Source organism: Dermacentor andersoni, chromosome 3 (genome assembly GCF_023375885.2).
Source record: "Dermacentor andersoni chromosome 3, qqDerAnde1_hic_scaffold, whole genome shotgun sequence".
Lineage (NCBI taxonomy): Eukaryota > Metazoa > Arthropoda > Arachnida > Ixodida > Ixodidae > Dermacentor > Dermacentor andersoni.
This window is the reverse complement of record NC_092816.1, coordinates 36,743,759-36,815,475: the sequence shown is the minus strand read 5'-3', so window position 1 is coordinate 36,815,475 and position 71,717 is coordinate 36,743,759. Positions and strand designations below refer to the sequence as shown.

Below are 71,717 nucleotides of genomic sequence, written 5' to 3'. Positions count from 1 at the left end.
TGTTGCGCTCCGATACGAGCCAGTTGTGCATAGCCCCTGAATAAGCGAGGTGGCATAACACGAAGGCGTGGATAATCCGGATCAGATTGTTTTCCTTGATTCCGCGGTACCTGTTGGCGATGCTTCGGATCAGGCCGAGGGCGCTTTCGGTCTTGGAGCAAATGCGTTTGAGGGCGGCTCCATTGGCCCCGTTCGACTCGATGAACATTCCTAGGACCCTGATAGTGTCTACCCGCGGTACTGGGGAGCCCTTACCGGTGAGTAACGTAATGCGGCTCTCTGTTGCTGGCTTCCAGGACCGGTGTGAACCGCCTCTGGGCCTCTTCTTGTAGAGCAAGAGCTTGGATTTAGCGGGCGAGCACCTTAGCCCGGTGGGGATAAGATACCGCTCTGTCACATCGATGGCCTCTTTCAAAGCACCCTCGACCTGCCCTTCACATCCACTGGAGCACCAGATGGTGATGTCATCCGCGTAGATCGTGTGGTTAATGTTCGGGATTTTGTTCAAGGCCCTCGACAGGTTGATCAGGGAGATGTTGAACAGCGTCGGAGAGATCACTGCCCCCTGAGGTGTTCCCTTTGGCCCAAGCTGGATATCGTGGGTCAAAAACTCGTCAATCTTGAGTCTAGTGGACCTTGAGGAAAGGAAGGAGCGCACGAAATTGTACGCCCGTTTGCCAACGTTACACTCTGTCAGGCTCTTGAGAATAAAGGCGTGCGATATGTTGTCAAAAGCCTTTTCCAGATCCAAGCCGAGAATTGCCTTAGTGTCGGCGGAGGTAGAGTCAATGATCTGGTGCTTGATCAGTCTCATGGCGTCCTGAGTCGAAAGCCCCGACCGAAAGCCAATCATGTTGTGTGTATAGCATTCGTTAGACTCGAGATGGTCAGTGAGGCGGTTAAGCATGGCGTGCTCGGCCATCTCTCCAACACACGACGTCAGGGAGATGGGCCTGAGATTGTCGATGCTCGGCGCCTTACCTGGCTTCGGTATGAGTACTGTGTGGGCTGCTTTCCAGCTCTTGGGAATGAGGCCGCTGCACCAGATATCATTCATCTTGTGCGTAAGGAACTCGATTGAGGCGTCGTCGAGATGCTTGAGCATTTTGTTGGTGATCCCGTCGGGCCCAGGGGCAGATCTGCCGTTGAGGGATGCGAGAACTCGCTTGACCTCAGCCACGGTAAAATCCTCGTCCATAGATGGTACGTCACGCCCTTCGTACTCGGGAAACTGGGGGGGGCACCGGATCGTCCGTGGCCTCCAGGTACTTGTCTATGAGGTGCTCCGTGACTGCCTCATCTGGAGTCGAGTCGGTCGCCAAATGGACAGCTTTCGCCAAAGCTCTCTTCTGGTTGGACTTGGTGTTGCCATCGTGCAGTAGGTGCCTAAGGAGACCCCAGCTTTTACCGTTCTTGAGCTGGCCCTCCACCGAGTCGCACAGTTCGTCTCATTGCTGCTTGCATAGCACCTTGCAATGAGCCTCTATCATCTTGTTTATATCGGAAATTTTCTTGCGTAGTCTTCTGTTATGGCGCTGAGTCTTCCATCTCGCGAGCAGTGCCTGCTTGGCTTCCAATAGATGCGCCAGCCTACTGTCCATCCTGTCCACCTCCAGATCGGTTGTCACCTCCTTGGTGGCTCTAGCCGCATCCTTCTTTATCTCGTCGCACCAAGAGTCTAAGTCCATATCATCGTTAAGGACGCGCTCGGAGCGGTTGGCTCGGAACAAGTCCCAGTCAGTGAACCTAAAGGTCCTCGTTTTGTTACGGGCAGCCTTTATCACCGCTTCGATGATGCAATGATCGCTACCGAGGTCCATGGCTGTGTTGGTCCACTTGACGTTTTCCAGATTCTTGACAAAGGTAAGATCCGGAGTCGTATCTCGGCACACCGAGTTCCCTCTCCTGGTTGGAAAGTCTTTATTGGTTATCAGCGTAAGATCTTCCTCCGTTGCCGCGTCCCATATGTCTCTACCCTTCTTGGTATTGGTACAATAGCCCCACGCCTGATGCTGAGCATTAAAATCCCCCATGACGACTAGAGGCTGACAGCCGGCCAAATGCACGGCCTTCTTGAGAATACCACCAGGCCTGGCTCTGTGAACGCTGGGTCTGCAGTAAACATTCAGTATGAAGATACTGTTTCTTCTTAAGCGCTGCGTAGGGCGGTCGACAAGGAGTTCGGCCATGACGTACTCGATCCCATTGTCCGCGGGACCAAGGTCTCGCTGAAGGCACGTGAACTTTTTACAGACCAGGATAGCGACCCCCCTTCCTCCTTCAGTGGAAGCCACCGTAAGGAAACCGGGGAGCTTGATAGGTGATGATGTGAGCGTTTCTTGCAAGGCGATTACTTGGGGTTTCTCTTTTACGCTTTTTAGGTATTGTCGCAGGGTCGCCCGTTTGCTGACGAACCCTGCGCAATTCCACTGCCACATTGTTATGACGTTAGTTCTGTTATCCATGTTTGGGCTTGGGAATGGATTGCGAAAGTGCCGCATTCATAATGGCACCCTCCGTGGGTGAGGCAATGACGCTGTGCAACTTTGGGACTTGTGCTGTAGATGTGCTTGGCAAAGATGCGTGGCTGGTCCCCTCCAGCCTAAGTATTCTAGCGCTGAGGGCGACCAGGCCCAGCTGAGGGTGCGCGATCATTTCTTGTACGTGAGAGAGACCTGTCTGTATGTTGGAGATGGCGTTCTTGAGATCAGACAGGAGTTCTACCATTTCGTCTCCCCTTGAGTCATCCAGGGCACGCCGCTTCACTGCAACCGTCTTGGGAGGGGCCTCCACTGTGTCCATGGCCGAAGAGCGTGCGGCGGGCTGAGAAGCTGGCTGTGTGAGCGCCAATCTTCGTATTTCCGCCATCTCGGCGGCTAGCCGACTGATTTCCTGCTTGAACAGAGCGTTTTCCTTCCTGAGACTATCATTGGCACGCCTAAGTTCTTCGAGCTCATTCGTGAGACGCAGGTCGTGCGAGTCTTGAGAGTTGAACGCCTGCGTTTGGTTGCCACGGGCCCTATCGGCCCACGTTAGAGAGGACTTGCCTTTACCGCCGTTGGGGGTCTTCGGACGGGAGCTGTTGGATGAGTCGCTCTCAGTACGGGACTTGGAGCAGCTTCTGGAGCTGGAGCGCGCTGGAGAAGGCGATGTGAGTCGCGATCTCGAGGTAGAGCGACTTCTGGAGCCCCGTCGGCTTGTAGAGCGGCTTCTCGAGCGCAAGCGTCTTCTGCCCCTAAGGTTGGTGCTGGATGAGGCTTGCGGATCGGAGGATCGAACGATCGACGGCGTGGGGAGCTGCTCTTGCTGCCTGGCACGCTCGAAGCGTCGTCGGCGAACAATGTATGGCGTCTTGAATCTATGCGCACACTCTTTGCCGGCTGTAAGGTGCGGACCGCCGCATATCTTGCATTTTGGTGTGCATTGATGCTGCTGATCTGGATTTGGCAGGCTGCATCCCCGACAGATGACGTCGCTCGGTGTTGGACATACATCGGCGCGATGCCCGAGTCTTCCGCAGACGTGGCATACGTCCACTTGCTTTCGATATAGGGAACATTTCATCAGGAGCGTTCCGTACCTGACAAAATTCGGTACCCGCTGCCCGTCAAAGGCGATGATGATGGTCCCAGTCTGAGCGATTCTCTTGGCTGCTAGTGCAAGAGGATTGTTCTGGTTAACAATCTTGCCATCCACCGTCGCTGGGTCGTCTTGTAACGGTATGCCACGAATGACCCCCTTGCACGTGGAGTGCGGGGCTGTCTCGTACGCGCAGAGTTCGTAGATCTTGCCTGTGATTCGGATTTGCTTGATGCGGGCATATCGATCGGCATTCTCTCGTCTGGGAGTGCTGGCCACCATGATGTTTTGCTGTAAGTTCGGGCACCGAGTGTCTTGCGAGAGCTCGTGCTGGCTGATGCCGGAGGCTGCAAGTATAGCGTCAGCCACCGTGGCCGCTCCAATTTTGGAAATATTCAGCCCACCTCTTGGTCTAATAACGATCTTCGTATCTTCTTTGGGAAGAACAGGCATTCGGCTTGCCCTAATAATCTTGGTCTTCAGCGCTGCGCCGCTAGACTTGTAGCTGTGGGGAGCCAAAGGCGTCGCCATGGCGTTCGGGTTAGCTTCCCGCGATTTGGCGCCAGCTCTTCTAACACCTGCTGTTTGCCATCCCTGCTCTTGAGTGACTTCCTCCGGGAGAATATTTTCTCCCTCTACTTGATATTCCATGATATTAGCGGACGAGTGGCACTGAGCCGCCCCGGAGGCCAAGGCGTGGTCTCCGAAGTGCTCGTTTGACGCCGCCAACGGATGCACAGGAATGTCCGTAAAATGCTGAAAAGTCACTCACTGTGGCAAAAAGGGTATCCACGTGGTCCTTACAACTTTACGGAAAAGATATGCACAAATAAACATTGGCTCGCGACGATGAAATACAAGAAAAGCTGGGGAAATGCGGGAACCGAAGAACGCGTCTAGACTCGCCTTCTTCTTCTTCTTCCTCCCATCAGAAAGAGAGAGAGATAATTTATTTGAAAGAAGGCAGAGAGTCTGCCTGAGCTAACGCGCTCTAGCCTGCTACTCTGCACAGAGGGAGGGGGAACAGGGACATAAAGGTGTGATGAGGGATGATGATGACATAGAAAGGGGGATGCAGAACCGTGAAAGCAAGTTCAACATTCTGATAATAAACATTCAGGAATCTCATCTATGAAGCCACTATCGGGTTCCGTATCTAGTCTGTAGTGACCAATTCAATTGAACCTAAACATAAAGGCGCTATAAGACGAAGATGATGTGCGGGCGTCTTCTGCGTGAGCAGCACAAGCTCTCGAGAATCATCAGAAGAAGCGTTCCACCCGTTGTCGACGGCAGCAGCAGAGTTAAGGAACCGGCAAGCAAGCAAGCAGGCAAGCAAGGTGGCTGCTCGTTCTCCTGCCGGGTGACGTGGCGGCTGTGCTTGCTCTGCGCTTAAGAATCGCGTTCCTCGGTTCTGGCTTCTCCCGACATTATTCTTTTGCAGGAAACTTGGCTCTCCAATGGGCAAGATATTCATATAAAAAATTATCGTTTATTTCGATTGGACCATCCATCGAGAGGCGGAGGACTTGTTTTCTTGATAGCAACTAAAATATGCCACAAAGTAAAAATTTCCTACCAGCATATGTCTACGGAGTGTGAGATACTAGCAATAGACGTAACTATTCCTGGTTGTTCCCCATTTTCCTTTGTTAATACATATTTTCCCACAGGCGTGCATGATACTCGTTTCCTTAATACCGTTGTCAACTCTTGTAGGAAAGAAATTGTGATAGCCGGAGACTTTAATTCGCATCATGTGTCTTGGGGTTTCAAAACGGACTCATGTAGAAAGCGATTATCCGACTGGGCAATTAATCAAAATTTTTGTTGCCTAAACACGAAGTCAGCTACCTTTATTCAGGGTGTTTCTAAATCGGCATTGGATCTAACATTTGCCAGTTCAGGAATTTCCGTAACTTCCTGGTCTACTGTCCACTCAGCTTCAAATAGTGACCATCTACCGATTAGGTTTGACATTGTCTGCCCTATTATTCCCCTGGAGTATCCGACGCGTACTTTTGTTAATTACCAGAAATTTCAGAGTATCTTGAAAACGGCCCTCAACTCAACGGCCCTCAAACGGTCGCGACGGAGATCCAGCGACCCAACTCCAGGACTACCGAGGCCCTCCACGCCCCAAGCTGGACGAAGACTTCGCCGTTGCTGAGGTCAGACAGGCCATCTTTGCGCTCGACCGCAAGTCTGTGCCGGGTCCGGACGGAGTCACCAACAGAAAGTTGAGAAACTACGACGACACGTCGATCGTCTTTCTGACCTACAAGATCAACGATTCCTGGAAGAGCGGCGTTGTTCCTGCAGAATGGACTATCGCCTGCCCGGTGCTCATTCCCAAGACCGGCAAGGCGCCGAACATCGAGAACCTCAGGCCGGTTTCTCTAACCTCCTGCGTCGGCAAGGTCATGGAGCGCGTCGTCCTCAACGGGCTCAGCGGGTACCTCGAAGACAATGAGGTTTACACGTACAACATTATTGGCTTCCGCGACGGACTCACGACACAGGATTCCATGAAACTAATCAAGCATAAGATTGTGGATGGCCGTTCCAGAGACGTCAAAGCTCTGCTCGTTCTGGACCTCGAGAAGGCTTACGACAACGTGCTCCACGCCTTCATCCTAAAGACCATTTCAGACCTGGGTCTCGGTTCCAGATTCCACAGCTACGTCTGCTCTTTTCTAACGGGCAGGAAGGCCAAGCTTCGCATTGGGGACTTCCGCTCTGATGATGTGCCTCTGGGAGCGCGGGGCACCCCTCAGGTCGCCGTCATCTCCCTCACACTGTTTAACATCTGTATGATGGGTATTTCCAAGAGGCTGGCACTCGTCGAGGACGTAAAGCACACCATCTACGCCGACATCACCTTATGGTTCTCCGGCGGCGGCGAGGGCAGAGTCGAAGAAGCCATGCAGGAGGCGATCGACGTGATCGAGGAGTATATCTCCGCCCCACCGGACTTCGATGCTCCCCCGCCAATCGGAGCTTGTGCTTTACAGAAATAAGAAGGGAGGCAGACCCTAAGATTGGAAGCCAGACTCTGAAAGCCGCATCAGTCTTCCCACTTGTGACGGGAGGGGGGGGGATTATTCCAGGGTCGACGTTATTGGGGTCCTGGGCATGCCACAATGTCACTTCACGTACACGATTTCTATGCACAACTGGCTCAGAGCGGAGCGAGACAAGCTCAACGCTCTCATCAGCAAAGTAGTCAAGAGGACTTTCGGGACCCATACCGAGGATCTCCTCAAGCTGGGAGTACATAACACCGACGAGGAGATTGCCGAAGCCCAAGAACGTGCGCAGCTCACTCGCCTGAACCCCACTGCGGCAGGTAAACGCATCCTAGAAGAGCTGGCCTACCACCCTGCGGGAATCCCGATGGTGCATTCGAGACAATTTCGAAGTGGCCTCTGCGCCCCGAAACGTCCATCCCGTCCACAACGAGGGCAGACGCAAGGCCAGAGCAGCCACCGTCCTCTAACCGATCAAGCAAGGAGACATTAGAGCAAGCTTTCTGTGACGCCGCGGAGTACAGCGATGGGAAGACGTTTGCCGTCGTTGTGGTAGACTCCAGCGGCAAGATTTCCAATAGCGCCTCCATTCGCACTTCAGACCCTGGAGTCGCCGAGCAAGCCACGATTGCCCTCGCCCTGCTAGACGGTCATCGGTCCGAGATCTATAGCGAGCGATTCGAAAACGGCAGTTAGGGCTTTTCAAAAGGGTTGCATCGCCAAGCGAAATGCTCGTCTTCTTAGCAGCTCGAGTCCATGTGCTTTCACGCATCATTCAATCCACTGGTTTTCTGCTCACGTAGGATCGGTCGAGGGTGCTCTCCCGAACCTCAATGAGTCTGCTCACGAGGCTGCGCGCGACCTCACCGACCGCGCTTCCTCTGTAAGGAGCGCCGACTCCCCTCTTCCTTACGGCCACAGGGACGCTCGCGCTACTCACAACGGTACTCACAACGAGGTTATTAAATTCTTCTAAATGTCTAGACCGGTCTTTCCACCCCCGCACACCAACTTGAATAGGGCGCAAGCCGTTTCGCTTAGACTTGTACAGACCAGCACATGTCCGTGTCTGTCCGTTCTCCACGAGGCTTACCCCGACGTGTATCGCGACGACGCCAGCCCGTCCTGCGGGCAGACGTCCACTCTAGCCCACATGCTCTGGAAGTGCGGGTCGACATACCATAAGTTCATCAAGGAGGAGTGGGACTCGCTTCTGCGTAGCCCCGCTCTAGAAAAGCAAATCCTGGCCGTCTGGTGTTCCCGAGACTGGGCCGGTGGGCTAGACCTGCCGGTCCGGACGTGGGACTAGCCGGGTGCGTGACGAGTTGGCGTCCTCGCCGGACTTGCAATAAAGTTTCTTTATTCACTCACTCACTCACTCACTCACAACATCACTCACTCACTCACTCACTCACTCACTCACTCACTCACTCACTCACTCACTCACTCACTCACTCACTCACTCACTCACTCACTCACTCACTCACTCACTCACTCACTCACTCACTCACTCACTCACTCACTCACTCACTCACTGAACTCTCTTGTGATTATAATAGACAGACAGTAAAATAAAAAAAGACGATAATTTATACGATTTAGGTTATTGTAATCAATATATTGCACACATACAATGCATACAAAACAAAACGTACCTTTTGGAGGGTGTCACTAGGCCATATTTCCATCTACAATTGCTGTATCACTGTTTCAAGGCCTCTTGAGTTAATGTTGCACATCATGATTGCGTGAGAACTGTTACGAGCCTTGAGAAACAATAAATATTGACTGGGACAAATCACTGTTTGGCTTTGAAAACTGGTGTCTTTTGACATAGGCCCCTGCTTGGTGCTAAAGGTTAACGTGTTTAACAAGACAAGTGCCTCTCTCGTTCTTTTTAGTTTTATGACTCTGTATGTAAACAGCTGTAATCGTACAATTCCTAGCAATTTCTAATTTAGACCAACTAAGACAGACAGCGGTATTGAATGCATCATTAGGGTTACCTTGTTATAGAGGTGTACTAGCCTGTTTAAAATTAACGCGAAGCTTTCTTTCATTCTTCCCCCCAGTTTCTGTGGATGATTGTCTGGCCAAAAATAAACTGGGCCAATCCAAGAGGCAGCGTAGTTAAATATAGTACTTTATGTACCGATCCTAATACCAGTGCACAATGTGCATCCTTGCAGAGGTTTGTAAAGCACATTGTTACACTTTTACCCTAACGGCAGTTCGTCAATGCTCCCACATGCTTCATAGCATTTACCGTTAGAGCTAACAAATAAGCGCTCTCAGCAACACATCTCAGCAGGTCAGTAAAACCTCGTTGAAGCGTACTCGCTTAAACAGTTGTCTCGTTTTAAAAGTAGTAAAGTGAAATCGCCGACTCGTGCACGTTACAGAAAGAAATGTTACTGGCCACGATTACAACTTAAAAATCAATCAACTAGAACCATGTCAATTCGGATTTCACGGGACCGAAAAAAATGCCGGACTTAGCCGAACGTCGAATTATCGAGGGAATGCTTCCTGCATCAATACGATATTATTTACCGAATGAATCAGCAAATCTTGTTTCTGGGTATATTGCGCAAAAACAGTGCGAAAACTGCAGTTCTCGTCATCTCGTGACTGATTAGAGGTCGCAAGGGAAAAGGCAGCGCGGCTTCTTTCGCATTTCGGCCGCTGCGCAAGACCCTCGTCTTCATCCGAGACATGCTTTTCGCTACCACGCGCACATCCAGATTATGTTTTAGCCCGCGAGCTGGTCAGCAACGAACAACTGTCTGTCACGATGTAGCCAGCAGATTTTATGCCAGCATGCAGACTGCGCTATCCCTTACGCATTGCACTGAGTCGAAACAAAACTACTGTTAAGTGCAACCCGAGCAACCGCAGCGGACCAAACCGTTGTCGCTTTCAATGTAATCTAGGACAGGTGGTCACCATGCAAATACAAAGGCATGCCGGCAACATACACCGAGTCAAAACGAAACTAGTACTGCTTAGTGCGTCCACCGCAGACAAAACCGTAGTCACTATCGACGCCGCAATTACAATTGCTGAGTACGCAGTTCTGTAGGTACACGGCCAACGTGCACTAAGCTAAAACGAAACTGCTATTAGGCCCAAACGCAGTGGACACGATCGCGGTCCCTACTGACGCGATCACGGAACACGGTGTCATGCGCAGCGGCAAACACCGGCATACATGCTGTGAAGACAAACACGATGCGCTCGGGCATTCCTGTCGTTTTCCGCTGGTGGCTGGCGATGCAGACTCCGCTGCTTCGTTTAGGTTGGACATTAGCGCTGCTTTTGCTTTTTTACATTGCACGTTTGAGGCACTGCACGTTGGCTGTGCTGTGAGCGCTTTCCGAATTAACCGGTGTGCGGCCAAGTAACGTCCAAATGAACGAGATGTTGGTGCCATAAAATAAGGCATACGCCTGTCGGGACAAGAAAGCTAGTCGGAATTATACGATTTTATGAATTAACAGAGGTCAATTTAACGAGGAGTTGCGTGTGAACGAGACATGCAAACTTTCCGCGCAACGGGCTGCTTGGGGCACTTTGCATATGTTCGCAGGCATCTTTCACACTTGGAAAAACTTGTGCAGCACGTATTGAACAACAGAAAGTGTATCGGGAGTATTTAGCGTTGCTCTACAATTTTCTCATTGACAATTTCATCCAATTATAACAGTTAAGAAGTTGGTGAACTAATTAATACTAGTGTGATTAGGCAGAATACAAAAAGTAATCAGAGTATCTCCAAGCAACAGCAAAGAACATTACCTTGGTTCTGTCCAGCTATGTGGCATTTGCATATTTTTAAATCTTGGCGCATGATACACAGACAGGCGCCCACTACTCAGCTGTGCTGCTGCGCTATGTAGGTTCTTTATCGAGGAGAAAGTGCGCAGCGCGTTTACACTCGAAATCGAGATAATATACAAAGGCAAAATATGCAAAAGTCCACTGCGAGAGCCATCATCCCCGCGGTTTGTTAACGCGATATCTTAATTACGCAGGTCGTTGAGATAGTTTGCGAGGCATGGAGGCGGACAATGTCTCTGACGCCGTCTGCACATGTGCACGTGTTTTCAGAAGCGTCCACAGCTGCACACAGCCCTCTGCTTCTGCAAACCTAGCTTTGCCAGGTCTGCCAAGCAGCTGGTCACGTAAGGCAATAACGCATGAATAGCTGGCTCCATACTCTCCATCAAAAGCTACTCAAGTACGACACACAATGTGGCAGCCAGAAAAGAGACCTGGGACTTTTGAAAGTACAGTGTCGTGGAAATTTTGAAGGCAAATAGAATTGCGACATGTACGTGAGGGTACACCTTGCGTCATTCGAGGCAAGCGATTGTTCAGTACTAATTACCGGCATTGCTGTGGGCCGCCAAATTTTTTTCTTGAGAGGACAAAACCGAAATTATTAACAGAACATCGCCTAAGTTGCATCATTAGTTTCTATCATAAAATCGACATTCTAGAAAAAAAGCAATGAACTAAACCATGGAAATTAATACTACAAAAAAGAAAACGCGCTTTCACAGATACGAGAAAAAAGTGCACTTCTTCACTGGGTTCATCGGTGAACCGGGGCTGCACCGGAACGCGCCAGCGAATCTCTGCATCTGTCGTAGGGGCACATTGCAGGTCTCACCGGTGTTGTTCGCGGCACACGTCATGAGGCAGTAGGTCAGAAAGAAGACCTGGTCATCGGTGCAGTCAGCGAGCCCTTGCAGTCGGTGTTGGACGTGCCTGCCGTCTTTGATGCTAGCCCGGCGGTGCGCAATGAACGATGTGGTCAGTACCGGTGCCAGGGGGAATAAGGGCGCGAAACGAACCTCCCGCTGGTCGCGGCTACCACCTGGCAGCGTGTTCGCATCAGAGGTTGTGCCACTGCCTCCAGACTTGCGGTCAGATAACAAGTCGCAGCCGACTCGCTGTGTATAAGCTGGGGAGTCCCACGAAAGCTCTCGCTTGCCTTCTCCCGTGAAGAGGACGCCGCGCTTGTCGAACGAGCGCACGATGCACTCTGCGATGAGCGTGCCGAAGCTGCCATAGAGCATGGCTGTTGTGCCACTCAGGTAGAGTGTGGGAGGCTCCATGGCACCCACAGATATGTAGGCGATGTTGTAGGAGTAGTCGTATCGACTTGGCGAGCCGTCCCCGAGCCTCCTGGAGTAGACACTGATGAAGTTGTCGTGGACGATGAGGAGCCGGTAGGCTTCCGCGACTTTGATGTAGTTTTCCAAGAACGAGGCGGCGTTACTTGGAAAGTCTCGGTATAACCGAGCCAGATCGACGTCAGAGAAGAAGTTCTCCTCTGGCATCGTGTCCAGAGACATCGCGTCGATTTTGACGGTCGCCTTACTCTTGATGGTGGCGTCGATCCACTCGGCGTCTTCGAGCTGCTGCTTGATCGTCGTCTGAATGCTCTGGTGGAAATGTGCGAGTTGGCCACGCATACTGCTGCTGTAGCGCCTATAAATGTGGCTGGCCGCAATCAGCAAACCGAAGTTGCCGGCGGTGTACTTGACGCAGGTCAGCTTCCATATACGCCTGCCAACTTTAGGGTCGGACCTGTAACGCAGCTCTGGTTTTCCTGCGGCCAACCAAAGGGACGTTCGGAGGAACACCAACGATAAGCCTTCCATGAGCGTCTGCCTCTTTTTCTTGTAGTTCTCAAGCAGGGTGTACACGCTCTGCAGTATTGCTTCATCTTCCAGAGCAACTGGGCTGTCCGGTGTCCACGTGAACTGGGGACTGTACAGTTTGTTCAGGCTGCTGAGCCAGTCGTACCCCCGTTTGGGCATCAGCTGCTCAATCTCCTTCATCATAATCTGCGTGTCAGTCGTGGCACCCGGTGGAAGTTTGAGCGCGGCATTTATGATGTCCTCCACGGTGCTCTTCAGTTCCTGGATGCTCGAGTCGGACGGCGGCTCGACCCCGAGTTCACCGCAGTGCCGTCTGACGACTTCGGCAAACGTAACTGGTGTCCACGTGGGATCCAAAAATCTGCGGCTCAGTATGCCACGCGTAATGTATAGCGTCTGCGGCCTCCGCTTGTATGCAGGCAAGGCCTCCAGTCGAAAGAGGAAGTTGATGTTCCAGGTGATAGTAAGGTTCAGCAATGGGAGCAGCGCGTCGATGGCCGATTGTTTTTTCTCCGGCCACAAGAAACCTAGGCCCTGCTTGAAGTTCATGTAGAGTTCTACGTCGGTCGGCGTCAAATTGCGTAGCTGGATGCAGCTCTTGAAATAGTCCATCGCCTTTGGCACCACAGCCTTCTCGCTCGGGCCTTCCATCTCTTCCATGGCGATTTGGGTCGAGTCGGCGAAGACTCGCGCGACCATCGAACGCTCTCCCCGTTTCGGCTTCCAGGAGCCACACGTGAACTTGTAGAAGTCGTTGCAGGGGTCGACGCTAGTGTCCATGGCCTCCTTGAGCTCAGTGGCATGTCTAAGGCAATCGGGAGTGTTGCAGAACACTATGGTGGCATGTGGCTTGGACCATATCATGATCATCAGCAGGGCTCCACTGGTGAGGAACAGCACTATTGCAAGGGTGACCATCTTCTTCGCATTTGAATGTTGGTGACGGGTCGTCATGTGGCTAGTCTAAAGAAAGAATGAAATAAAGAAATAGAGGTGACCTTGTTTTATAGGCTGGTCGCCGCATAGGTACACAGAAACAAACTATCTTATGAGGCTACCTAAGAATTCAATGCAAACTCCGCAGACATAACTGGAGTGTAGCTGCCTTCCACGCTCCGAAAAGTATATACGAGGTGTGACACAAAGGAAACGAGACTAAGTGTGTAGCTTGAAAAAAGAGTGGAGCTCGCAACAACTGTTTTGCTGACATCGTCCCACACACCTCCTCTACTCATGCGGCCAGTTTCGACGGAACCGATCACGCCAGTTCGGAGTGCTGCGTCATTGAGTGAACATGTGCAACTGCATTCTGCACGCCAGTTCGGAGTGCTGCTTCATTGAGTGAACATGTGCAACTGCATTCTGCTGGAAAAATGTCTGATGTAAAAACCGAACTGCGCATCAACATCACGCTTCTTGTGAAACTTAAGAAATCAGCCACGGAAACATTTCAAATGTTACCTGAGGATTATGGAGATGAAACTTTGTCTCGTGCACATGTGTTTGAATGGTGTAAGCGGTTTTCAGGGGGAAGGGACAGTGTGGAAGAGGAACGTGCTGGGCGCCCAAAGTCAGCGATTACAGACCAAAACATTGCCCAAGTTCGTGATGTGAACCGTGGTGACTGAACGTTAAGTGTTCGTGCAGTGGCGGGGTTGGTTAACTTGGATAGGGAAGCTGTTTAACGCATTTTAACGGACAAATTACACATGCGGAAGATTCGTGCGAAGGTTGTTCCAAAAGTTCTGTCCGAAGACCAAAAACAGTGCCGTAAGGACTTGTGTGTGGACATGTTAGAACACATTGCAAACGAGCCAAATTTGTTGGAATCTGTTGCAACATATGATGAGACATGGATTTTTACCTATGACCCAGAAAGTAAGCACCAGTCAATGCAGTCCAAGTCCCCAGAATCCCCAAGACCCAAAAAAGCACGCATGTCAAAATCAAAATTCAAGGCAATGTTAATTGTTTTCTTCGACATTATAGGAATCGTGATGATTGAGTGGAATTCCAGTGGTCAGACTGTTAATCAACACTAGTACATCGAAGTACTAAAAAGACTTAGTGAAAACTTTTGAAAAAAAAAACGGCCGTGGCTTAGCTTTGTTAAGCCTGGTGATCGCGAAGCAATAGTGTCCGTAGCGCCCCTGGTGAGAGGAGCGGGAGTTAGGCCGCCGTTGGTGGCTACCGCCTCGCCCCGCGACTGCGTGAGATGGGGCCCCGTTTTTACAAAGCTGGTGTGACGTCACTCTAGGTCACGTGGTGTGACGTCACGCAGCGAGGTCACGCTAAAGGTCAATGGTGCCTACCACCGCCTCGCCACGGAACAGGCTGAAGGGCGACCTAAAGTAGTATTGCTTCGCAATAAAAAATCGGCCGTGGCTTTGCTTGGTTAAGCCTGGTGATTGCGAAGCAATAGTAGCGCCCCTGGTGAGAGGAGCGGGAGTTAGGCCGCCGTTGGTGGCTACCGTCTCGCCTCGCGACGGCGTGAGATGGGGCCCCGTTTTTACACAGCTGGTGCGACGTCACACCGACCGTAGCGCCCCTGGTGAGAGGAGTGGGAGTTAGGCTGCCGTTGGTGGCTACCGCCTCGCCTCGCGACGGCGTGAGATGGGGCCCCGTTTTTACATAGCTGGTGTGACGTCACTCTAGGTCACGTGGTGTGACGTCACGCAGCGAGGTCACGCTAAAGGTCAATGGTGCCTACCACCGCCTCGCCACGGAACGGGCGAAGTGCGACCTAAAGTAGTATTGCTTCGCAATAAAAAAGGTCACATTTGTGGAGTGATGGATGGCTGTTGCACCGGGAGAATGCACCCGCTCACACGGCCCTATCTGTCAAGCATTTTCTGACCAGCAAAAACATTACTGTGATGGGGAATCCTGCTTATTCGCCTAATTTGGCTCCATGCGACTTTTTTTTTATTTCCTAAAGTTAAATCTTCCTTAAAGGGAATCCATTTTACCTCAGTTGAAGAGGTTCACGCAAGAAAGGAGAATCTCCTGAAGGGCCGTCCAACTACCTTATTTCAGAACTGTTACCAGCAATGGCAGCACCGAATGCAGAAGTGTGTGAATGCTGAAGGGGACTACTTTGAAGGTGATAATGTCTCAGAGAACTGATTCTGTGAGTACAATAATTTATTGGACCAGTCTCGTTTTCTTTTTTCGCACCTCGTATAGTGCCCGACTGAGGCAAACGCAGCGCTTGACCTCTGACACTCATGCCAGCTGGAGTCTGCTGGAGTAGCTCAAAAGTGTAGCTATTGTTCTGCTAATGTGAATGCTAGGCTTATTGGAAAATGAACGTTCTTATGTATCTAACTGAAGTATTCCCTTTGCCTGAATACTTATACTGCTATCTCCAAAAAAATTGGTATTTCATCTTAAAACCAGTGACATAAAGGTTTATCTATGTCAACGTACGGGAACATTAGCCGCCATAAGGGGCCTCTCACCAGGCCTCATAGCAAATTTTGGTTATACGCTAGAAGTTAATACAATCATTTTACTTGACAGTGCGTAGCGTTCTAGAATTAGTTTGCAGCATCTTTGGCAATGGCAGTGAAGTTATTAGTCGTGTATTTGATCCCTCGACAAATTCTATAAGAAGGATGCTGAGCTACAAAGGGACATTAAATATAAAACTGATTCCTTCTCTATCAGTCAGTTATCATGGAACGATATCGAAAACACCACTCTTAACACGATAAGACGCTTAGTAAGCCAGAAGAAGCGCAATGGCAGAATACTGGTGGCGCCGCCGCCTTGAAGTTCTCGTACCAGCTGCTCGCTGTGACGTCATTTATTTTAACAGCGTCCTTTAAAGGCCTATTGTGTTGTGGGTAAGATAGACTACATTGTGTTCTAAAGAAACTAAATGTTGAGCATGACGAGTTTCAGGAAATTTTTCTGAACCAACGGGGTCTAAATGCGAAGAAATACTTAAAAATTCGTGACGTCACAGTTATCTACCGGCATGGGGATAAGGCTCGAAATTAAAAAACTGGAATATTGGCCTTCATTTTTTTCTTCTAATGATCAACGTGTTGTTTAGAAATAAAGAACGGAGTTTTTTTTTTTTAGATAACGCTTTATCCTTCCAGACTGACTCGGTTGCTTTTCAGTAGCAGCGCTTATGTGAATACGACAATGGCTCATCGCATCGCATTTCGTGCACGTCCCATTCATGCAAATAGCGGTAATGCAGCAGGGGGCGAAGGCAGCGTGGCCATTTCTCCGCGTTGAAAACGGTGTATGTAAAATTAGGAGTGTGTTTATTTAACCATGTTCATTGGTATGCCATTAATTTTGTTGGAAAAGCCTATGGCGCGATGCTGCAAAACTGGACAACAGGCAAGGATCAAAGGCTAGGTAAGTCTGGGATAACCGCAGGAATGCTCAAAATGCATCTGATAACCTACGTCAACAAGGGCTTGCAAGACAACCTAAAGCAGCCCACGTCTTGGAAAGCGTGCCTGTATGCATTCCCACGCATTTTTCCTGTGTTATGTAATGTGCAGAAAAAATAAAGAAGGCGTTTCCAAGCATGCGCCTATTTATTGTTTCTTGTTTATGGAGTTTCCTTTGAAAATATAAGTTATGCCTGCCAGCAAGGATTTGCATGAGTTCCTCACTTGACCTGGGAGAGGCTGTATTAGTCGTGGCATGGTACCCGCGATTCATTTCGCTTGCTTCTGGCTGCCAGGCAGAGAAATATCGCTACATATCCCCCGTCTTTATCTTTAAATAGAACACCCAGTTTTTACCACCAGAATGAAAGAATTTAGTACAGCCCGTAAATGTACGACCCTATGTATGAAACAGACCAACGAGAGGTGCCGCCCTCCATATAATTCGCGTATGCGTCCGTCTCGCCAGTGGTGAATCACGCTTTGTCTACAGTTACGCAAGATGTATTATAATCCGGGCCAGCATTGGAACCAGTCTGCTTCGACAGTCAAGTAGACAATATTGAGTCTAATTAATGGAAAGCATTTGGAACACATCCCTGCGAAATTATGTCACCTCGCTAAGACATAATAATGTAATGAAAGTTAATATCTCGATGCTCTAAAACGTTTCGTAAGATAACCTAAGACAAACACAATATAGCAGGCAACATTTAGGTTCCGGGTTACCAAGCAGGCTGCTCAGCCGCCATCTTGTTTTGACAGCAGAGTATCCTGGATCGTATTTGACTACGATGTTTTCGCGATGCTGTCTTGTTTGCCACTTTTGCCGGGATAGATGCTGTCTAAATTCCATGGAGTCAATATCACCAACTCTTGGAGGAAAAGCTTCCTATGGGGCCCATGTATTGAAATCGGTAACCGCAAAGGCGCCGCCATGCGTTGCCACTCCGTGCAGGCGCAGACGACGATGGCGCGATTAAGGCCAGACGCGCAATCAACGTGATCCTGATCCTCACTCACTATAGTGGCACCATCTGGTTCCGGCACATGCAGACGCATGCTTTCACGCACCGTGAGTTTTACATACATATTTTATAAATACCCATCCGATTTTGCTGAAAAATATATGGCATGAACTTTACAGGATACCTATACGTACGTGCTACTTGTAAATGCTTGTTCTTGCATAACAGTTTGAAGGCTTTCTAGTGTTGCAAAATGAGTCGTTCCAACATGGCGGCGCCCTAGCGGTTGCCGCTTTTTTCGCCCAGCATAGAGTTAGTGTTCTCACTCTATGGTAAGTTTACGCCGAACTAGCGGCGCCTGCTGGAAAAACATATACTGATCTTAAAGTTTATGCTATTGTTGGTTGCATGCGGTGGAAATATTGGGACACAAATGCGTCATAGGCGTCGGGTTTTGAACATCACCTATTAGAACACAATTTAAGATGACAGCTGTCCGCTTTGCTTTAGCGTTCACGGTGAGTATTCGAACACTATGGCGTGGCATGGTAGGCATGGAAGCCTCGTTGCAGACGATGCTCCAGACGACGCGCTGTCTGTTCTTTCACGCAGCTGCGCACGGCTTGGGGTGTTGTCTGCTTTCGTAATTTTTCGTTGCTTGAGGCTTCGGCCACCGGATATCATCGTAATATTTAAATTTCGTGAGCTTTTATTGAGAACCGCGCCTTAAGATCAGCTGAGAAGTCGGTGCTGATATTACGATATATTTGATGCGCGCGACTCACCGCTGTTATCGTTGTAGGGCTTGTAGCGGTTTCCGGACCCTTCGCGATCGGGTTAGCCCTATTTTCCTGGAGTTCCATTTTCTTCGTTCCTGGCCTTCCATCCTTCGATTTCTGGCTTTTCTAAACACATGTAAAGAAAAAGAAAAATGCGATGAAAAAATTCGCATTCTGCTTTCACTCCTCGCGTTTAAGCCAACAAGTACATATATATGAGCCAACAATGACAGCTGCAAGGAAGACGCTTTAACACAACGTCATGTGCTTTATATACGCTGTACTTGTCTTTTTTTCGTGGGGCTGCCTGTCTATCGTGGATACCAGTAGACACACGGACATGCACCGTCGTCATCAAAGTGAAACGGAAAGGACTATGTTTCTTAAAACGACTATAACAAGTAATGCATGGGTTCAAATCTGGGATTATTTATACATGAAAATAAGTTTTCTTGATGAAGTTTTAGTCTCACTGAACGCTTTTTTGACGAGCACGTGTGTTTAGGCCCCACGGAGAGTCTAAAAGGATATTTAGGTGTTACCTTTCATACTGACGGGGACTGTACATGTTGCATGCACAACATACACACTTCAAAAACTTAATACGAAACAACACACTGCTCAAGTGTTTTCAGCACTCTGATAATACAAACTCTTATGAAATATATGCAATAGTAGTTTTTCTATAAGTTCCGACCGTAAGCACGTAGGAAAAATAACACGACTTTACTGATGCTTCGGCCGGGGTCCGGCCTTCCCTTTAAAATATATACAGGGTGTCCCAGCTAACTTTAGCAAGAGCTTAAAAGTAGCGAATGCCACGTAGCTGGACATAACCAGGTTAATGTATGCCGTCGCTTGGAGATGCTCCGAGTATATGAAATGAAAAAAAAATCTATCTGAAAAGTAAATATGAGTATATAAAAGTGTATATGAAAAAAATAACCAGAGTATCTCCAAGTGACGGCAAAGAACATTACCTTGGTTGTGTCCAGCTACATGGCATTGGCATATTTTTAAACTCTGGCTAAAGTTAGCTGGAACACCCTGTATATATCGGTAAATTATAATTACGCGATTGCATGGTTGTTCCGAAAGCAGTACCTCAAACACAAGTTTTCCCTGTGGATCGTTCGGCCCCAGGACTACACATACGACGTGCGTCACCGTGCTGGGGCACAAAGCCAGCTTGAGGACGCTTTATCACGAAACCCAATCGACGAAGCCACCCCGCGGACCAGAGAAAACTGGGTCATGTTTTCTCAAAAAGACCTGACAAAGGCCCAACGCGCCGACAAAGGTTTCGTTTCCCTCATAAAATCTACTTTCAATGTGTCCGTCGAAATGCATTGGCGTTCCATTTACATTTTTTAAGAAACCGCTGTTTTATGCATTGAAGTACAAAATTAACTGGAACACCAACGCAGTTCGACGGACATTTAGAAAGCTAATATCTCGAGACCGGTGCTGCCCAGAGAATTCGTTCCAAGTGGATACGCCTTGCAAACTCTGCTGCCATAATTCGTAGGTTTTAAGTATGAGCTGTAAAGGAAATTTTAAAAAATTAGTGTAATTACGTTAAAATTTCAATTTAAGACTCGATTTCTCGTAGAAGTAATGGCCGCCTCATGGAGTAGTTTAGATGAAGGGTTACAATTGCACTATCTGCCGTAGGCAATCAAACAATTTGGTGCAGCTACAAAAAACCCTGCATATGGTCGACGCTCGCGTTGTAGTCTACCAAGACTAACGCTTCTCGACATGGCTTCTCATCTGACATCGAGTCGCTGGGCCGTTATGAGGAGGATCACAGTCCGCTCGCCTACACTCCACAACCACGATTCGACATGCTTGCTGACGTGCCCGCCTATGGGCGTGCGTGGCCTCCGAGACGTACGCAAATCTCGGAAGCTATGGGGCGTGTCGACATGAGCGTGCGATGGCTACTGGAAAGAGCTGCGGTCGCTCGAAGTCGCCAGCACGTCAACCAACACCTCTCGGTGTAGCGACGCAATGGCACCCATCGCAGAGGTTCACTTCGCATCAGAATTTAAACGGGCTTAATGTGAGTCATACTTCACAGCTCCCGAGCTCACCTGCCATTGTTCGTCGCAGTGTTAAATCCTCCAGACCAGCCATTCACAAGCTGTATATAAATTTCGCTTTCCTGGTTAATGTGGGTCAACACTTTTCTTCGCTAACGCGCGTCAAGAAACGTGCCACGGCCACACTAAAAAAAAAAGAACTACAGACGTTTCTTGCTGAAGTGACAGTCTGTGCAGCCTGTGGAGTTTGCACGTGTTGCCCATTTATTAGTGTCTACAGATTGACTGTGGACCTCAAAAGACCAATGTTTCGCACTGACGACTTTTGCCTGTAGGCAGCGTATAGAATTATGTAGACGAAACCCTATAAACGTGACAAAGCTGTCCTGAAGGCTGCAGAAATGATTTTCACGAGGACGCTTGCCCGCACTCACTCGTTTCGATGACGTGCTGGACGTGGATGATAACCTGTGAGACTCTGAGCGCTTCCGCTTCTGTAGAGCCTGTGCGGCCCTGGCGGCCATGGTGGACCTGTACGGCGAAGCAGAAGGCAGGTGCAGGAACGTGGTGGCTATGGCTGCCGAAGTCGACGTGCTCGTTCTCGGTGACGCTCGATGAGACGGCTGGCAGGCTCGCGAACCCTTGTCTCGCGAGCTCGCGCTCTCTTCTTCTTCTGCTTCTTCGTTCAGAATTTTGGCGCGTATCCACGCGGGGAAGGGGCGGGGATTGGCCATGATTCTGAATGGAAACATGAATTTCTTGCCTCCTGTTAATTTAACGATTTCGGCTATGTATATTTAATTAATAGTGATTATAAATTATGTTTCGGTCGTTTTCTTCAATAGTCGTCATACCAATTTTGGCGAAGATGCTACATAACGAAAATAACGCGATTCAGTGTTAATAACGAGGAAAATGTGTTCTAACAGGAGAGTCTCCCGGTTGCAATGACGTACTCATTATTGCGACTCGGGGTAGCAGACGAGAGATGGACTCTTGAGGCGGAAGAGGAGGAGACGAAAAAGCTTTATAGAATCTGTACATATAGCAGGTAATAGAGCGTTTTAGTTTAGGGGACGCAACCGCATGTGCAGCCCCAGACGTAGGGGTCTGCGCATGCGCAGTACCGGCGTCCCTAGTTCTTGCGTGCGCCTTTGCGTCCCTAAACTAAAGCTCTCTAATAGCTTACAAGTAGCGGTGCTGAAGAGCGCACCAGACCGACGGGGCGGCTGGTGGCGACTCTCTCTCTTAACAATGAGCCGGCTCTGCCTTAAATCCCTTTGCGCATCCCATCGTCGGCAGGAACGAAGCAGGAGCGGTGCTGACGTCAACCGCGTCGCTTTCCTCTTTCGTCAAAGGAGAAGTTCGAGCTGCGTAAAACCGGTCTCCACGACAGGGGTTAGCAGTTCTGTGGAATTCTGAAGGCTGGCAGTGGATTCGTCATGCTGCTCTGTGTCCCCGGAACCCTCAGTTCGAGTCACGGAAAGGGTTCGGCAGTATTCTGGCACTTTGCTGGTTGTCACCAAGGGCAACCACTTCAGAAGAATGAGGTGGGGAGGGGGATGATGATGATGAAGCAACATTTACTGAGCCCGAAATAAATCGGCAGTGCACGCAGGCACCAGACGGGGTGGTTCCCCAGTTACGGGACCCATATGTTCCCAGCAGCTCCTGGCCCCTGTCCGTCAGTGCGAGCTGAATCGGTAGGGCGGCGCTGGATAACAAGGTCTCCCATCGCTCAAGGGGTTGGGGATTGGGGGTGTTGGTGGGAAGGGGAGGAGGGGGGTTCTTGAGTTTTGTACACTACCAAGGCGTGCGGCAGGGTGCCCTTTTCTCTTCTGCAAAAAGGACAGAGCATATCGTATTCCGCAGGGTACATGCGGTTCATGAGTACAGGATGCGCAAGCGATCCCGCCTGCGCTCGACGCAGGATCGTCTGTTGTTGCCTGGGGAGTTTGTGGTGCGGTTCTGGCAGTCTGCACCTTTCCTCTCGGTACATCCGGGTAATGTCTCGAAAGCTGGTAACCGGGCGCGGTAGCTCTTCCGGCTCCTACTCGGCCCGGATTGACATTTCTCGGGCATGGTAACTGGCGATGGTGTTGCCTGCTACCTGCGAGTGAGCCGGGACCCACACGAGCTCTATGGCTCTTCCCGGAGGCTTGTGCTTGGCTAGAATGGCTCGGGCCGCGGAGGAGGTTACCCCCCTGCGGAAGCTTCTGTAGGCTGTCTTTGAGTCGGTGACTACGGTGTCCACACTCGGCTGTGCGAGTGCGAGGGCCACGGCCGCTTCTTCGGCAGCTGCGGGGTCTGTTGTCTTCAGGGACGCGCTGACGATTAGCCTGTCTTTTGATGTAACCACCACCGCTGCACGGTCATTGTGTTTTCGGAGCGAGGCGTCCGCGCAGAGGACCCTGGGGTTCTCTTCCAGCTTCCGGGCTAGGGCTCTGGCTCGCGCGGTGCACCTCTCGTCGTCCTTGCCCTGCGTCATGTTCCGGGGAAGGGGTTTTGTCTGAATGATCGTTTTCCAGTCTTTCGGAAGGGCCGTCTTTATGGGTACTGCCTCGATCTGCCATCCTATTTTGCGTAGGACGGCTCGTCCTTGCTCCGTGTGACTGAGCCGGATTCTCTGATTATAGAGGTGGGCTTCGATGAGCTCCTCCACCGTGTTGTGGGCGCCCATGTCTAGCAGTTTTCGAGTGGACGAGTAAATGGGCATGTCCAGTGCTTGTTTCATTGCCTTACGAAGCATCGTGTTTAGGGTGTCCCTATTCGCCTTCGTCAGCTGGAGATACGGGGCGGAGTAGGTAACCCGCGAAACGACGAACACGCGTACCAGGCGCATGGCATCTTCCTCTTTAAGGCCTCGGTTTCCATTAGATACCCTCCTAATCATACCAAGTATCTGTTCGGTTGTAGTCTTGATCTTTGTGATGGCGGCCTGTGCCTTCCCGTCGCTCTGAAGTAGTAGGCCGAGAATCCTAATCTGCTGTGTTGGCTTGATGGTCTTTCCGGCGATGGTGATAATCACGTTCGGCGGCAGCTCCTTCTTGGATTTTCCCGGTTGGATCATGAGCAGCTCTGATTTCTGGGGAGCGCAGCTCAGTCCGCACGACTTTGCGTACTCGTGCACGGTCGTTGCCGCCCGCTGCAAGACTTCCTTCATCTAGGCATCGGATCCGGCTCGGGCCGTCCACACCGTAATATCGTGGTCCATAATATCGTGGTCCATACCGTGGTCCACGCCTTCAATTTGCTTGAGTAGATCAGGCAGGGGCAACAGGGCCAGATTGAAGAGCAGGGGCGACAAGACCGATCCCTGAGGGGTGCCCCTATCGCACTTCGACAGGGTCCGACTTCTCCTCCCCTATCCTGATGTTCGCCGTTCGGTTTGACAGAAAATCTTTTATGTAGTCAAATGTCTTTCGGCCACACCGGGTTTTGTTTAGCTTCTGCAACACGCTCGCGTGGGACACGTTGTCAAACGCTCCCTTCAGGTCGAGAGCGAGTATCCCGCGCGGCGCGTGCCTCGTTGCCGGCTTGACGGGAAGCGCCCGTTGCCTCCATGTATGGACGCAGTGTGGCACAACATGATGCACAGTTTGACATACTTCCTTTCGGGCTCGACCAAGGATAAAATGTTAATCACCAAGAGAGAAAGGCCCACACGCTCTGCGTCACCTTCCTAGTCTTTTTCTTCTGCTTCTTTGTCGGCACCCGCAATAAGCGCTTTGCCGGTAAAAGCAAGTTCTGCTGTTATTAAGGCGAAAGCCTTGTGTGGCTCGTTACAATGGCTCACACCCCCTTAAGGTGGCGTCTAGTCGAGTGGTGCAAAAACTATCATCATCAGCAATGACTCAACCCCGTAGGCAAGCAAATATGCATTGGCTCATACATCGATTGCAGTCATCCTTAGAATACACCCAACAGTATACGCCTCAGTAAAGAACGAGCTCAAAACAAGCGTCCGAACCATCAATAAAGCATTGCATGCCCCCCTCGGAAGCACGCCACGGCCAGGGGCGTAGCCAAGGGGGGGGTCTTATGGGGCTTCAACCCCCCCCTCAAAATTTTTTCGTGCTGTCCATGCACCGCCGACGAAAGCAACCCCCGGCGCCGGAAATCATTCTGAATTTTGTCTAGAATGTCTTTTTGACGCTCGAAAAGACATTTAACCGCGAAGATAGCGAACTCGGGCTGGATTTCCCGGCAACGCCCATGCACCGAGAGTCGCATAACGCCAAGCAGCCCCATCCGACCACAAAGTTTCAAGGAAATTTTGATGGTGAGCGGGCTCGCGGCGGCATCTCGCTGAGGCCGCGGAATCTATGGAGCGCCTGGATGTCAATACCGAAAATTTATGGGTATAAATCTCATAAACTGTTGATGTGAAAGGTGCATTGACATTTCCAAAGTTGTGCTTTAGATTTTCAATTGCGGAACTTTGTGTGTTTAATGTTGTTATAAACATTTGACGCCAAAGGTCGATTGACTTTTCTAAAGTCTTACATCTGAACACACAACGAGACAAGTCAAATCAACACACTAGCAGACAAGATCACAAAGCACGCAAGAATTTGTTTACAGAATTTTTTACAATGGTCATGCAGTTATTATTCATGTATTTTATCCCTCGAAAAATTGTTTAAGAGGAAGCTCTAGCTGGGGCCCAATCCGACGCGGCCTATTCAAATACATGTAACACGCAGAAACGCTTTTCTGAGATAATCCTGCTAATCGCTTTTAAAGAAATTTGATGCATTTGAGAGAACGTAAATTAAAGTGTCTGTTGGAAACGGAATTTCGATTTGCGGCCTGAATTTTGTATAGAATATTTTGAAAAATTTGAAATTTCGAAAATATAGAAGCGCGACGTTTACAAAATAATAGCTATGTACCAAGAACAGATATCTCGGTTCTGTAAACGGCAACTATTAGGAAAGTCAATGCGGACAAATTTGGTTTGTCAATTTGTATGTAGCGTGAATTGGTTACGTTGTGTACAAGGGTTCTGCAAAAGTCGTATTTCCATAATAATAATCTTTTTTAGATTCATGTTTAACATATCTGTTTTGTCCGCTGTAGATGTACTATTAGATGCAATTCACAGAATTGTGCTATCATTTTTCATCGTTGAGTTACTGAGTTTTAAACTTGATAGTTTCGTTTTCTGAAAATTTTCGATTTTGGCCAATTTTTAACAAAGAATTGACCGCCTAAATGAAAAATTCGAAGCCAAAAGTCACTAGAATTTAGGTTTTTCTTTAAATTCAACAAACATCATCAAATTTGGTGCAGTTGTTGCAAGGAAAAACGAATTACCCTTATACATGTATTTAAATAGCAGCACCCGAGCTTAAGCTTCCTCTTAAGGAGGAGGCCGAGCTGCAACATGAGCCCCCCCCCCGAACGAAATTTCTGGCTGCGCCACTGGCCACCCCCGAGGATGCTCGCCAAGCAAGTAACAAAGTGCGACGTGCGAAGCGGTGGGAACAAGGCGTTCGATCGCTAGTGCTGCTTTCCCTTGCTGAGCGGATGCAGCGTAAAGTCGGAGAGAAACGCCGTTGGCGTGAGTCTGACACCGCTATACGAGCGTGCGAACTACTGCTAAGTGTTGAAAACGAGCCGAGGAAACCGAACTGCGAAAGCAGCAACGCGACGATGCGGGACGGCAACGTAGGGAGGAGGCCGAAGCCCGCAGACAACGGATTGCCATGCGTTTACTTCACACTGGGGCTCGTTATGTCCAGCTAGAAGTCTCACCCCTCCGATCATACAAATTAATTCATTGTCAAGTGTGCAGCAAGTTTTCGCCTTCACGTGTTGTAGGAGTTGTGAGGATTGGGATGTCAATCCCACCGTTCGTAACCAGTTGTCAAGATTGGAGTCGGGCATGAATTAGGTGGTAGCTGGCCCATGCCGAAGTCCAACTTATCCACGCTGAGGACGTTGTTGAAGGGAAGGAGTGCTTCTCATCGAGAACGAGAAATATGGGCTTATTTACAGTATTTACATAAGGACGTTGCAGTTCATCAGTCTAACATGACTGCGAGAGAAAGTACACTGAGTCGCAGCACAACAGCGGTTTATAAACACTCGGGCCTCCCTCGATCCCAAGGTGAGGTAAACGTTCGACCAGGCACCGTAGAGGAGCCGCCTCTTTGCGCGAGGGCTTACACACACACACTTCCGCACAGGTTCGCGGTTCCCAACCGAGGTCAGACGGTCTTCGCAGAACTCGGAGTAACGTCAGGAAAGGTGCGTGGGAAGGGGCCTCCGAAGAAGTTCCCTCGGGACCTCCCTTTCTCATGGCAGACCGGGTCGGCGGTGTCGTGTTCAGGCACAAAGCCTGCTTCGTCGAACTCATCTCGGCTCCTGCGACGGAAAGTGGCGGACGCGACGTATTGTCCTTGGTACACAGTAGAATTAGTGACGCCGTTTGGCTTTCCAGGAAAAGTCGACGCCGCTGTCGCACCTGGCTGGCAAAACTTGCACCTCAGCGGGCCGTTCTTAACAGAGTGTAACATGCTGCCGCACTTTTGTTTCCACTGGTTCGTGAATAGTTTGCGCGTCATATGTGCCTTCGAGTGTGCAAATTACGCAAAATGTTTTTTTTTTGTTTGCTCAGTTGTTCAAGTATTAGAATGACTTTTCGACTTTTGTTGGTGGGGAAAGTTTCATTGGTGTGTATTGTGTCGTCTGCAGCCGTTTCTGCCGCATATCTAAGAAAATAAATAAAGAAATAACTGCCAGAGAAGACGTAAGGCTGTGCGGCGAAACCTCGGTTGCAACATTTGTCATTCGCCCAGTGCATGCTAAACGGTGACACAATAAAGCGCCACATCATATTCAGAGGCTTCGACAACAAATTCTAATGCTTTTCTGTAAAGTTCGCCTAAAGCGAATATTTATTAGCAAGAATACGCTCGTCAGCTGTACCGAGATGGAAGAGAGCCATAAACTCGCCGTTGCAAATACTCTAGAAATTTTTTACAATGTGCCTCGTTACGGCTCGCCGCTGTAAAGAACATTCGCGCATTTATAACGGGGTCAAAAACAACGTCTATCGCCCGGGCCACGAAGACATTTCGTTCGCTTCAAAAACCCCCAAGGTCCCGTTTTTCTAGCGACGAACCTGAACGAACGCCGTGGTGGCGCATAGTGTCTTCGGTTTTTCGCTGCTAAGCCCAAAGGCACGGGATCAAATTACGGCTGCGGCGGGCTCATTTTGATGCGATGGGAAATGCAAGAACACCCATGTACCGTGTATTAGATGCGCGTCAAACAACCCCTGGTGGTCAGAATTAGTCCGTAGTCCCCTACTACGGCGTGCCTCATAATCATATCGTGGTTTAGGCACGTAAAACCCCATATTGTTTTATTGCCAATAGCAGTGCAGGACACTGCAGGCGCATTTCTGCCTTCGCCGTGAGGTTCCGTATAAAGTCCAAGGGCGATTCAAGGGCGATAAAATCGTCGCGCGCCCTGTGCTATATGTGCGAGTGAAAGCTTGCGAGGGTGAGCCGGTGAACGCAGTTCAGTCTCGCCTGCGCGATCGAGGAACGCGGGACGGAAGCGTGCCCTCTCCTGTCGCTCACGAGGGAGGCGGGTAAGGCAACACCACCTGGACAAGAGAAGGCCTGAGCGCTCAGCGAGTGACGTCACGAAGAGAAGGCCGGCGGCGTGCTCGGGGATACTGGTTGAATGAAGGGATTGCGCCCTTATGGGCAACGTTTACCAGAGCGCAGTTATTGTTTTCTTTTTAGGCATAGTTGAGCAGATGGCCCGCAGAGAACAGAGGGTGTACCAATATTATTTTATTTATGAAAAACTATTTACGCGCTCCATTAACAAAAAAGCCCGTGCATAAAAAAAAATGAATTGGTTCAGCCTTGGGATTGAGAACGAATTTCGGGTAAATGATGACAGGGAACATGGCTTATATTGAAAAGTCACAGTGCTGACCTCTTCTTCAGAGTAGCTTCTTTGCATTGATTTGTAGTCGGCCTCAATGAGTTTGCTGTTCAGGCGACCACATAAGTTCTTCAACAAAATGTTAGCACTGCACCATAACACATATCTCATGACAACTTCGCTGGTGTGCCCTTCTTCACATTCGGAACACATGTATTTATTCCAGTCTAGATTAGCCTCTAAACGAATAATTTCGCTTTCGAGGCATTATTACATGCAGTACCGCAGTCCACATATTTACAACACCTCGAATGAGTTTAGCAATGAGATTCAAAACATTCGTGCAACTATTTACAAAGAAACAGCTGTCTTATTCCGCAGAATTCCAGCTTTTGTCTTTTTTGCCTTAGCATTGGCACCCTATATTCTGTCATGTTCTGCTTCCGATGTTCTGCTTGGTCATAGGCCGATTGCATTGCTTGTGACATAGGCAATGTCGAGATATAGCGCTGCTCTCGGACTCCTTTCTTTTTCTCGTTTTATTTTCATTTTCAACCTGTTTTATAGGCAACAACAACGACGACGACTCCCAAATGCCAAATGCACATTGCCTCACTGGCATGGGTTCAAATCCCTGTTCGTAGTCGTAGTCACTCAACCAAATGAACGGACAGACGGGAGAGACAGACGGACGGACCAGACAGACAGTGCAGGGATGTGATGAACGGACGAGGCAAACCCAATTTCGAGCACTAAACTTCTGTCGCTGTAAAATTCGATCGAAAACGGACTTGCTTTTGAACAAGTTTGCGCCGTACAGTTCCTTCCTGTAAGAGGCCAAATCCGGAACAGCAGAGTGATTGGAAAAGTCCGTGCGATAAAAAGACAGACATTTTGTTGCTTGTCAGTCCCTGCTTTTCCAAGTTTGCTGCTGCTTATGCGCTGCGTCTAAAGTTAAACTATCGTTGAGTGCGTACATATGCCACAAAAGGGTTGTTTCAGGGCAACGTTCCTAGGAATGTGTGATGACAGAAGTTCCTTGCTGTTCGCGCTTTAAACGGCTCTTGAGCCATCCCTCGGGATTGGGGAATAAACACAGTCCGCAGATAGCATACGCTGCTACGTACATGTCAGCCATGTTTTGCAGTCGTACGTGGTGCGTGGAGCTTGCAAGCGAAGCGCGAAGTCACGTTCTCCTCTCTTCTCGGGCGCCTATATTTCGTCCTACAGCAGATTGCCATACACGGATATTATAGGCCAATAACTGACATAAGACGAGAAGGGTGCTCAGATCACTGGGCTCCATCCTACTGCTACGGTGTATTTATTTACTGGCACAGTTTAATAAACTGGCTGAAGTAAGTGAAATACTGCGTTTAGAATTTCGATAGCAATGTTTTTTTTTTAAATATATGTTGAAATGGAAAAAGTAATACTGCATGAGACGTTTAGCTAGTGCTGTCACTGTCTATGTGTGCATCCCTGAACGTGTCTCGAGAGTGGGTGAAGGGGTTATGTTTTCTAATCACATGGTAAAACAGAATTATTTTATCGCCACACCATTTGCTTTCACGGTTCTTGCACTCGTGACAATGTACTTGCACGAACAAATTTTATGATGCTGCCAAATGTGACAGCGTTAAAAGATAATATATCTCATGTGAGAAAGAGAGAGAGAGAGAGAGAGAAACAACTTTATTCGGTCCACTATAGACGTAAGCAAGCTCCACGTCACCTGGCTAGGCCCACTCGGGGACCATCAGGTGAAACCTGACGGCCCTCTCGCGAGCCCTCTGGACTGCCAGGATTTGAGAGGTGTGATCCTGGGCTTTAATTAACTTCATCATTTCCTCTTGAGTGAAAGGGGGACCGGCAGAGGCGCAGCCCCACAGGACATGTTCGAAGTCCGCATAATCACCACACAGAGGGCAGTCCGGGCTTGGGAACCGTTCGGGGTACATTGTGTGCAGCGCCGCGGGGCTCGGGTAAGTGCTTGTTTGCAGAAGCCTTAGAGTGACTGCCTGGGCCCTGCACAGCGAGGAGAGCGGCGAAGGTAGGAGTCTTCTTGACATATAATTATATTTGCAGATTTCGTTGTACGAGTAGAGAGGCTCGGGTCTCGCAGGAGAGGACGCGTTGCCCAGCGCACGGTCAGTCAAACCTCGTGCAGCCGAGTGCGCCTCCTCGTTGGGGTTGATCGAGGCACCCTCAATGGTTCCAAGGTGCGCAGGGAACCAGGCCAAAGAGTGATGTTTCATGCCTTTGGCACTTTGGATGATACGTAGGGCCTGGGGAGCCACCATTCCCATCTGAAAGGCCCTGACAGTGGCCTTGGAATCAGAATAAATCGTGTCGTGTACACTGTCCGTTAATGCAAGAGCAATAGCAACCTGCTCTGCAACGCTGGAATTAGAAGTGCGGACGGTAGCGCAGCTAAGGATTTTAGAATCACCGTCGATGACCACTGAGGAGAAGGCCTCTTCTTGAACATACGAAGCAGCGTCTACGAAGCATGTTCGGTCCTTGTTCAAGCGGGCACTGGCGAGCAGAGCTTTACCCCTGGCTCGTCTTCGTCCTTCGTTGTAGGTGGGATGCATATTTCGTGGCAACCGGTGTATGTAAATCTTGGACCTTACGTCGCTAGGCAGCTTCACAGCGTCGAGACTGACGACCGTGGGGTTACGTCCCAGCTTGCCAAGTATGGCTCGGCCCGCTGGCGTACCGGAAAGTCTGACAAACTGGGAAAATTCTTGGGCTTCAATGATTTCTTCGAACGTGTTGTGAATTCCCAAATTGAGGAGGTCTTTTGTGTGCGTTCGGATGGGAAGGCCGAGGGCAAGCTTGAAGACTCTTCTGATTAGGGCATTGATCTTGTTGCGCTCCGATACGAGCCAGTTGTGCATAGCCCCTGAATAAGCGAGGTGGCATAACACGAAGGCGTGGATAATCCGGATCAGATTGTCTTCCTTGATTCCGCGGTACCTGTTGGCGATTCTTCGGATCAGGCCGAGGGCGCTTTCGGTCTTGGAGCAAATGCGTGTGAGGGCGGCTCCATTGGCCCCGTTCGACTCGATGAACATTCCTAGGACCCTGATAGTGTCTACCCGCGGTACTGGGGAGCCCTTACCGGTGAGTAACGTAATGCGGCTCTCTGTTGCTGGCTTCCAGGACCGGTGTGAACCGCCTCTGGGCCTCTTCTTGTAGAGCAAGAGCTCGGATTTAGCGGGCGAGCACCTTAGCCCGGTGGGGATAAGATACCGCTCTGTCACATCGATGGCCTCTTGCAAAGCACCCTCGACCTGCCCTTCACATCCACTGGAGCACCAGATGGTGATGTCATCCGCGTAGATCGTGTGGTTAATGTTCGGGATTTTGTTCAAAGCCCTCGACAGGTTGATCAGGGAGATGTTGAACAGCGTCGGAGAGATCACTGCCCCCTGAGGTGTTCCCTTTGGCCCAAGCTGGATTTCGTGGGTCAAAAACTCGTCAATCTTGAGTCTAGTGGACCTTGAGGAAAGGAAGGAGCGCACGAAATTGTACGCCCGTTTGCCAACGTTACACTCTGTCAGGCTCTTGAGAATAAAGGCGTGCGATATGTTGTCAAAAGCCTTTTCCAGATCCAAGCCGAGAATTGCCTTAGTGTCGGCGGAGGTAGAGTCAATGATCTGGTGCTTGATCAGTCTCATGGCGTCCTGAGTCGAAAGCCCCGACCGAAAGCCAATCATGTTGTGTGTATAGCATTCGTTAGACTCGAGATGGTCAGTGAGGCGGTTAAGCATGGCATGCTCGGCCATCTTTCCAACACACGACGTCAGGGAGGTGGGCCTGAGATTGTCGATGCTCGGCGCCTTACCTGGCTTCGGTATGAGTACTGTGTGGGCTGCTTTCCAGCTCTTGGGAATGAGGCCGCTGCACCAGATATCATTCATCTTGTGCGTAAGGAACTCGATTGAGGCGTCGTCGAGATGCTTGAGCATTTTGTTGGTGATCCCGTCGGGCCCAGGGGCAGATCTGCCGTTGAGGGATGCGAGAACTCGCTTGACCTCAGCCACGGTAAAATCCTCGTCCATAGATGGTACGTCACGCCCTTCGTACTCGGGAAACTGGTGGGGCACCGGATCGTCCGTGGCCTCCAGGTACTTGTCTATGAGGTGCTCCGTGACTGCCTCATCTGGAGTCGAGTCGGTCGCCAAATGGACAGCTTTCGCCAAAGCTCTCTTCTGGTTGGACTTGGTGTTGCCATCGTGCAGTAGGTGCCTAAGGAGACCCCAGCTTTTACCGTTCTTGAGCTGGCCCTCCACCGAGTCGCACAGTTCGTCCCATTGCTGCTTGCATAGCACCTTGCAATGAGCCTCTATCATCTTGTTTATATCGGAAATTTTTTTGCGTAGTCTTCTGTTATGGCGCTGAGTCTTCCATCTCGCGAGCAGTGCCTGCTTGGCTTCCAATAGATGCGCCAGCCTACTGTCCATCCTGTCCACCTCCAGATCGGTTGTAACCTCCTTGGTGGCTCTAGCCGCATCCTTCTTTATCTCGTCGCACCAAGAGTCTAAGTCCATATCATCGTTAAGGACGCGCTCGGAGCGGTTGGCTCGGAACAAGTCCCAGTCAGTGAACCTAAAGGTCCTCGTTTTGTTACGGGCAGCCTTTATCACCGCTTCGATGATGCAATGATCGCTACCGAGGTCCATGGCTGTGTTGGTCCACTTGACGTTTTCCAGGTTCTTGACAAAGGTAAGATCCGGAGTCGTATCTCGGCACACCGAGTTCCCTCTCCTGGTTGGAAAGTCTTTATTGGTTATCAGCGTAAGATCTTCCTCCGTTGCCGCGTCCCATATGTCTCTACCCTTCTTGGTATTGGTACAATAGCCCCACGCCTGATGCTGAGCATTAAAATCCCCCATGACGACTAGAGGCTGACAGCCGGCCAAATGCACGGCCTTCTTGAGAATACCACCAGGCCTGGCTCTGTGAACGCTGGGTCTGCAGTAAACATTCAGTATGAAGATACTGTTTCTTCTTAAGCGCTGCGTAGGGCGGTCGACAAGGAGTTCGGCCATGACGTACTCGATCCCATTGTCCGCGGGACCAAGGTCTCGCTGAAGGCACGTGAACTTTTTACAGACCAGGATAGCGACCCCCCTTCCTCCTTCAGTGGAAGCCACCGTAAGGAAACCGGGGAGCTTGATAGGTGATGATGTGAGCGTTTCTTGCAAGGCGATTACTTGGGGTTTCTCTTTTACGCTTTTTAGATATTGTCGCAGGGTCGCCCGTTTGCTGACGAACCCTGCGCAATTCCACTGCCACATTGTTATGACGTTAGTTCTGTTATCCATGTTTGGGCTTGGGAATGGATTGCGAAAGTGCCGCATTCATAATGGCACCCTCCGTGGGTGAGGCAATGACGCTGTGCAACTTTGGGACTTGTGCTGTAGATGTGCTTGGCAAAGATGCGTGGCTGGTCCCCTCCAGCCTAAGTATTCTAGCGCTGAGGGCGACCAGGCCCAGCTGAGGGTGCGCGATCATTTCTTGTACGTGAGAGAGACCTGTCTGTATGTTGGAGATGGCGTTCTTGAGATCAGACAGGAGTTCTACCATTTCGTCTCCCCTTGAGTCATCCAGGGCACGCCGCTTCACTGCAACCGTCTTGGGAGGGGCCTCCACTGTGTCCATGGCCGAAGAGCGTGCGGCGGGCTGAGAAGCTGGCTGTGTGAGCGCCAATCTTCGTATTTCCGCCATCTCGGCGGCTAGCCGACTGATTTCCTGCTTGAACAGAGCGTTTTCCTTCCTGAGACTATCATTGGCACGCCTAAGTTCTTCGAGCTCATTCGTGAGACGCAGGTCGTGCGAGTCTTGAGAGTTGAACGCCTGCGTTTGGTTGCCACGGGCCCTATCGGCCCACGTTAGAGAGGACTTGCCTTTACCGCAGTTGGGGGTCTTCGGACGGGAGCTGTTGGATGAGTCGCTCTCAGTACGGGACTTGGAGCAGCTTCTGGAGCTGGAGCGCGCTGGAGAAGGCGATGTGAGTCGCGATCTCGAGGTAGAGCGACTTCTGGAGCCCCGTCGGCTTGTAGAGCGGCTTCTCGAGCGCAAGCGTCTTCTGCCCCTAAGGTTGGTGCTGGATGAGGCTTGCGGATCGGAGGATCGAACGATCGACGGCGTGGGGAGCTGCTCTTGCTGCCTGGCACGCTCGAAGCGTCGTCGGCGAACAATGTATGGCGTCTTGAATCTATGCGCACACTCTTTGCCGGCTGTAAGGTGCGGACCGCCGCATATCTTGCATTTTGGTGTGCATTGATGCTGCTGATCTGGATTTGGCAGGCTGCATCCCCGACAGATGACGTCGCTCGGTGTTGGACATACATCGGCGCGATGCCCGAGTCTTCCGCAGACGTGGCATACGTCCACTTGCTTTCGATATAGGGAACATTTCATCAGGAGCGTTCCGTACCTGACAAAATTCGGTACCCGCTGCCCGTCAAAGGCGATGATGATGGTCCCAGTCTGAGCGATTCTCTTGGCTGCTAGTGCAAGAGGATTGTTCTGGTTAACAATCTTGCCATCCACCGTCGCTGGGTCGTCTTGTAACGGTATGCCACGAATGACCCCCTTGCACGTGGAGTGCGGGGCTGTCTCGTACGCGCAGAGTTCGTAGATCTTGCCTGTGATTCGGATTTGCTTGATGCGGGCATATCGATCGGCATTCTCTCGTCTGGGAGTGCTGGCCACCATGATGTTTTGCTGTAAGTTCGGGCACAGAGTGTCTTGCGTGAGCTCGTGCTGGCTGATGCCGGAGGCTGCAAGTATAGCGTCAGCCACCGTGGCCGCTCCAATTTTGGAAATATTCAGCCCACCTCTTGGTCTAATAACGATCTTCGTATCTTCTTTGGGAAGAACAGGCATTCGGCTTGCCCTAATAATCTTGGTCTTCAGCGCTGCGCCGCTAGACTTGTAGCTGTGGGGAGCCAAAGGCGTCGCCATGGCGTTCGGGTTAGCTTCCCGCGATTTGGCGCCAGCTCTTCTAACACCTGCTGTTTGCCATCCCTGCTCTTGAGTGACTTCCTCCGGGAGAATATTTTCTCCCTCTACTTGATATTCCATGATATTAGCGGACGAGTGGCACTGAGCCGCCCCGGAGGCCAAGGCGTGGTCTCCGAAGTGCTCGTTTGACGCCGCCAACGGATGCACAGGAATGTCCGTAAAATGCTGAAAAGTCACTCACTGTGGCAAAAAGGGTATCCACGTGGTCCTTACAACTTTACGGAAAAGATATGCACAAATAAACATTGGCTCGCGACGATGAAATACAAGAAAAGCTGGGGAAATGCGGGAACCGAAGAACGCGTCTAGACTCGCCTTCTTCTTCTTCTTCCTCCCATCAGAAAGAGAGAGAGATAATTTATTTGAAAGAAGGCAGAGAGTCTGCCTGAGCTAACGCGCTCTAGCCTGCTACTCTGCACAGAGGGAGGGGGAACAGGGACATAAAGGTGTGATGAGGGATGATGATGACATAGAAAGGGGGATGCAGAACCGTGAAAGCAAGTTCAACATTCTGATAATAAACATTCAGGAATCTCATCTATGAAGCCACTATCGGGTTCCGTATCTAGTCTGTAGTGACCAATTCAATTGAACCTAAACATAAAGGCGCTATAAGACGAAGATGATGTGCGGGCGTCTTCTGCGTGAGCAGCACAAGCTCTCGAGAATCATCAGAAGAAGCGTTCTACCCGGTGTCGACGGCAGCAGCAGAGTTAAGGAACCGGCAAGCAAGCAAGCAGGCAAGCAAGGTGGCTGCTCGTTCTCCTGCCGGGTGACGTGGCGGCTGTGCTTGCTCTGCGCTTAAGAATCGCGTTCCTCGGTTCTGGCTTCTCCCGACATTATTCTTTTGCAGGAAACTTGCCTCTTCAATGGCCAAGATAGTCATATAAAAAATTATCGTTTATTTCGATTGGACCGTCCATCGAGAGGCGGAGGACTTGTTTTCTTGATAGCAACTAAAATATGCCACAAAGTAAAAATTTCCTACCAGCATATGTCTACGGAGTGTGAGATACTAGCAATAGACGTAACTATTCCTGGTTGATCCCCATTTTCCTTTGTTAATACATATTTTCCCACAGGCGTGCATGATACTCGTTTCCTCGATACCGTTGTCAACTCTTGTAGGAAAGAAATTGTGATAGCCGGAGACTTTAATTCGCATCACGTGTCTTGGGGTTTCAAAACGGACTCATGTAGAAAGCAATTATCCGACTGGGCAATTAATCAAAATTTTTGTTGCTTAAACACGAAGTCAGCTACCTTTATTCAGGGTGTTTCTAAATCGGCATTGGATCTAACATTTGCCAGTTCAGGAATTTCCGTAACTTCCTGGTCTACTGTCGACTCAGCTTCAAATAGTGACCATCTACCGATTAGGTTTGACATTGTCTGCCATATTATTCCCCTGGAGTATCCGACGCGTACTTTTGTCAGTTACCAGAAATTTCAGAGTATCTTGAAAACGGCCCTCAACTCAACGGCCCTCAAACGGTCGCGACGGAGATCCAGCGACCCAACTCCAGGACTACCGAGGCCCTCCACGCCCCAAGCTGGACGAAGACTTCGCCGTTGCTGAGGTCAGACAGGCCATCTTTGTGCTCGACCGCAAGTCTGTGCGCAAGTCACCAACAGAAAGTTGAGAAACCACGACGACACGTCGATCGTCTATCTGACCTACAAGATCAACGAGTCCTGGAAGAGCGGCGTTGTTCTTGCAGAATGGACTATCGCCTGCCCGGTGCTCATTCCCAAGACCGGCAAGGCGCCGAACATCGAGAACCTCAGGCCGGTTTCTCTAACCTCCTGCGTCGACAAGGTCATGGAGCGCGTCGTCCTCAACGGGCTCAGCGGGTACCTCGAAGACAATGAGGTTTACACGTACAACATTATTGGCTTCCGCGACGGACTCACGACGCAGGATTCCATGAAACTAATCAAGCATCAGATTGTGGATGGCCGTTCCAGAGACGTCAAGGCTCTGCTCGTTCTGGACCTCGAGAAGGCTTACGACAACGTGCTCCACACCTTCATCCTAAAGACCATTTCAGACCTGGGTCTCGGTTCCAGATTCCACAGCTACGTCTGCTCTTTTCTAACGGGCAGGAAGGCCAAGCTTCGCATTGGGGACTTCCACTCTGATGATGTGCCCCTGGGAGCGCGGGGCACCCCTCAGGTCGCCGTCATCTCCCCCACACTGTTGAACATCTGTATGATGGGTATTTCCAAGAGGCTGGCACTCGTCGAGGACGTAAAGCACACCATCTACGCCGACATCACCTTATGGTTCTCCGGCGGCTGCGAGGGCAGAGTCGAAGAAGCCATGCAGGAGGCGATCGACGTGATCGAGGAGTATATCTCCGCCCCACCGGACTTCGATGCTCCCCCGCCAATCGGAGCTTGTGCTTTACAGAAATAAGAAGGGAGGCAGACCCTAAGATTGGAAGCCAGACTCCGAAAGCCGCATCAGTCTTCCCACTTGTGACGGGGGGGGGGGGGGGGGGTGATTCCAGGGTCGACGTTATTGGGGTCCTGGGCATGCCACAATGCCACTTCACGTACACGATTTCTATGCACAACTGGCTCAGAGCGGAGCGAGACAAGCTCAACGCTCTCATCAGCAAAGTAGTCAAGAGGACTTTCGGGACCCATACCGAGGATCTCCTCAAGCTGGGAGTACATAACACCGACGAGGAGATTGCCGAAGCCCAAGAACGTGCGCAGCTCACTCGCCTGAACCCCACTGCGGCAGGTAAACGCATCCTGGAAGAGCTGGGCTACCACCCTGCGGGAATCCCGATGGTGCATTCGAGACAATTTCGAAGTGGCCTCTGCGCCCCGAAACGTCCATCCCGTCCACAACGAGGGCAGACGCAAGGCCAGAGCAGCCACCGTCCTCAAACCGATCAAGCAAGGAGACATTAGAGCAAGCTTTCTGTGACGCCGCGGAGTACAGCGATGGGAAGACGTTTGCCGTCGTTGTGGTAGACTCCAGCGGCAAGATTTCCAATAGCGCCTCCATTCGCACTTCAGACTCTGGAGTCGCCGAGCAAGCCACGATCGCCCTCGCCCTGCCAGACGGTCATGGGTCCGAGATCTATAGCGATTCGAAAACAGCAGTTAGGGCTTTTCAAAAGGGTTGCATCGCCAAGCGAAATGCTCGTCTTCTTAGCAGCTCGAGTCCATGTGCTCTCACGCATCATTCAATCCACTGGTTTTCTGCTCACGTAGGATCGGTCGAGGGTGCTCTCCCGAACCTGAATGAGTCTGCTCACGAGGCTGCGCGCGACCTCACCGACCGCGCTTCCTCTGTAAGGAGCGCCGACTCCCCTCCTCCTTACGGCCACAGGGACGCTCGCACTACTCACAACGGTACTCACAACGAGGTTATTAAATTCTTCTAAATGTCTAGACCGGTCTTTCCACCCCCGCACACCAACTTGAATAGGGCGCAAGCCGTTTCGCTTAGACTTGTACAGACCAGCACATGTCCGTGTCTGTCCGTTCTCCACGAGGCTTACCCCGACGTGTATCGCGACGACGCCAGCCCGTCCTGCGGGCAGACGTCCACTCTAGCACACATGCTCTGGAAGTGCGGGTCGACATACCCCAAGTTCATCAAGGAGGAGTGGGACTCGCTTCTGCGTAGCCTCGCTCTAGAAAAGCAAATCCTGGCCGTCTGGCGTGCCCGAGACCGGGCCGGTGGGCTAGACCTGCCGGTCCGGACGTGGGACTAGCCGGGTGCGTGACGAGTTTGCGTCCTCGCCGGACTTGCAATAAAGTTTCTTTACTCACTCACTGACTCACTCACTCACTCACTCACTCACTCACTCACTCTCACTCACTCACTCACTCACTCACTCACTGAACTCTCTTGTGATTATAACAGACAGACAGTAAAATAAAAAAAGACGATAATTTATACGATTTAGGTTATTGTAATCAATATATTGCACACATACAATGCATACAAAACAAAACGTACCTTTTGGAGTGTGTCACTAGGCCACATTTCCATCTACAACTGCTGTATCACTGTTTCAAGGCCTCTTGAGTTAATGTTGCACATCATGATTGCGTGAGAACTGTTACGAGCCTTGAGAAACAATAAATATTGACTGGGACAAATCACTGTTTGGCTTTGAAAACTGGTGTCTTTTGACATAGGCCCCTGCTTGGTGCTAAAGGTTAACGTGTTTAACAAGACAAGTGCCTCTCTCGTTCTTCTTAGTTTTATGACTCTGTATGTAAACAGCTGTAATCGTACAATTCCTAGCAATTTCTAATTTAGACCAACTAAGACAGACAGCGGTATTGAATGCATCATTAGGGTTACCTTGTTATAGAGGTGTACTAGCCTGTTTAAAATTAACGCGAAGCTTTCTTTTATTCTTCCCCCCAGTTTCCGTGGATGATTGTCTGGCCAAAAATAAACTGGGCCAATCCAAGAGGCAGCGTAGTTAAATATATTACTTTATGTACCGATCCTAATACCAGTGCACAATGTGCATCCTTGCAGAGGTTTGTAAAACACATTGTTACACTTTTACCCTAACGGCAGTTCGTCAATGCTCCCACATGCTTCATAGCATTTACCGTTAGAGCTAACAAATAAGCGCTCTCAGCAACACATCTCAGCAGGTCAGTAAAACCTCGTTGAAGCGTACTCGCTTAAACAGTAGTCTCGTTTTAAGAGTAGTATAAAGTGAAATCGCCGACTCGCGCACGTCACAGAAAAAAAAGTTACTGGCCACGATTACAACTTAAAAATCAATCAACTAGAACCATGTCAATTCGAATTTCACGGGACCGAAAAAAAAATGCCGGACTTAGCCGAACGTCGAATTATCGAGGGAACTTAGAGAATAGCAAAGAAATGCTTCCTGCATCAATACGATATTAGTTACCGAATGAATCAGCAAATCTTGTTTCTGGGTATATTGCGCAAAAACAGTGTGAAAACTGCAGTTCTCGTCATCTCGTGACTGATTAGAGGTCGCAAGGGAAAAGGCAGCGCGGCTTCTTTCGCATTTTGGCCGCTGCGCAAGACCCTCGTCTTCATCCGAGACATGCTTTTCGCTACCACGCGCACACCCAGATTGTTTTAGCCCGCGAGCTGGTCAGCAACGAACAACTGTCTGTCACGATGTAGCCAGCAGATTTGATGCGAGCATGCAGGCTGCGCTATCCCTTACGCATTGCACTGAGTCGAAACAAAACTACTGTTAAGTGCAACCCGAGCAACCGCAGCGGACCAAACCGTTGTCGCTTTCAATGTAATCTAGGACAGGTGGTCACCATGCAATTACAAAGGCATGCCGGCAACATACACCGAGTCAAAACGAAACTAGTACTGCTTGGCGCGTCCACCGCAGACAAAACCGTAGTCACTATCGACGCCGCAATTTCAATTGCTGAGTACGCAGTTCTGTAGGTGCACGGCCAACGTGCACTAAGCTAAAACGAAACTGCTATTAGGCCCAAACGCAGTGGACACGATCGCGGTCCCTACTGATGCGATCACGGAACACGCAGCGGCAAACACCGGCATACATGCTGTGAAGACAAACACGATGCGCTCGGGCATTCCTGTCGTTTTCCGCTGGTGGCTGGCGATGCAGACTCCGCTGCTTCGTTTAGGTTGGACATTAGCGCTGCTTTTGCTTTTTTACATTGCACGTTTGAGGCACTGCACGTTGGCTGTGCTGTGAGCGCTTTCCGAATTAACCGGTGTGCGGCCAAGTAACGTCCAAATGAACGAGGTGTTGGTGCCATAAAATAAGGCATACGCCTGTCGGGACAAGAAAGCTAGACGGAATTATCAGATTTTATGAATTAACAGAGGTCAATTTAACGAGGAGTTGCGTGTGAACGAGACATGCAAACTTTCCGCGCAACTGGCTGCTTGGGGCACTTTGCATATGTTCGCAGGCATCTTTCACACTTGGAAAAACTTGTGCAGCACGTATTGAACAACAGAAAGTGTATCGGGAGTATTTAGCGTTGCTCTACAATTTTCTCATTGACAATTTCATCCAATTATAACAGTTAAGAAGTTGGTGAAATAATTAATACTAGTGTGATTAGGCAGAATACAAAAAGTAATTAGAGTATCTCCAAGCAACAGCAAAGAACATTACCTTGGTTCTGTCCAGCTATGTGGCATTTGCATATATTTAAATCTTGGTGCATGATACACAGACAGGCGCCCACTACTCAGCTGTGCTGCTGCGCTATTTAGAATCGTTATCGAGGAGAAAGTGAGCAGCGCGTTTACATTCGAAATCGAGGTAATATAGAAACGCGATACATGCAAAAGTCCACTGCGAGAGCCATCATCCCCGCGGTTTGTTAACGCGATATCTTAATTACGCAGGTCGTTGAGATAGTTTGCGAGGCATGGAGGCGGACAATGTCTCTGACGCCGTCTGCACATGCGCACGTGTTTTCAGAAGCGTCCACAGCTGCACACAGCCCTCTGCTTCTGCAAACCTAGCTTTGCCAGGTCTGCCAAGCAGCTGGTCACGTAAGGCAATAACGCATGAATAGCTGGCTCCATACTCTCCATCAAAAGCTACTCAAGTACGACACACAATGTGGCAGCCAGAAAAGAGACCTGGGACTTTTGAAAGTACAGTGTCGTGGAAATTTTGAAGGCAAATAGAATTGCGAAATGTACGTGAGGGTACACCTTGCGTCATTCGAGGCAATCGATTGTTCAGTACTAATTACCGGCATTGCTGTGGGCCGCCAAATTTTTTTCTTGAGAGGACAAAACTGAAATTATTAACAGCACATCGCCTAAGCTGCATCATTAGTTTCTATCATAAAATCGACATTCTAGAAAAAAAGCAATGCACTAAACCATGGAAATTAATACTACAAAAAAGCAAACGCGCTTTCACAGTTACGAGAAAAAAGTGCACTTCTTCACTGGGTTCATCGGTGAACCGGGGCTGCACCGGAACGCGCTTGCGAATCTCTGCATCTGTCGTAGGGGCACATTGCAGGTCTCACCGGTGTTGTTCGTGACACAGGTCATGAGGCAGTAGGTCAGGAAGAAGACCTGGTCATTGGTGTAGTCGGCGAGCCATTGCAGTCGGTGTTGGACGTGCCTGCCGTCTTTGATGCTAGCCCGGCGGTGCGCAATGAACGATGTGGTCAGTGCCGGTGCCAGGGGGAACAAGGGCGCGAAACGAACCTCCCGCTGGTCGCGGCTACCAGCTGGCAGCGTCTTCGCATCAGAGGTTGTGCCACTGCCTCCAGACTTGCGGTCAGATAACAAGTCGCAGCCGACTCGTTGTGTATAAACTGGGGAGTGCCACCAAAGCTCTCGCTTGCCTTCTCCCGTGAAGAGGACGCCGCGCTTGTCGAACGAGCGCACGATGCACTCTGCGATGAGCGTGCCGAAGCTGCCATAGATCATGGCTGTTGTGCCACTCAGGTAGAGTGTGGGAGGCTCCATGGCACCCAGAGATATGTAGGCGATGTTGTAGTAGTAGTCGTATCGACTTGGCGAGCCGTCCCCGAGCCTCCTGGAGTGGACACTGATGAAGTTGTCGTGGACGATGAGGAGCCGGTAGGCTTCCGCGACTTTGATGTAGTTTTCCAAGAACGAGGCGGCGTTACTTGGAAAGTCTCGGTATAACCGAGCCAGATCGACGTCAGAGAAGAAGTTCTCCTCTGGCATCGTGTCCAGAGTCATCGCGTCGATTTTGACGGTCGCCTTACTCTTGATGGTGGCGTCGATCCACTCGGCGTCTTCGAGCTGCTGCTTGATCGTCGTCTGAATGCTCTGGTGGAAACGTGCGAGTTGGCCACGCATACTGCTGCTGTAGCGCCTATAAATGTGGCTGGCCGCAATCAGCAAACCGAAGTTGCCGGCGGTGTACTTGACGCAGGTCAGCTTCCATATACGCCTGCCAACTTTAGGGTCGGACCTGTAACGCAGCTCTGGTTTTCCTGCGGCCAACCAAAGGGACGTTCGGAGGAACACCAACGATAAACCTTCCATGAGCGTCTGCCTCTTTTTCTTGTAGTTCTCAAGCAGGGTGTACGCGCTCTGCAGTATTGCTTCATCTTCCAGAGCAACTGGGCTGTCCGGTGTCCACGTGAACTGGGGACTGTACAGTTTGTTCAGGCTGCTGAGCCAGTCGTACCCCCGTTTGGGCATCAGCTGCTCAATCTCCTTCATCATAATCTGCGTGTCAGTCGTGGCACCCGGTGGAAGTTTGAGCGCGGCATTTATGATGTCCTCCACGGTGCTCTTCAGTTCCTGGATGCTCGAGTCGGACGGCGGCTCGACCCCGAGTTCACCGCAGTGCCGTCTGACGACTTCGGCAAACGTAACTGGTGTCCACGTGGGATCCGAAAATCTGCGGCTCAGTATGCCACGCGTAATGTATAGCGTCTGCGGCCTCCGCTTGTATGCAGGCAAGGCCTCCAGTTGAAAGAGGAAGTTGATGTTCCAGGTGATAGTAAGGTTCAGCAACGGGAGCAGCGGGTCGATGGCCGATTGTTTTTTCTCCGGCCACAAGAAACCTAGGCCCTGCTTGAAGTTCATGTAGAGTTCTTCGTCGGTCGGCGTCAAATTGCGTAGCTGGATGCACTTGAACTTGTAGAAGTCGTTGCAGGGGTCGACGCTAGTGTCCATGGCCTCCTTGAGCTTAGTGGCATGCCTAAGGCAATGGGAAGTGTTGCAGAACACTATGGTGGCATGTGCCTTGGACCATATCATGATCATCAGCAGGGCTCCACTGGTGAGGAACCGCACTATTGCATTGGTGACCATCTTCTTGGCATTTGAATGTTGGTGACGGGTCGTCATGTGGCTAGTCTAAAGAAAGAATGAAATAAAGAAATAGAGGTGACCTTGTTTTATAGGCTGGTCGCCGCATAGGTACCCAGAAACAAACTATCTTATAAGGCTACGTAAGAATTCAGTGCAAACTCCGCACACATAACTGGAGTGTAGCTGCCTTCCACGCTCCGAAAAGTATATACGAGGTGTGACACAAAAGAAACGAGACTAAGTGTGTAGCTTGAAAAAAGAGTGGAGTTGGCAACAACTGTTTTGCTGACATCGTCCCACACACCTGCCCTATTCATGCGGCCAGTTTCGGCGGAACCGATCACGCCAGTTGGGAGTGCTGCGTCATTGAGTGAACATGTGCAACTGCATTCTGCTGGAAAAATGTCTGATGTAAAAACCGAACCGTGAATCAACATCAAGTTTCTTGTGAAACTTAAGAAATCAGCCACGGAAACTTTCAAATGTTACCTGAGGATTATGGAGATGAAACTTTGTCTCGTGCACATGTGTTTGAATGGTGTAAGCGGTTTTCAGGGGGAAGGGACAGTGTGGAAGATGATGAACGTGCTGGGCGCCCAAGGTCAGCGATTACAGGCCAAAACATTGCCAAAGTTCGTGATGTGATCCGTGGTGACCGAAGAGTAAGTTTTCGTGCAGTGGCGGGGTTGGTTAACTTGGATAGGGAAGCTGTTCAACGCATTTTAACGGGCAAATTACACATGCGGAAGATTCGTGCGAAGGTTGTTCCAAAAGTTCTGTTCGATGACCAAAAACAGTGCCGTAAGGACTTGTGTGTGGACATGTTAGAACACATTGCAAACGAGCCAGATTTGTTGGAATCTGTTGCAACATATGATGAGACATGGATTTTTACCTATGACCCAGAAAGTAAGCACCAGTCAATGCAGTCCAAGTCCCCAGAATCCCCAAGACCCAAAAAAACCACGCATGTCAAAATCAAAATTCAAGGCAATGTTAATTGTTTTCTTCGACATTATAGGAATCGTGATGATTGAGTGGAGTTCCAGTGGTCAGACTGTTAATCAACACTAGTACATCGAAGTACTAAAAAGACTTAGTGAAAACATTTGAAAAAAAAAAACGGCCGTGGCTTAGCTTTGTTAAGCCTGGTGATCGCGAAGCAATAGTGTCCGTAGCGCCCCTGGTGAGAGGAGCGGGAGTTAGGCCGCCGTTGGTGGCTACCGCCTCGCGCCGCGTCTGCGTGAGATGGGGCCCCGTTTTTACAAAGCTGGTGTGGCGTCACACCGACCGTAGCGCCCCTGGTGAGAGGAGTGGGAGTTAGGCCGCCGTTGGTGGCTACCACCTCGCCTCGCGACGGCGTGAGATGGGGCCCCGTTTTTACACAGCTGGTGTGACGTCACTCTAGGTCACGTGGTGTGACGTCACGCAGCGAGGTCACGCTAAAGGTCAATGGTGCCTACCACCGCCTCGCCACGGAACGGGCTGAAGGGCGACCTAAAGTAGTATTGCTTCGCAATAAAAAATCGGCCGTGGCTTTGCTTGGTTAAGCCTGGTGATTGCGAAACAATAGTAGCGCCCCTGGTGAGAGGAGCGGGAGTTAGGCCGCCGTTGGTGGCTACCGCCTCGCCTCGCGACGGCGTGAGATGGGGCCCCGTTTTTACACAGCTGGTGCGACGTCACACCGACCGTAGCGCCCCTGGTGAGAGGAGTGGGAGTTAGGCTGCCGTTGGTGGCTACCGCCTCGCCTCGCGACGGCGTGAGATGGGGCCCCGTTTTTACATAGCTGGTGTGACGTCACTCTAGGTCACGTGGTGTGACGTCACGCAGCGAGGTCACGCTAAAGGTCAATGGTGCCTATCACCGCCTCGCCACGGAACGGACTGAAGTGCGACCTAAAGTAGTATTGCTTCGCAATAAAAAAGGTCACATTTGTGGAGTGATGGATGGCTGTTGCACCGGGAGAATGCACCCGCTCACACGGCCCTATCTGTCAAGCATTTTCTGACCAGCAAAAAGTTAGTGTGATGGGGAATCCTGCTTATTCGCCTGATTTGGCTCCATGCGACTTTTTTTTTTATTTCCTAAAGTTAAATCTTCCTTAAAGGGAATCCATTTTACCTCAGTTGAAGAGGTTCAGGCAAGAAAGGAGAATCTCCTGAAGGGCCTTCCAAGTACCTTATTTCAGAACTGTTACCAGCAATGGAAGCACCGAATGCAGAAGTGTGTGAATGCTGAAGGGGACTACTTTGAAGGTGATAATGTCTCAGAGAACTGATTCTGTGAGTACAATAATTTATTGCACCAGTCTCGTTTTCTTTTTTCGCACCTCGTATAGTGCCCGACTGAGGCAAACTCAGCGCTTGACCTCTGACACTCATGCTAGCTGGAGTCTGCTGGAGTAGCTCAAAAGTGTAGCTATTGTTCTGCTAATGCTAGGCTTATTGGAAAATGAACGTTCTTATGTATCTAACTGAAGTATTCCCTTTGCCTGAATACTTATACTGCTATCTCCAAAAAAATTGGAATTTCATCTTAAAACCAGTGACATGAAGGTTTATCTATGTCAACATACGGGAAAATTAGCCGCCTTAAGGGGCCTCTCACCAGGCCTCATAGCAAATTTTGGTTATACGCTAGAAGTTAATACAATCATTTTACTTGACAGTGCGTAGCGTTCTAGAATTAGTTTGCAGCATCTTTGGCAATGGCAGTGAAGTTATTAGTCGTGTATTTGATCCCTCAACAAATTCTATAAGAAGGATGCTGAGCTACAAAGGGACATTAATTATAAAACTGATTCCTTCTCTATCAGTCATCATGGAACGATATCGAAAACACCACTCCTAACACGATAAGAGCCTTAGTAAGCCAGAAGAAGCGCAATGGCAGAATACTGGTGGCGACGCCGCCTTGAAGTTCTCGTACCAGCTGCTCGCTGTGACGTCATTTATTTTAACAGCGTCCTTTAAAGGCCTATTGTGTTGTGGGTAAGATAGACTACATTGTGTTCTAAAGAAACTAAATGTTGAGTATGACAAGTTTCAGGAAATTTTTCTGAACCAACGAGGTCTAAATGCGAAGAAATACTTAAAAATTCGTGACGTCACAGTTATTTACCGGCATGGGGATAAGGCGCGAAATTAAAAAACTGGAACATTGGCCTTCATTTCTTTCTTCTAATGATCAACGTGTTGTTTAGAAATTAAAAACGGAGTTTTTTTTTTTAGATAACGCTTTATCCTTCCAGACTGACTCGGTTGCTTTTCAGTAGCAGCGCTTATGTGAATACGACAATGGCTCATCGCATCGCATTTCGTGCACGTCCCATTCATGCAAATAGAGGTAATGCGGCAGGGGGCGAAGGCAGCGTGGCCATTTCTCCGCGTTGAAAACGGTGTATGTAAAATTAGGAGTGTGTTTATTTAACCATGTTCATTGGTATGCCATTAATTTTGTTGGAAAAGCCTATGGCGCGATGCTGCAAAACTGGACAACAGGCAAGGATCAAAGGCGAGGTAAGTCTGGGATGACCGCAGGAATGCTCAAAGTGCATCTGATAACCTACGTCAACAAGGGCTTGTAAGACAACCTAAAGCAGCCCACGTCTTGGAAAGCGTGCCTGTATGCATTACCACGCATTTTTCCTGTGTTATGTAATGTGCAGATAAAATAAAGAAGGCGTTTCCAAGCATGCGCCTATTTATTGTTTCTTGTTTATGGAGTTTCCTTTGAAAATATAAGTGATGCCTGCCAGCAAGGATTTCCATGAGTTTCCTCACTTGACCTGGGAGAGGCTGTATTAGTCGTGGCATGGTACCCGCGATTCATTTCGCTTGCTTCTGGCTGCCAGGCAGAGAAATATCGCTACATATCCCCCGTCTTTATCTTTAAATAGAACACCCAGTTTTTACCACCAGAATGAAAGAATTTAGTACAGCCCGTAAATGTACGATCCTATGTATGAAACAGACCAACGAGGGGTGGCGCCCTCCATATAATTCGCGTATGCGTCCGTCTCGCCAGTGGTGAATCACGCTTTGTCTGCAGTTACGCAAGATGTAATATAATCCGGGCCAGCATTGGAACCAGTCTGCTTCGACTGTCAAGTAGACAATATTGAGTCTAATTAATGGAAAGCATTTGGAACACATCCCTGCGAAATTATGTCACCTCGCTAAGACATAATAATGTAATGAAAGTTAATATCTCGATGCTCTAAAACGTTTCGTAAGATAACCTAAGACAAACACAATATAGCAGGCAACATTTAGGTTCCGGGTTACCAAGCAGGCTGCTCAGCCGCCATCTTGTTTTGACAGCAGAGTATCCTGGATCGTATTTGACTACGATGTTTTCGCGATGCTGTCTTGTTTGCCACTTTTGCCGGGATAGATGCTGTCTAAATTCCATGGAGTCAATATCACCAACTCTTGGAGGAAAAGCTTCCTATGGGGCCCATGTATTGAAATCGGTAACCGCAAAGGCGCCGCCATGCGTTGCCACTCCGTGCAGGCGCAGACGACGATGGCGCGATTAAGGCCAGACGCGCAATCAACGTGATCCTGATCCTCACTCACTATAGTGGCACCATCTGGTTCCGGCACATGCAGACGCATGCTTTCACGCACCGTGAGTTTTACATACATATTTTATAAATACCCATCCGATTTTGCTGAAAAATATATGGCATGAACTTTACAGGATACCTATACGTACGTGCTACTTGTAAATGCTTGTTCTTGCATAACAGTTTGAAGGCTTTCTAGTGTTGCAAAATGAGTCGTTCCAACATGGCGGCGCCCTAGCGGTTGCCGCTTTTTTCGCCCAGCATAGAGTTAGTGTTCTCACTCTATGGTAAGTTTACGCCGAACTAGCGGCGCCTGCTGGAAAAACATATACTGATCTTAAAGTTTATGCTATTGTTGGTTGCATGCGGTGGAAATATTGGGACACAAATGCGTCATAGGCGTCGGGTTTTGAACATCACCTATTAGAACACAATTTAAGATGACGGCTGTCCGCTTTGCTTTAGCGTTCACGGTGAGTATTCGAACACTATGGCATGGCATGGTAGGCATGGAAGCCTCGTTGCAGACGATGCTCCAGACGACGCGCTGTCTGTTCTTTCACGCAGCTGCGCACGGCTTGGGGTGTTGTCTGCTTTCGTAATTTTTCGTTGCTTGAGGCTTCGGCCACCGGATATCATCGTAATATTTAAATTTCGTGAGCTTTTATTGAGAACCGCGCCTTAAGATCAGCTGAGAAGTCGGTGCTGATATTACGATATATTTGATGCGCGCGACTCACCGCTGTTATCGTTGTAGGGCTTGTAGCGGTTTCCGGACACTTCGCGATCGGGTTAGCCCCATTTTCCTGGAGTTCCATTTTCTTCGTTCCTGGCCTTCCATCCTTCGATTTCTGGCTTTTCTAAACACATGTAAAGAAAAAGAAAAATGCGATGAAAAAATTCGCATTCTGCTTTCACTCCTCGCGTTTAAGCCAACAAGTACATATATATGAGCCAACAATGACAGCTGCAAGGAAGACGCTTTAACACAACGTCATGTGCTTTATATACGCTGTACTTGTCTTTTTTTCGTGGGGCTGCCTGTCTGTCGTGGATACCAGTAGACACACGGACATGCACAGTCGTCATCAAAGTGAAACGGAAAGGACTATGTTTCCTAAAACGACTATAACAAGTAATGCATGGGTTCAAATCTGGGATTATTTATACATGAAAATAAGTTGTCTTGATGAAGTTTTAGTCTCACTGAACGCTTTTTTGACGAGCACGTGTGTTTAGGCCCCACGGAGAGTCTAAAAGGATATTTAGGTGTTACCTTTCATACTGACGGGGACTGTACATGTTGCATGCACAACATACACACTTCAAAAACTTAATATGAAACAACACACTGCTCATGTGTTTTCAGCACTCTGATAATACAAACTCTTATGAAATATATGCAATAGTAGTTTTTCTATAAGTTCCGACCGTAAGCACGTAGGAAAAATAACACGACTTTACTGATGCTTCGGCCGGGGTCCGGCCTTCCCTTTAAAATATATACAGGGTGTCCCAGCTAACTTTAGCAAGAGCTTAAAAGTAGCGAATGCCACGTAGCTGGACATAACCAGGTTAATGTATGCCGTCGCTTGGAGATGCTCCGAGTATATGAAATGAAAAAAAAAATCTATCTGAAAAGTAAATATGAGTATATAAAAGTGTATATGAAAAAAATAACCAGAGTATCTCCAAGTGACGGCAAAGAACATTACCTTGGTTGTGTCCAGCTACATGGCATTGGCATATTTTTAAACTCTGGCTAAAGTTAGCTGGAACACCCTGTATATATCGGTAAATTATAATTACGCGATTGCATGGTTGTTCCGAAAGCAGTACCTCAAACACAAGTTTTCCCTGTGGATCGTTCGGCCCCAGGACTACACATACGACGTGCGTCACCGTGCTGGGGCACAAAGCCAGCTTGAGGACGCTTTATCACGAAACCCAATCGACGAAGCCACCCCGCGGACCAGAGAAAATTGGGTCATGTTTTCTCAAAAAGACCTGACAAAGGCCCAACGCGCCGACAAAGCTTTCGTTTCCCTCATAAAATCTACTTTCAATGTGTCCGTCGAAATGCATTGGCGTTCCATTTACATTTTTTAAGAAACCGCTGTTTTATGCATTGAAGTACAAAATTAACTGGAACACCAACGCAGTTCGACGGACATTTAGAAAGCTAATATCTCGAGACCGGTGCTGCCCAGAGAATTCGTTCCAAGTGGATACGCCTTGCAAACTCTGCTGCCATAATTCGTAGGTGTTAAGTATGTGCCGTAAAGGAAATTTTAAAAAAATAGTGTAATTACGTTAAAATTTCAATTTAAAACTCGATTTCTCGTAGAAGTAATGGCCGCCTCATGGAGTAGTTTAGATGAAGGGTTACAATTGCACTATCTGCCGTAGGCAATCAAACAATTTGGTGCAGCTACAAAAAACCCTGCATATGGTCGACGCTCGCGTTGTAGTCTACCAAGACTAACGCTTCTCGACATGGCTTCTCATCTGACATCGAGTCGCTGGGCCATTATGAGGAGGATCACAGTCCGCTCGCCTACACTCCACAACCACGATTCGACATGCTTGCTGACGTGCCCGCCTATGGGCGTGCGTGGCCTCCGAGACGTACGCAAATCTCGGAAGCTATGGGGCGTGTCGACATGAGCGTGCGATGGCTACTGGAAAGAGCTGCGGTCGCTCGAAGTCGCCAGCACGTCAACCAACACCTCTCGGTGTAGCGACGCAATGGCACCCATCGCAGAGGTTCACTTCGCATCAGAATTTAAACGGGCTTAATGTGAGTCATACTTCACAGCTCCCGAGCTGACCTGCCATTGTTCGTCGCAGTGTTAAATCCTCCAGACCAGCCATTCACAAGCTGTATATAAATTTCGCTTTCCTGGCTAATGTGGGTCAACACTTTTCTTCGCTAACGCGCGTCAAGAAACGTGCCACGGCCACACTAAAAAAAAAAAAAGAACTCTACAGACGTTTCTTGCTGAAGTGACAGTCTGTGCAGCCTGTGGAGTTTGCACGTGTTGCCCATTTATTAGTGTCTACAGATTGACTGTGGACCTCAAAAGACCAATGTTTCGCACTGACGACTTTTGCCTGTAGGCAGCGTATAGAATTATGTAGACGAAACCCTATAAACGTGACAAAGCTGTCCTGAAGGCTGCAGAATTGATTTTCACGAGGACGCTTGCCCGCACTCACTCGTTTAGATGACGTGCTGGACGTGGATGATAACCTGTGAGACTCTGAGCGCTTCCGCTTCTGTAGAGCCTGTGCGGCCCTGGCGGCCATGGTGGACCTGTACGGCGAAGCAGAAGGCAGGTGCAGGAACGTGGTCGCTATGGCTGCCGAAGTCGACGTGCTCGTTCTCGGTGACGCTCGATGAGACGGCTGGCAGGCTCGCGAACCCTTGTCTCGCGAGCTCGCGCTCTCTTCTTCTTCTGCTTCTTCGTTCAGAATTTTGGCGCGTATCCACGCGGGGAGGGGGCGGGGATTGGCCATGATTCTGAATGGAAACATGAATTTCTTGCCTCCTGTTAATTTAACGATTTCGACTATGTATATTTTATTAATAGTGATTATAAATTATGTTTCGGTCGTTTTCTTCAATAGTCGTCATACCAATTTTGGCGAAGACGCTACATAACGAAAATAACGCGATTCAGTGTTAATAACGAGGAAAATGTGTTCTAACAGGAGAGTCTCCCGGTTGCAATGACGTACTCATTATTGCGACTCGGGGTAGCAGACGAGAGATGGACTCTTGAGGCGGAAGAGGAGGAGACGAAAAAGCTTTATAGAATCTGTACATATAGCAGGTAATAGAGCGTTTTAGTTTAGGGGACGCAACCGCATGTGCAGCCCCAGACGTAGGGGTCTGCGCATGCGCAGTACCGGCGTCCCTAGTTCTTGCGTGCGCCTTTGCGTCCCTAAACTAAAACTCTCTAATAGCTTACAAGTAGCGGTGCTGAAGAGCGCACCAGACCGACGGGGCGGCTGGTGGCGACTCTCTCTCTTAACAATGGGCCGGCTCTGCCTTAAATCCCTTTGCGCATCCCATCGTCGGCAGGAACGAAGCAGGAGCGGTGCTGACGTCAACCGCGTCGTTTTCCTCTTTCGTCAAAGGAGAAGTTCGAGCTGCGTAAAACCGGTCTCCACGACAGGGGTTAGCAGTTCTGTGGAATTCTGAAGGCTGGCAGTGGATTCGTCATGCTGCTCTGTGTCCCCGGAACCCTCAGTTCGAGTCACGGAAAGGGTTCGGCAGTATTCTGGCACTTTGCTGGTTGTCACCAAGGGCAACCACTTCAGAAGAATGAGGTGGGGAGGGGGATGATGATGATGAAGCAACATTTACTGAGCCCGAAATAAATCGGCAGTGCACGTAGGCACCAGACGGGGTGGTTCCCCAGTTACGGGACCCATATGTTCCCAGCAGCTCCTGGCCCCTGTCCGTCAGTGCGAGCTGAATCGGTAGGGCGGCGCTGGATAACAAGGTCTCCCATCGCTCAAGGGGTTGGGGATTGGGGGTGTTGGTGGGAAGGGGAGGAGGGGGGTTCTTGAGTTTTGTACACTACCAAGGCGTGCGGCAGGGTGCCCTTTTCTCTTCTGCAAAAAGGACAGAGCATATCGTATTCCGCAGGGTACATGCGGTTCATGAGTACAGGATGCGCAAGCGATCCCGCCTGCGCTCAACGCAGGATCGTCTGTTGTTGCCTGGTGAGTTTGTGGTGCGGTTCTGGCAGTCTGCACCTTTCCTCTCGGTACATCCGGGTAATGTCTCGAAAGCTGGTAACCGGGCGCGGTAGCTCTTCCGGCTCCTGCTCGGCCCGGATTGACATTTCTCGGGCATGGTAACTGGCGATGGTGTTGCCTGCTACCTGCGAGTGAGCCGGGACCCACACGAGCTCTATGGCTCTTCCCGGAGGCTTGTGCTTGGCTAGAATGGCTCGGGCCGCGGTGGAGGTTACCCCCCTGCGGAAGCTTCTGTAGGCTGTCTTTGAGTCGGTGACTACGGTGTCCACACTCGGCTGTGCGAGTGCGAGGGCCACGGCCGCTTCTTCGGCAGCTGCGGGGTCTGTTGTCTTCAGGGACGCGCTGACGATTAGCCTGTCTTTTGATGTAACCACCACCGCTGCACGGTCATTGTGTTTTCGGAGCGAGGCGTCCGCGCAGAGGACCCTGGGGTTCTCTTCCAGCTTCCGGGCTAGGGCTCTGGCTCGCGCGGTGCACCTCTCGTCGTCCTTGCCCTGCGTCATGTTCCGGGGAAGGGGTTTTGTCTGAATGATCGTTTTCCAGTCTTTCGGAAGGGCCGTCTTTATGGGTACTGCCTCGATCTGCCATCCTATTTTGCGTAGGACGGCTCGTCCTTGCTCCGTGTGACTGAGCCGGATTCTCTGATTATAGAGGTGGGCTTCGATGAGCTCCTCCACCGTGTTGTGGGCGCCCATGTCTAGCAGTTTTCGAGTGGACGAGTAAATGGGCATGTCCAGTGCTTGTTTCATTGCCTTACGAAGCATCGTGTTTAGGGTGTCCCTATTCGCCTTCGTCAGCTGGAGATACGGGGCGGAGTAGGTAACCCGCGAAACGACGAACACGCGTACCAGGCGCATGGCATCTTCCTCTTTAAGGCCTCGGTTTCCATTAGATACCCGCCTAATCATACCAAGTATCTGTTCGGTTGTAGTCTTGATCTTTGTGATGGCGGCCTGTGCCTTCCCGTCGCTCTGAAGTAGTAGGCCGAGAATCCTAATCTGCTGTGTTGGCTTGATGGTCTTTCCGGCGACGGTGATAATCACGTTCGGCGGCAGCTCCTTCTTGGATTTTCCCGGTTGGATCATGAGCAGCTCTGATTTCTGGGGAGCGCAGCTCAGTCCGCACGACTTTGCGTACTCGTGCACGGTCGTTGCCGCCCGCTGCAAGACTTCCTCCATCTAGGCATCGGATCCGGCTCGGGCCGTCCACACCGTAATATCGTGGTCCATAATATCGTGGTCCATACCGTGGTCCACGCCTTCAATTTGCTTGAGTAGATCAGGCAGGGGCAGCAGGGCCAGATTGAAGAGCAGGGGCGACAAGACCGATCCCTGAGGGGTGCCCCTATCGCACTTCGACAGGGTCCGACTTCTCCTCCCCTATCCTGATGGTCGCCGTTCGGTTTGACAGAAAATCTTTTATGTAGTCAAATGTCTTTCGGCCACACCGGGTTTTGTTTAGCTTCTGCAACACGCTCGCGTGGGACACGTTGTCAAACGCTCCCTTCAGGTCGAGAGCGAGTATCCCGCGCGGCGCGTGCCTCGTTGCCGGCTTGACGGGAAGCGCCCGTTGCCTCCATGTATGGACGCAGTGTGGCACAACATGATGCACAGTTTTACATACTTCCTTTCGGGCTCGACCAAGGATAAAATGTTAATCACCAAGAGAGAAAGGCCCACACGCTCTGCGTCACCTTCCTAGTCTTTTTTTTCTGCTTCTTTGTCGGCACCCGCAATAAGCGCTTTGCCGGTAAAAGCAAGTTCTGCTGTTATTAAGGCGAAAGCCTTGTGTGGCTCGTTACAATGGCTCACACCCCCTTAAGGTGGCGTCTAGTCGAGTGGTGCAAAAACTATCATCATCAGCAATGACTCAACCCCGTAAGCAAGCAAATATGCATTGGCTCATACATCGATTGCAGTCATCCTTAGAATACACCCAACAGTATACGTCTCAGTAAAGAACGAGCTCAAAACAAGCGTCCGAACCTTCAATAAAGCATTGCATGCCCCCCTCGGAAGCACGCCACGGCCAGGGGCGTAGCCAGGGGGGGGGGGGTCTTATGGGGCTTCAACCCCCCCCTCAAAACTTTTTCGTGCTGTCCATGCACCGCCGACGAAAGCAACCCCCGGCGCCGGAAATCATTCTGAATTTTGTCTAGAATGTCTTTTTGACGCTCGAAAAGACATTTAACCGCGAAGATAGTGAACTCGGGCTAGATTTCGCGGCAACGTCCATGCACCGAGAGTCGCATAACGCCAAGCAGCCCCATCCGACCACAAAGTTTCAAGGAAATTTTGATGGTGAGCGGGCTCGCGGCGGCATCTCGCTGAGGCCGCGGAATCTATGGAGCGCCTGGATGTCAATACCGAAAATTTATGGGTATAAATCTCATAAACTGTTGATGTGAAAGGTGCATTGACATTTCCAAAGTTGTGCTTTAGATTTTCAATTGCGGAACTTTGTGTGTTTAATGTTGTTATAAACATTTGACGCCAAAGGTCGATTGACTTTTCTAAAGTCTTACATCGGAACACACAACGAGACAAGTCAAATCAACACACTAGCAGACAAGATCACAAAGCACGCAAGAATTTGTTTACAGCATTTTTGACAATGGTCATGCAGTTATTATTCATGTATTTTATCCCTCGAAAAATTGTTTAAGAGGAAGCTCTAGCTGGGGCCCAATCCGACGCGGCCTATTCAAATACATGTAACACGCAGAAACGCTTTTATGAGATAATCCTGCTAATCGCTTTTAAAGAAATTTGATGCATTTGAGAGAACGTAAATTAAAGTGTCTGTTGGAAACGGAATTTCGATTTGCGGCCTGAATTTTGTATAGAATATTTTGAAAAATTTGAAATTTCGAAAATATAGAAGCGCGACGTTTACAAAATAATAGCTATGTACCAAGAACAGATATCTCGGTTCTGTAAACGGCAACTATTAGGAAAGTCAATGCGGACAAATTTGGTTTGTCAATTTGTATGTAGCGTGAATTGGTTACGTTGTGTACAAGGGTTCTGCAAAAGTCGTATTTCCATAATAATAATCTTTTTTAGATTCATGTTTAACATTTCTGTTTTGTCCGCTGTAGATGTACTATTAGATGCAATTCACAGAATTGTGCTATCATTTTTCATCGTTGAGTTACTGAGTTTTAAACTTGATAGTTTCGTTTTCTGAAAATTTTCGATTTTGGCCAATTTTTAACAAAGAATTGACCGCCTAAATGAAAAATTCGAAGCCAAAAGTCACTAGAATTTAGGTTTTTCTTTAAATTCAACAAACATCATCAAATTTGGTGCAGTTGTTGCAAGGAAAAACGAATTACCCTTATACATGTATTTAAATAGCAGCACCCGAGCTTAAGTTTCCAATGGTTCGTGAATAGTTTGCGCGTCATATGTGCCTTCGAGTGTGCAAATTACGCAAAATGTTTTTTATTTTTTGTTTGCTCAGTTGTTCAAGTATTAGAATGACTTTTCGACTTTTGTTGGTGGGGAAAGTTTCATTGGTGTGTATTGTGTCGTCTGCAGCCGTTTCTGCCGCATATCTAAGAAAATAAATAAAGAAATAACTGCCAGAGAAGACGTAAGGCTGTGCGGCGAAACCTCGGTTGCAACATTTGTCATTCGCCCAGTGCATGCTAAACGGTGACACAATAAAGCGCCACATCATATTCAGAGGCTTCGACAACAAATGCTAATGCTTTTCTGTAAAGTTCGCCTAAAGCGAATATTTATTAGCAAGAATACGCTCGTCAGCTGTACCGAGATGGAAGAGAGCCATAAACTCGCCGTTGCAAATACTGTAGAAATTTTTTACAATGTGCCTCGTTACGGCTCGCCGCTGTAAAGAACATTCGCGCATTTATAACGGGGCAAAAACAATGTCTATCGCCCGGGCCACGAAGACATTTCGTTCGCTTCAAAAACGCCCAAAGTCCCGTATTTCTAGCGACGAACCTGAACGAACGCCGTGGTGGCGCATAGTGTCTTCGGTGTTTCGCTGCTAAGCCCAAAGGTACGGCATCAAATTACGGCTGCGGCGGGCTCATTTTGATGCGATGGGAAATGCAAGAACACCCATGTACCGTGTATTAGATGCGCGTCAAACAACCCCTGGTGGTCAGAATTAGTCCGTAGTCCCCTACTACGGCGTGCCTCATAATCATATCGTGGTTTAGGCACGTAAAACCCCATATTGTTTTATTGCCAATAGCAGTGCAGGACACTGCAGGCGCATTTCTGCCTTCGCCGTGAGGTTCCGTATAAAGTCCAAGGGCGATGTAAGGGTGATAAAATCGTCGCGCGCCCTGTGCTATATGTGCGAGTGAAAGCTTGCGAGGGTGAGCCGGTGAACGCAGTTCAGTCTCGCCTGCGCGATCGAGGAACGCGGGACGGAAGCGTGCCCTCTCCTGTCGCTCACGAGGGAGGCGGGTAAGGCAACACCACCTGGACAAGAGAAGGCCTGAGCGCTCGGCGAGTGACGTCACGAAGAGAAGGCCGGCGGCGTGCTCGGGGATACTAGTTGAATGAAGGGATTGCGCCCTTATGGGCAACGTTTACCAGAGCGCAGTTATTGTTTTTTTTTTAGGCATAGTTGAGCAGATGGCCCGCAGAGAACAGAGGGTGTACCAATATTATTTTATTTATGAAAAACTATTTACGCGCTCCATTAATAAAAAGCCGGTGCATAAAAAAAAAATGAAATGGTTCAACCTTGGGATTGAGAACGAGTTTCGGGTAAATGATGACAGGGAGCATGGCTTATATTGAAAAGTCACAGTGCTGACCTCTTCTTCAGAGTAGCTTCTTTGCATTGATTTATAGTCGGCCTCAAAGAGTTTGCCGTTCAGGCGACCACAAATGTTCTTCAACAAAATGTTAGCACTGCACCATAACACATATCTCATGACAACTTCGCTGGTGTGCCCTTCTTCACATTCGGAACACATGTATTTATTCCAGTCTAGATTAGGCTCTAAACGAATAATTTCGCTTTCGAGACATTATTACATGCAGTACCGCAGTCCACATATTTACAACACCTCGAATAAGTTTAGCAATAGAGATAAAAAACATTCGTGCAACTATTTACAAAGAAACAGCTGCCTTATTCCGCAGAATTCCAGCTTTTGTCTTCTTTGCCTAAGCATTGGCACCCTATATTCTGTCATGTTCTGCTTCCGATGTACTGCTTGGTCATAGGCCGATTGTATTGCATGTGACATAGGCAATGTCAAGATATAACGCGGCTCTTGGACTCCTTTCTTTTTCTCGTTTTATTTTCATTTTCAACCTGTCTTATAGGCAACAACAACGACGACGACTCTTAAATGCCAAATGCACATTGCCTCACTGATATGGGTCCAAATCCCTGTTGAAGCAGTTGCATAGAAGTTTTATTTTTCATTACGCTGTGGGCAGTGTGGCAAAGCTGGGGACTACGAGGTGGCCTGACAACGAAACAATCGTTGTGTGCCGTCCATGTCGACAACGATTGTAGTCACTCAACCAAATGAACGGACAGACGGGAGAGACAGACGGACGGACCAGACAGACAGGGCACGGATGTGATGAACGGACGAGGCAAACTCAATTTCGAGCACTAAACTTCTGTCGCTGCAAAATTCGATCGAAAAGGGACTTGCTTCTGAACAAATTTGCGCCGTACAGTTCCTGTAAGAGGCCAAATCCGCAACAGCAAAGTAACTAGACAGTCCTTGCTATTCCAAGTTTGCTGCTGCTTATGCGCTGCGTCTAAAGTTAAACTATCGTTGAGTGCGTACATATGCCACAAAAGGGTTGTTTCAGGGCAACGTTCCTAAGAATGTGTGACGACAGAAGTTCCTTGCTGTTCGCGCTTTAAACGGCTCTTGAGCCATCCCTCGGGATTGGGGAATAAACACAGTCCGCGGATAGCATACGCTGCTACGTACATGTCAGCCAAGTTTTGCAGTCGTTACGTGGTGCGTGGAGCTTGCAAGCGAAGCGCGAATTCACGTTCTCCTCTCTTCTCGGGCTGCTATATTTCTTCCTACAGCAGATTCCCATAGACGGATATTAAAGGCCAATAACTGACATAAAACAAGAAGGGTGCTCAGATCAGTGGGCTCCATCCTACTGCTACGGTGTATATATTTACTGGCACAGTTTAATAAACTGGCTGAAGTAAGTGAAATACTGCGTTTAGAATTTCGATAGCAATGTTTTTTTTAAAATATATGTTGAAATGGAAAAAGTAATTCTGTATGAGACGTTTAGCTAGTGCTGTCACTGTCTATGTGTGCATCCCTGAACGTGTCTCGAGAGTGGGTGAAGGGGTTATGTTTTCTAATCACATGGTAAAACAGAATTATTTTATGGCCACAGCATTTTCTTTCACGGTTCTTGCACTCGTGACAATGTACTTGCACGAACAAACTTTATGATGCTGCCAAATGTGACACAGCGTTAACATATAATATATCTCATGTGAGAAAGAGAGAGATATAATTTATTTGAAAGAAGGCAGAGAGTCTGCCTGAGCTAACGCGCTCTAGCCTGCTACTCTGCACAGGGGGAGGGGGAACAGGGACATAAAGGTGTGATGAGGGATGATGATGACATAGAAAGGGGGATGCAGAACCGTGAAAGCAAGTTCAACATTCTGATAATAAACATTCAGGAATCTCATCTATGAAGCCACTATCGGGTTCCGTATCTAGTCTGTAGTCACCAATTCAATTGAACCTAAACATAAAGGCGCTAAGACGAAGATGATGTGCGGGCGTCTTCTGCGTGAGCAGCACAAGCTCTCGAGAATCATCAGAAGAAGCGTTCCACCCGGTGTCGACGGCAGCAGCAGAGTTAAGGAACCGGCAAGCAAGCAAGCAGGCAAGCAAGGTGGCTGCTCGTTCTCCTGCCGGGTGACGTGGCGGCTGTGCTTGCTCTGCGCTTAAGAATCGCGTTCCTCGGTTCTGGCTTCTCCCGACATTATTCTTTTGCAGGAAATTTGGCTCTTCAATGGCCAAGATATTCATATAAAAAATTATCGTTTATTTCGATTGGACCGTCCATCGAGAGGCGGAGGACTTGTTTTCTTGATAGCAACTAAAATATGCCACAAAGTAAAGATTTCCTACCAGCATATGTCTACGGAGTGTGAGATACTAGCAATAGACGTAACTATTCCTGGTTGATCCCCATTTTCCTTTGTTAATACATATTTTCCCACAGGCGTGCATGATACTCGTTTCCTTAATACCGTTGTCAACTCTTGTAGGAAAGAAATTGTGATAGCCGGAGACTTTAATTCGCATCACGTGTCTTGGGGTTTCAAAACGGACTCATGTAGAAAGCAATTATCCGACTGGGCAATTAATCAAAATTTTTGTTGCTTAAACACGAAGTCAGCTACCTTTATTCAGGGTGTTTCTAAATCGGCATTGGATCTAACATTTGCCAGTTCAGGAATTTCCGTAACTTCCTGGTCTACTGTCCACTCAGCTTCAAATAGTGACCATCTACCGATTAGGTTTGACATTGTCGGCCCTATTATTCCCCTGGAGTATCCGACGCGTACTTTTGTCAATTACCAGAAATTTCAGAGTATCTTGAAAACGGCCCTCAACTCAACGGCCCTCAAACGGTCGCGACGGAGATCCAACGACCCAACTCCAGGACTACCGAGGCCCTCCACGCCCCAAGCTGGACGAAGACTTCGCCGTTGCTGAGGTCAGACAGGCCATCTTTGCGCTCGACCGCAAGTCTGTGCCGGGTCCGGACGGAGTCACCAACAGAAAGTTGAGAAACCATGACGACACGTCGATCGTCTATCTGACCTACAAGATCAACGAGTCCTGGAAGAGCGGCGTTGTTCCTGCAGAATGGACTATCGCCTGCCCGGTGCTCATTCCCAAGACCGGCAAGGCCCCGAACATCGAGAACCTCAGGCCGGTTTCCCTAACCTCCTGCGTCGGCAAGGTCATGGAGCGCGTCGTCCTCAACGGGCTCAGCGGGCACCTCGAAGACAATGAGGTTTACACGTACAACATTATCGGCTTCCGCGACGGACTCACGACGCAGGATTCCATGAAACTAATCAAGCATCAGATTGTGGATGGCCGTTCCAGAGACGTCAAGGCTCTGCTCGTTCTGGACCTCGAGAAGGCTTACGACAACGTGCTCCACACCTTCATCCTAAAGACCATTTCAGACCTGGGTCTCGGTTCCAGATTCCACAGCTACGTCTGCTCTTTTCTAACGGGCAGGAAGGCCAAGCTTCGCATTGGGGACTTCCGCTCTGATGATGTGCCCCTGGGAGCGCGGGGCACCCCTCAGGGCGCCGTCATCTCCCCCACACTGTTTAACATCTGTATGATGGGTATTTCCAAGAGGCTGGCACTCGTCGAGGACGTAAAGCACACCATCTACGCCGACATCACCTTATGGTTCTCCGGCGGCTGCGAGGGCAGAGTCGAAGAAGCCATGCAGGAGGCGATCGAAGTGATCGAGGAGTATATCTCCGCCCCACCGGACTTCGATGCTGCCCCGCCAAGTCGGAGCTTGTGCTTTACAGAAATAAGAATGGAGGCAGACCCTAAGATTGGAAGCCAGACTCCGAAAGCCGCATCAGTCTTCCCAGTTGTGGCGGGGGGGGAGGGGAGTGATTCCAGGGTCGACGTTATTGGGGTCCTGGGCATGCCACAATGCCACTTCACGTACACGATTTCTATGCACAACTGGCTCAGAGCGGAGCGAGACAAGCTCAACGCTCTCATCAGCAAAGTAGTCAAGAGGACTTTCGGGACCCATACCGAGGATCTCCTCAAGCTGGGAGTACATAACACGGACGAGGAGATTGCCGTAGCCCAAGAACGTGCGCAGCTCACTCGCCTGAACCCCACTGCGGCAGGTAAACGCATCCTGGAAGAGCTGGGCTACCACGCTGCGGGAATCTCGATGGTGCATTCGAGACAAGTTCGAAGTGGCCCCTGCGCCCCGAAACGTCCATCCCGTCCACAACGAGGGCAGACGCAATGCCAGAGCAGCCACCGTCCTCAAACCGATCAAGCAAGGAGACATTAGAGCAAGATTTCTGTGACGCCGCGGAGTACAGCGATGGGAAGACGTTTGCCGTCGTTGTGGTAGACCCCAGCGGCAAGATTTCCAATAGCGCCTCCATTCGCACTTCAGACCCTGGAGTCGCCGAGCAAGCCACGATCGCCCTCGCCCTGCTAGACGGTCATGGGTCCGAGATCTATAGCGATTCGAAAACGGCAGTTAGGGCTTTTCAAAAGGGTTGCATCGCCAAGCAAAATGCTCGTCTTCTTAGCAGCTCGAGTCCATGTGCTCTCACGCATTATTCAATCCACTGGTTTTCTGCTCACGTAGGATCGGTCGAGGGTGCTCTCCCAAACCTCAATGAGTCTGCTCACGAGGCTGCGCGCGACCTCACCGACCGCGCTTCCTCTGTAAGGAGCGCCGACTCCCCTCCTCCTTACGGCCACAGGGACGCTCGCGCTACTCACAACGGTACTCACAACGAGGTTATTAAATTCTTCTAAATGTCTAGACCGGTCTTTCCACCCCCGCACACCAAGTTGAATAGGGCGCAAGCCGTTTCGCTTAGACTTGTACAGACCAGCACATGTCCGTGTCTGTCCGTTCTCCACGAGGCTTACCCCGACGTGTATCGCGACGACGCCAGCCCGTCCTGCGGGCAGACGTCCACTCCAGCACACATGCTCTGGAAGTGCGGGTCGACATACCCCAAGTTCATCAAGGAGGAGTGGGACTCGCTTCTGCGTAGCCCCGCTCTAGAAAAGCAAATCCTGGCCGTCTGGCGTGCCCGAGACTGGGCCGGTGGGCTAGACCTGCCGGTCCGGACGTGGGACTAGCCGGGTGCGTGACGAGTTGGCGTCCTCGCCGGACTTGCAATAAAGTTTCTTCACTCACTCACTCACTCACTCACTCACTCACTCACTCACTCACTCACTCACTCACTCACTCACTCACTCACTCACTCACTCACTCACTCACTCACTCACTCACTCACTCACTCACTCACTCACTCACTCACTCACTCACTCACACAACCCTCTTGTGATTATAACAGACAGACAGTAAAATAAAAAAGACGATCATTTATACGATTTAGGTTATTCTAATCAATATATTGCACACATACAATGCATACAAAATAAAACGTACCTTTTGGAGTGTGTCACTAGGCCATATTTCCATCTACAACTGCTGTATCACTGTTTCAAAGCCTCTTGAGTTAATGTTGCACATCATGATTGCGTGAGAACTGTTACGAGCCTTGAGAAACAATAAATATTGACTGGGACAAATCACTCTTTGGCTTTGAAAACTGGCGTCTTTTGACATAGGCCCCTGCTTGGTGCTAAACGTTAACGTGTTTAACAAGACAAGTGCCTCTCTCGTTCTTCTTAGTTTAAGACTCTGTATGTAAACAGCTGTAATCGTACAATTCCTAGCAATTTCTAATTTAGACCAACTAAGACAGACAGCGGTATTGAATGTATCATTAGGGTTACCTTGTTATAGAGGTGTACTAGCCTGTTTAAAATTAACGCGAAGCTTTCTTTCATTCTTCCCCCCCAGTTTCCGTGGATGATTGTCTGGCCAAAAATAAACTGGGCCAATCCAAGAGGCAGCGTAGTTAAATATAGTACTTTATGGACCGATCCTAATACCAGTGCACAATGTGCATCCTTGCAGAGGTTTGTAAAACACATTGTTACACTTTTACCCTAACGGCAGTTCGTCAGTGCTCCCACATGCTTCATAGCATTTACCGTTAGAGCTAACAAATAAGCGCTCTCAGCAACACATCTCAGCAGGTCAGTAAAACCTCGTTGAAGCGTACTCGCTTAAACAGTAGTCTCGTTTTAAGAGTAGTATAAAGTGAAATCGCCGACTCGCGCACGTTACAGAAAAAAAAGTTACTGGCCACGATTACAACTTAAAAATCAATCAACTAGAACCATGTCAATTCGAATTTCACGGGACCGAAAGAAAAATGCCGGACTTAGGTGAGCGTCGAATCATCGAGGATACTTAGAGAATAACGAAGAAATGCTTACTGCATCAATACGATATTATTTACCGAATGAATCAGCAAATCCTGTTTCTGGGTATATTGCGCAAAAACAGTGTGAAAACTGCAGTTCTCGTCATCTCGTGACTGATTAGAGGTCGCAAGGGAAAAGGCAGCGCGGCTTCTTTCGCATTTCGGCCGCTGCGCAAGACCCTCGTCTTCATCCGAGAAATGCTTTACGCTACCACGCGCACATCCAGATTATGTTTTAGCCCGCGAGCTGGTCAGCAACGAACAACTGTCTGTCACGATGTAGCCAGCAGATTTGATGCCAGCATGCAGGCTGCGCTATCCCTTACGCATTGCACTGAGTCGAAACAAAACTACTGTTAAGTGTAACCCGAGCAACCGCAGCGGACCAAACCGTTGTCGCTTTCAATGTAATCTAGGACAGGTGGTCACCATGCAATTACAAAGGCATGCCGGCAACATACACCGAGTCAAAACGAAACTAGTACTGCTTGGCGCGTCCACCGCAGACAAAACCGTAGTCACTATCGACGCCGCAATTACAATTGCTGAGTACGCAGTTCTGTAGGTGCACGGCCAACGTGCACTAAGCTAAAACGAAACTGCTATTAGGCCCAAACGCAGTGGACAGGATCGCGGTCCGTACTGACGCGATCACGGAACACGGTGTCATGCGCAGCGGCAAACACCGGCATACATGCTGTGAAGACAAACACGATGCGCTCGGGCATTCCTGTCGTTTTCCGCTGATGACGGGCGATGCAGACTCCGCTGCTTCGTTTAGGTTGGACATTAGCGCTGCTTTTGCTCTTTTACATTGCACGTTTGAGGCACTGCACGTTGGCTGTGCTGTGAGCGTTTTCCGAATTAACCGGTGTGCGGCCAAGTAACGTCCAAATGAACGAGATGTTGGTGCCATAAAATAAGGCATACGCCTTTTGGGACAAGAATGCTAGTCGGAATTATCCGATTTTATGAATTAACAGAGGTCAAATTAACGAGGAGTTGCGTGTGAACGAGACATGCAAGCTTTCCGCGCAACTGGCTGCTCGGGGCACTTTGCATATGTTTTCAGGCATCTTTCACACTTGGAAAAACTTGTGCAGCACGTATTGAACAACAGAAAGTGCATCGGGAGTATTTAGCGTTGCTCTACAATTTTCTCATTGACAATTTCATCCAATTATAACAGTTAAGAAGTTGGTGAAAAAATTAATACTGATGTGATTAAGGAGAATACAAGAAGTAATCAGAGTATCTCCAAGCAACAGCAAAGAACATTACCTTGGTTCTGTCCAGCTATGTCGCACTTGCATATTTTTAAATCTTGGCGCATGATACACAGACAGGCGCCCAGTACTCAGCTGTGCTGCTGCGCTATGTAGGTTCTTTATCGAGGAGAAAGTGCGCAGCGCGTTTACACTCGAAATCGAGATAATATACAAAAGCAAAATATGCAAAAGTCCACTGCGAGAGCCATCATCCCCGCGGTTTGTTAACGCGATATCTTAATTACGCAGGTCGTGGAGATAGTATGCGAGGCATGGAGGCGGACAATGTCTCTGACGCCGTCTGCACATGCGCACGTGTTTTCAGAAGCGTCCACAGCTGCACACAGCCCTCTGCTTCTGGAAACCTAGCTTTGGAAGGTCTCCCAAGCAGCTGGTCACGTAAGGCAATAACGCATGAATAGCTTGCTCCATACTCTCCATCAAAAGCTACTCAAGTACGACACGCAATGTGGCGGCCAGAAAAGAGACCTGGGACTTTTGAAAGTACAGTGTCGTGGAAATTTTGAAGGCAAATAGAATTGCGAAATGTACGTGAGGGTACACCTTGCGCAATTCGATGCAATCGATTGTTCAATACTAATTACCGGCATTGCTGTGGGCCGCCAAATTTTTTTCTTGAGAGGACAAAACCGAAATTATTAACAGAACATCGCCTAAGTTGCATCATTAGTTTCTATCATAAAATCGACATTCTAGAAAAAAAGCAATGCAGTGAACCAAGGAAATTAATACTGTAAAAAAGAAAACGCGCATTCACAGTTACGAGAAAAAAGTGCACTTCTTCTCTGGGTTCATCGGTGAACCGGGGCTGCACCGGAACGCGCTTGCAAATCTCTGCATCTGTCGTAGGGGCACATTGCAGGTCTCACCGGTGTTGTTCGTGGCACACGTCATGAGGCAGTAAGTCAGGAAGAAGACCTGGTCATCGGTGCAGTCAGCGAGCCCTTGCAGTCGGTGTTCGACGTGCCTGCCGTGTTTTATGCTAGCCCTGCGGTGCGCAATGAACGATGTGGTCAGTGCCGGTGCCAGGGGGAACAAGGCCGCGAAACGAACCTCCCGTGGGTTGTGGCTACCAGCTGGCAGCGTCTTCGCATCAGAGGTTGTGCCACTGCCTCCAGACTTGCGGTCAGATAACAAGTCGCAGCCGACTCGTTGCGTATAAGCCGGGGAGTCCCACCAAAGCTCTCTCTTGCCTTGACCCGTGACGAGGACACCGCGTTTGTCGAACGAGCGCACGATGCACTCGGCGATGAGCGTGCCGAAGCTGCCGTATATCTTGGCTGTCGTGCCACTCAGGTAGAGTATGGGGGGCTCCATGGCACCCAGATATATGTAGGCGATGTTGTAGTAGTAGTATCGACTTGGCGAGCCGTCCCCGAGCCTATTGGAGTAGACGCTGAGAAGTTCTCGTGGCCGATGAGGAGCTGGCAGGCTTCCGCGACTTTGATTTAGTTTTTCATGAACGAGGCGGTGATACTGGGTAAGTCCCGGTATAGCCGAGCCAGATCGACGTCAGAGAAGAAGTTCTCCTCTGGCATCGTGTCCAGAGCCATTGCGTCGATTTTGACGGTCGCCTTACTCTTGATGGTGGCTTCGATCCCCTCGGCGTCTTCTAGCTGCTGCTTGATCGTCGTCTGAACGCTCTGTTGGAAACGTGCGAGTTGGCCGTGCACACTGTTGCTGTACCGCGTATAAATGTGGCTGGGCGCAATCAGCAAACCCAAGTTGCCGGCGGTGTACTTGGCGCAGGCCAGCTTCCATATACGCCGGCCCACTTTGGGGTCAGAAACGCAACTCTGGTTTTCCGGCGGCCAACCACAGGGACGTTCGGAGGAATACGAATGATAATCGTTTCATGAGCGTCTGCTTCTTTTTCTTGTAGTTCTCAAGCAGGGCGTACACGCTCTGCAGTATTGCTTCGTCTTCCAGAGTGACGGGGCTGTCCGGGGTCCGTGTGAACTGGGGACCAGTCAGTCGTACGCCCGTTTGGGCATCAGCTGCTCAATCTGCTTCATCATAATCTGTGTGTCAGTCGTGGCGTCCAAGGGAAGTTTGAGCGTGGCGTTTATGATGTCCTCGACGGCGCTCTTCAGTTCCTGGATGCTCGAGTCGGACGGCGGCTCGACCCCGAGTTCACCGCAGTACCGTCTGACGACTTCGGCAAACGTTACTGGTGTCCATGTGGGATCCAGCGAGCTGGCACTCAATATGCCACGCGTAATGTACAGCGTTTGCGGCCTCCGCTTGTATGCAGGCAAGGCCTCCAGTTGAAAGAGGAAGTTGATGTTCCAGGTGATAGGGTCAGCAACGGGAGCAGCTCGTCGATGGCCGATTGTTTTTTCTCCGGCCACAAGAAACCTAGGCCCTGCTTGAAGATCATGTAGAGTTCTACATCGGTCGGCGTCAAATTGCGTAGCTGGATCCAGCTCTAGAAATAGTCCATCGCCTTTGGCACCACGGCCTTCTCGCTCGGTCCTTCCATCGACCCAAATCGCCATTGGCGATTTGGGTCGAGTAGGCGAAGACTCGCGCTACCATGGACCGCTCTCTCCGTTTCGGCTTCCAGGAGCTACGCGTGAACTTGTAGAAGTCGTTGCAGGGGTCTACGTTTGTGTCCATGGCCTCCTTGAGCTCAGTGACATGCCTAAGGCAATCGGGAGTTTTGCAGAACATTATGGTAGCATGTGACAAGGACGATATCACGATCATGAGCAGGGCTCCACTGGTGAGGAACAGCGCTATCGCAATGATGACGGTCTTCTTGGCATTTGAATATTGGCGACGGGACCTCACAGTTCCAGTCTAAAAAAGAATGAAGTATAGAAATAGAGGCGACTTTGTTTTATGGGCTGGTCGTCACATAGCTATACAGAAACAAAATACCTTAGAAGGCTACCTAGGAATTGAGTGGGAACTCCACACACATAACCGGCGTGCACCTACCTTCCGCTCGCCGAAAAAGTGTATATAGTGCTTGGCTGAGGCAGTCAGCACTGGCAGCTGGAGTCCGCTCACAGCTTAAGTGTCGCTATTGCTCTGGTAATGTGAATGTTAGTCTTATTAGAAAATGAATGTTATGTATTTAACTGAACTATTACCTTTGCCTGAGTACTGTTAGATACGGCACCTTTTCCTGAGCCTACTTCGAGTTCACCAGACCACATCGAATCGCGTCACAGCTAATTAAGGAGCGCAGAAGCACATCTACCACATTCCCGAGGCGCCGCACGTGCAAACAAGTTGGCGTCCCCAACCTCGTGCTCCGCAGGTGGAGCTATTCACTGCTTGACTCTTCCCGAAAGTGTAGCGGGAGCCTGGCACGGTTCCCGGTAACGCAGGTCCCTAGCAAAGCTGCTTTGTAGCACTGAAACGTCGCCCCGATCCGCCTATTGGGACGGCGCTTGCAAGCCGGGAAGGCAGTACCGCAGAGAGAAGTAAGCCCTCGGACAATTGGGGCCCAAGGAGCGGCCCTCTACACCGGGTGTGACACAATCGCACGGGCGCCTACCATTGGCCGAAAATGACGACACCTGAGCGGGCTCGCCGATTGGCCGAAAATGGCGTCACCTGAGCGGGCTCGCCGATTGGCCGAACGTGACGTGACTTCGAGACACCGAAGGGCTTAAAAGCCAAAGACCGGGAGCAGCAAGGGAGCATTCCTTCATTCATCTCTTTCGAGCTTCTTGCCACGGGCCGCAGCGTCCGAGTTGCTGCCGGCCCGTAATGACTTTATGACTGTTAATTTCTTTGTACTCTCACTGTAAATAATGTAAATAAACCTCCAGTTTTCATTCCGACGTCCTCCTCACAGCACAGCACAGAAAGCTTTGCTTTTTTACACACTGATTTCTTTCTATAGTTTTATTCTGGAAAATACGCATCGAAAGGCGTCGAATGCATTCCATTGCATTCGGCAGTATTTCACTGCGTCTGCTATAACATTCGTGATCGCTTCGTAGCCACGTTGTGCTTCCGGATCCGGGAACAGCTCGCCCCAGTTCTTAGTGCTTTCCTGAAGGCAGAGAAAAAGCAAGCAGCTCTGAAGCGACATGAATTTCGATAATAGGGTACAGGCTGGGACAAATCAATTTCCACACAGACATGCAAACTAATACCTTTCTTTCTTTTTTGAAGTCAAGGCCTTCTTTATTGTCAAGTTCCCGGCACTTTTCCTTATCGGGTATATTTGTTTCTAACGTTTGTTTTTAGCTTCTTTCGTGGGACTATTTCAAAGGTGGTGCAGTTCAATAATGTCAGAAAGCTGAGCATGATGACGAACCATATAATTTATTTGTGGAGCTGAGCTGAAGACGGTGATTATTATTACTTTTATTATTACTGTTATAACAACGATATGTTGATGATTAGGAGGACAAGGATGATAGAATGACGATTATTTATTAACGGCAATAATAACGATGACGAAAAGTTGGAAGTCGATTCAAACTCTAGCTGATGTCGGTCACACCTTGTCGATCCAGCGCGCCTCTAACAATAAACTACAGATCCTGCACGACAGACGTACCCGCGTATAAGGAGCGCGTACACGTACGCGCTACTTGTAAATTGTGCTACTCGTAAATGCTTGTCCTTGTATAACAGTTTGAATGTTTTGTAGTGTTGCTAAGTGAGTCGTAGCAACATGGCGGCGCCGTTGCGGTTGCCACTTTCTTTCGCCCGGCATAGAGTTAGTGTACTCGCTCTATTGTAAGTTTACGCCTAACTGGTGGCGCCCTCTGGGAAAACATATACCGATCTTAAAGGCTATGCTGTTGCTGGTTGCATACGATGCAAGCGATTTTCGGACACAAATGCGTCATAGGCGTCGCGTTTTGGACATAACCTATTGCAACAAAACTTAAGATGACGGCTATCCCCTTTGCTGTAGCGCTCGCCGGTGAGTATTCGAACACCATAGCTACTATGATCGTGTACGCAGGGACGGAAACCTCGCTGCAGCCGACGCTGCAGACGACGTGCCGTCTGTTCTTTCACTCGATCATCCGCGCACAGCCCGCGGTGTTTTCTGCTCTCGTAATTTTTCGCTGCTTAAAGTTTCAGCCGCCGGATATTATCGTAGTATTTGAATTTCGTGTGCTTTTATTCAGACCCGGCCCTGAAGATCAGCTGGGAAGTCGGTGCTGATATAACGATATATTTACTGCGCGTGACTCACCACTGCTATCATTGTGAGGGTTGCAGCGGTTTCGGAAGGCTTCGTCGACGCGGCAACCTTCATGATCGGTTGGTCCTCCTTTTCCTGGAGTTATCTTTTCTTAGTTCGTGACTCTCCATGCTTCGATTGCTGGCTTTTCTGAACACGGGTACAAAAAAAAGAAGGAAGAAAAAGGCGATGAAAAACTTCGCATTCTGATTTCAATTCTAGCGTTTAAACTAAGAAGTACGTATATATGAGCCAACAGTGACAGCGGCAAGGAAGACGTTTTAACACATCGCCATGTGCTTTATTATAGTACGCTATACTTGTCTTTTTTTTGTGACAAGTACGTGTACAGGAGCGAACAATGACAGCTGCAAGGAGGATGCTTAACACAACACCATATGCTTCTACAGTAAGCTATAGTTGTCTTTTTTCGTGGTGCTGCCTGTTGTGGACTTCGGCTGGCGGGAGACACGCGGACATGTGCAGTCGTCATCAAATGAAACGGAACAGCGAATGTTTCTTAAAACGACTATAACACGCGATGCGTGGGTTCAAATCTAGGGTATTTATAGAGGACGAGAAGTTTTCTTGTTAAGGTTTTAGTCT

The 71,717-nt window shown here is 49.5% G+C and overlaps 3 protein-coding genes across 3 annotated transcripts; all 3 read right to left on the bottom strand.

The window, feature by feature from the left end:
• Positions 1-11,167: 11,167 nt before the first annotated feature.
• On the bottom strand, positions 11,168-13,198 carry LOC126533773 (neprilysin-1-like). Its single transcript, XM_050181003.1, has one exon. The coding sequence runs from the start codon at positions 13,196-13,198 to the stop codon at positions 11,168-11,170; it is 2,031 nt and encodes a 676-aa protein (XP_050036960.1).
• A 29,148-nt stretch (positions 13,199-42,346) lies between these two features.
• LOC126533865 (neprilysin-1-like) lies at positions 42,347-44,266 on the bottom strand. Its single transcript, XM_050181098.1, has one exon. It carries the CDS (start codon positions 44,264-44,266, stop codon positions 42,347-42,349), a length of 1,920 nt encoding a protein of 639 aa, XP_050037055.1.
• A 22,440-nt stretch (positions 44,267-66,706) lies between these two features.
• Positions 66,707-67,264, bottom strand: LOC126520724 (neprilysin-2-like). The gene has a single exon (XM_050169508.1). The coding sequence runs from the start codon at positions 67,262-67,264 to the stop codon at positions 66,707-66,709; it is 558 nt and encodes a 185-aa protein (XP_050025465.1).
• Positions 67,265-71,717: the final 4,453 nt, after the last annotated feature.

Excerpts from the sequence above, each read along its gene's own strand:
- LOC126533865 (XM_050181098.1), bottom strand. The coding sequence starts at position 44,266 with ATGACGACCCGTCACCAACATTCAAATGCCAAGAAGATGGTCACCAAT.
- LOC126520724 (XM_050169508.1), bottom strand. The coding sequence starts at position 67,264 with ATGGAGCCCCCCATACTCTACCTGAGTGGCACGACAGCCAAGATATAC.
- LOC126533773 (XM_050181003.1), bottom strand. The coding sequence starts at position 13,198 with ATGGTCACCCTTGCAATAGTGCTGTTCCTCACCAGTGGAGCCCTGCTG.